General features: G+C 27.6%; 9 protein-coding genes and 1 non-coding gene across 10 annotated transcripts in view; 7 read left to right on the plus strand and 3 right to left on the minus strand.

The window, feature by feature from the left end:
- Positions 1 to 9,859: 9,859 nt before the first annotated feature.
- Bm8873 (Uncharacterized protein) lies at positions 9,860 to 18,219 on the plus strand (the record flags this gene model as incomplete). The annotated part of the gene is made up of 18 exons (XM_043079693.1): positions 9,860 to 9,869; positions 10,170 to 10,364; positions 10,889 to 10,971; positions 11,451 to 11,624; positions 12,009 to 12,201; positions 12,905 to 13,048; positions 13,379 to 13,460; positions 13,604 to 13,856; positions 14,099 to 14,449; positions 14,562 to 14,796; positions 14,896 to 14,972; positions 15,286 to 15,429; positions 15,557 to 15,634; positions 15,892 to 16,143; positions 16,512 to 16,735; positions 17,132 to 17,217; positions 17,441 to 17,505; positions 18,103 to 18,219. The coding sequence occupies 18 exons, from the start codon at positions 9,860 to 9,862 to the stop codon at positions 18,217 to 18,219; spliced, it is 2,763 nt and encodes a 920-aa protein (XP_042935627.1).
- Positions 18,220 to 20,055: 1,836 nt separating this feature from the next.
- On the minus strand, positions 20,056 to 24,803 carry Bma-nas-36 (zinc metalloproteinase toh-2 precursor, putative; the record flags this gene model as incomplete). The annotated part of the gene is made up of 15 exons (XM_001892902.1): positions 20,056 to 20,164; positions 20,445 to 20,558; positions 20,633 to 20,759; positions 21,055 to 21,105; positions 21,185 to 21,300; positions 21,991 to 22,102; positions 22,224 to 22,346; positions 22,573 to 22,695; positions 22,878 to 22,963; positions 23,037 to 23,281; positions 23,594 to 23,660; positions 23,832 to 23,952; positions 24,049 to 24,261; positions 24,436 to 24,520; positions 24,750 to 24,803. 15 exons carry the CDS (start codon positions 24,801 to 24,803, stop codon positions 20,056 to 20,058), a joined length of 1,746 nt encoding a protein of 581 aa, XP_001892937.1.
- A 1,976-nt stretch (positions 24,804 to 26,779) lies between these two features.
- Bm3619 (Fasciclin domain containing protein) lies at positions 26,780 to 31,972 on the minus strand (the record flags this gene model as incomplete). The annotated part of the gene is made up of 13 exons (XM_043079694.1): positions 26,780 to 26,982; positions 27,376 to 27,547; positions 27,739 to 27,856; positions 27,914 to 28,061; positions 28,401 to 28,533; positions 28,695 to 28,883; positions 29,713 to 29,864; positions 30,092 to 30,299; positions 30,509 to 30,623; positions 30,771 to 30,964; positions 31,175 to 31,296; positions 31,522 to 31,672; positions 31,865 to 31,972. The coding sequence occupies 13 exons, from the start codon at positions 31,970 to 31,972 to the stop codon at positions 26,780 to 26,782; spliced, it is 2,013 nt and encodes a 670-aa protein (XP_042935628.1).
- Positions 31,973 to 33,619: 1,647 nt separating this feature from the next.
- Bm8872 (Uncharacterized protein) lies at positions 33,620 to 35,107 on the plus strand (the record flags this gene model as incomplete). Its single annotated transcript, XM_043079695.1, has 3 exons — positions 33,620 to 33,763; positions 33,977 to 34,086; positions 35,098 to 35,107. The coding sequence occupies 3 exons, from the start codon at positions 33,620 to 33,622 to the stop codon at positions 35,105 to 35,107; spliced, it is 264 nt and encodes an 87-aa protein (XP_042935629.1).
- A 4,750-nt stretch (positions 35,108 to 39,857) lies between these two features.
- Positions 39,858 to 46,290, plus strand: Bma-rig-5 (Uncharacterized protein; the record flags this gene model as incomplete). The annotated part of the gene is made up of 11 exons (XM_043079696.1): positions 39,858 to 39,956; positions 40,421 to 40,474; positions 40,654 to 40,734; positions 40,854 to 40,932; positions 42,518 to 42,679; positions 42,831 to 42,959; positions 43,296 to 43,447; positions 43,639 to 43,774; positions 44,071 to 44,115; positions 44,911 to 45,168; positions 46,253 to 46,290. The coding sequence occupies 11 exons, from the start codon at positions 39,858 to 39,860 to the stop codon at positions 46,288 to 46,290; spliced, it is 1,233 nt and encodes a 410-aa protein (XP_042935630.1).
- A 2,277-nt stretch (positions 46,291 to 48,567) lies between these two features.
- Positions 48,568 to 53,735, plus strand: Bm4388 (aconitate hydratase, mitochondrial, putative; the record flags this gene model as incomplete). Its single annotated transcript, XM_001892919.2, has 15 exons — positions 48,568 to 48,737; positions 48,822 to 48,960; positions 49,116 to 49,250; positions 49,383 to 49,530; positions 49,808 to 49,896; positions 50,007 to 50,127; positions 50,290 to 50,492; positions 50,836 to 51,033; positions 51,324 to 51,494; positions 51,689 to 51,857; positions 52,190 to 52,386; positions 52,477 to 52,608; positions 52,745 to 52,937; positions 53,281 to 53,402; positions 53,598 to 53,735. The coding sequence occupies 15 exons, from the start codon at positions 48,568 to 48,570 to the stop codon at positions 53,733 to 53,735; spliced, it is 2,325 nt and encodes a 774-aa protein (XP_001892954.2).
- A 4,415-nt stretch (positions 53,736 to 58,150) lies between these two features.
- On the plus strand, positions 58,151 to 58,269 carry Bm15555. The gene has a single exon (XR_006227943.1). It is a non-coding gene; the product is annotated as a 5S ribosomal RNA (ribosomal RNA).
- A 914-nt stretch (positions 58,270 to 59,183) lies between these two features.
- Bm8871 (Uncharacterized protein) lies at positions 59,184 to 60,457 on the plus strand (the record flags this gene model as incomplete). Its single annotated transcript, XM_001892918.2, has 3 exons — positions 59,184 to 59,239; positions 59,561 to 59,633; positions 59,882 to 60,457. 3 exons carry the CDS (start codon positions 59,184 to 59,186, stop codon positions 60,455 to 60,457), a joined length of 705 nt encoding a protein of 234 aa, XP_001892953.2.
- Positions 60,458 to 66,164: 5,707 nt separating this feature from the next.
- On the plus strand, positions 66,165 to 66,745 carry Bm17599 (Uncharacterized protein; the record flags this gene model as incomplete). The annotated part of the gene is made up of 2 exons (XM_001892917.2): positions 66,165 to 66,182; positions 66,563 to 66,745. 2 exons carry the CDS (start codon positions 66,165 to 66,167, stop codon positions 66,743 to 66,745), a joined length of 201 nt encoding a protein of 66 aa, XP_001892952.2.
- Positions 66,746 to 67,789: 1,044 nt separating this feature from the next.
- Bm2495 (WD40-like Beta Propeller Repeat family protein) overlaps positions 67,790 to 72,089 on the minus strand; it is a gene marked incomplete at both ends in the record, with an annotated part of 5,698 nt that continues 1,398 nt past the window's right edge. The window contains 13 exons of the mRNA XM_001892916.2: positions 67,790 to 68,000; positions 68,135 to 68,259; positions 68,585 to 68,700; positions 68,893 to 68,988; positions 69,197 to 69,346; positions 69,467 to 69,521; positions 69,602 to 69,668; positions 69,951 to 70,060; positions 70,138 to 70,302; positions 70,549 to 70,768; positions 71,093 to 71,214; positions 71,434 to 71,595; positions 71,758 to 71,807. Coding sequence (XP_001892951.2) covers positions 67,790 to 68,000; positions 68,135 to 68,259; positions 68,585 to 68,700; positions 68,893 to 68,988; positions 69,197 to 69,346; positions 69,467 to 69,521; positions 69,602 to 69,668; positions 69,951 to 70,060; positions 70,138 to 70,302; positions 70,549 to 70,768; positions 71,093 to 71,214; positions 71,434 to 71,595; positions 71,758 to 71,807 — 1,649 coding nt within the window. The remainder of the gene's footprint in view (positions 68,001 to 68,134; positions 68,260 to 68,584; positions 68,701 to 68,892; positions 68,989 to 69,196; positions 69,347 to 69,466; positions 69,522 to 69,601; positions 69,669 to 69,950; positions 70,061 to 70,137; positions 70,303 to 70,548; positions 70,769 to 71,092; positions 71,215 to 71,433; positions 71,596 to 71,757; positions 71,808 to 72,089) is intronic.

Genomic DNA, 72,089 nt, shown 5'->3' on the forward strand with positions numbered 1-72,089 from the left:
ACCGCCCCATCTTCTCTCTTCCATTCTTCTTTCATCAATAGTTTTAGCCTTTCGATCATAATAGACCCTTCTTCTTCTTCCTCTTCTCTATTTTTAGTAGTTTTAATACAATCTACGCTTGCATCAAATTTTCGAACCGCAAATCTTTTTTATTAAGCTGATTGATTAAAGCTAATGATTGCTTATACTTAAATTTATAATCGATAAAATGAAACAATCATTCTTTGAAAAGTTTTCTTTTCTTTTTTTTTTTTTTTTTTTTTAAATTTCCCTAGTGTTGTTTTATATAAATTATTCAAATTTTGAATATATGATCAACATGAGGTGAATTATTTAAACATTGTTAGCATCATAAATGATAAAATATTGAAATTTTTTAAAATAATTTCTTATAGAATTAGCATTTAAGTGTGTTTGTGTAAATTAGATTTTAAAACTTATCAAGAAAATTAGATGTAATATGAGAAATGACAAAAATTTAGTTTAAATATATTATCATCTCTCATTAATTATTCGCTATCATTCAATTTCATCCGATGATTTAAAAAAAAAAAAAAATTCTTTTTTTTTTTTTTTTCATTAATTTATGCAATCTTTTTTATTTTTTCTTTTTTCATTGTATGATATCTTTACTGATAAATCAGACTTTTTTCCTTTTTTTTTTTTTTTTTTTGCTTTTTCGATGCTATTTATGGAACAAATTAAAAATAATATTTTCAAGCATTCATTTTTTTTTTTTTTTTTTTTTTTTTATCCAATTTATAAATATCAGAAAAATTAAATATCAGAAAAATTTATAAATGTAATGTGATCAAAGTAGAAAGCAAAAACGATTGATACTAATATTAATGATAGTGAATAGTGAATACTTATTTAATAAGTTCAATTTAAGTTTTCTAGGAAAAAGCGGAATGTAAGAAAAGTGATTAAAGATAAAATTTTTGCTAGCAAATGAATTAATCTAAATTTTAATAATTTATCTATCATTCGGATTAAGCTTAAGTCCAACATTTTAAATGCAATTTAATATGTGAGGTAAGTTTGACTTTTTCAGAATTAATTTAACTGAAAATTTATTTCTTCTCTGTTCAATCCAGTTTTTGAATCAAAAAAAAAGAAAAAAAAAGAAAAAAAGGATGAAATTTACAAACATGTTATTTTAGTTGGAAAAAATAAATTTTCAAATTTGATCATTTCTTCATTTGTTTTAATAAAATTTAACCGAAGTTTGAAAAGAAAAAATTTGGAATGTATAAGGATTAAAATATTGAAGTTTGCGCTGGAAAATTAATTAATTTAAACCATCTGTAATTATGACGTATAAATTTTATTTCCTTCATTGATTATATTTTCAGTAATGAGTCATGCAATTTATTTTATTCTTTCGCATCAAATTTAATTAAATTCTAGTTTCAGTCATTGAGGTTAAGTCGACTCTTTTTAATGTTTAATATTATTTATAATTAAGACTTAATGAAATAGTATCTTTTGTCTTAAATGGGACAAATGCGCAAATTAAGATTATAAATCAACAAATGGTTCAAATAATAATATTAACATCATACTGCAATAAATAAATAAATAAATGAATAAATAAATAAACATATTGATAATATAATTATAATTAGGATTACTGATAATGATGGCAGTACCATTTACTTTAGTTATCAGTACATACTTTAGTTATCAATACATTAGTTATCAGTTAGCTATCATTAACGTTTCTGAAAAACCTCCTCGAAACGTTTAATGTTTGCTGCTAATGATGCTGAAATTGAATAATTTAATAAAATTAATTACCACAAAAATAAATGGTTGTTTACTATTCGTTAATAATAATATTAATAACAACTAAAATAGTAATAAATAGCTAGAAATGAAAATTATATATTGCTATATAAACTATTTTTAATTTTTTATTTCATTTTTAAAATTCTCTCTCCAAAAATTTGGGTGGAAAAATTTTTGAACTTCTTCGAGAATTTTATGAATCAGTTTATCTATTTGACTAAATGATTCATTCATTTTGCTACCACAAAGTATTGTTACACAATAAACAATATGTGACATTCGAATTTTTTTTTTTTTATTTCAATTTTTTTTCCCCTCGTTGTTTTTTTTGTTTTTTGTTTATTAAAAATTTTTTTGAATGTAATATAATAAGTATTGGGTTAGAAAATAAAATTAAAACCAGTTTTCATCATGATTTTTCTATTTTATATTTAGAGAAATTCTATTCCAATCAATTTTTCTGTTCATAATTGTTACATTCCATTTTTTTATTCCCTAATTTATTTATTTGTTTATACATTCCCTCATTTGTTTGTTTATTTGATGAATCAGATTGTCTCCTTTCTGTTGACCGATATATGTAAATTTTTCACTCATTTTCATTAATACAATCTTTCGACAACTAATAAATTCCTTTTTGATGAGTACTTTTAGTTCGAGAAGTGCTGATCAATGACCATTATTAGTGCAAGAAATAAATTTGATTGTTTATCGAATCTCGTTCTTGCCTCTCTTCTCAATTTAATTAGTTATTAAGCACTCTCTTTGTTGATTTGCAAAATTTTAAGCTATTTGTGTGAATGATGCGACGAAGTAAAGATGACATTTAAATTTACCCAAACTTTTCCAAGAAATGTTAAAATCCATTTGTGACTAATCACATGTGACAATTCCTCACATGTCAAACTTACTTATGATCAATTATCAGAAATCACTTAGAGATTGATTGTTTACATTGGAATAATTAATTCGCCATATTTTAATTACCTATTAAATGACATCAAGAAAAGAACTCTATCAGATATAATCTGAAATAATGAATTAGAAAAATTAGAAAAATGTGATTGAATTTTTTTTTTTTTTTTTTTGTAAAAAATGAGAACATATTTAGCTTCTGCTTTAAACATAGCTTTAAACGCGATTCATTCATTTCATATTGATATTCTTAAAAAAAAATAAATTTCACATCTTAAGTCAAATAATTAATATTTTTTTTTTTTTTTCAACAACTTTGAAACAAAAAAAAAAAAAAGAAAATGTATGCATGTCTGTATTAAATGAAATATACGAATGATTTAGCATCTAATCAACAGTTTACTGCAAAAATATATATATATAATTTGCGTTTTAGACTTTCTGATAATAACTATTCTGTTCAATACAATATATTGAAAAATAATTTTTTTTTTTTTAATGTTGGAATTTACTTCGCCTCTAAAAACAATTGAAGCAGCGATCAATAATAGTAATAATTAATGATAATAATAATAATAATAACAAAATGAGTAAATAAGTAAATAAATAAACAAATAATATTAAAATAAATAAATAATAAAACAAAAATTGTAGCATTTTTCAATTAAATAATAGTAATAAAAATTGTTTAAAGCTTAAGAAAATATATTTTCAATGCTACTATGGACACTTTTTAATGCAATGAGATGATAAATTGAATTTTGATGGAAGGATTTGTTCACATCGAATTAAAACGTTGTGCGTTTTCTTTTTTTTTAATTCTCTTTTTCCCCAATTTTCTTAGCTTTTCCATTTCGGTGTGTTAAGTCTACAAGTAATATCTTAAATTTCGATTTTTTTTTTTTTTTTTTTCTTCTTTTCTTTTCCTTTTCATTGTCATTCATCAGCAGATTCGCTTGTTTCAAAAATAATTTTTCATTTAAATGCCTCTCTCTCTTCTTTTTTTTTTCTATTTTTTATTGTTAAAGGATGTGGAAAAGCAATCCTAGGACATTTTGAATTTCAATTATTAGCGATATTTTTCAGCCAGACTTATTGATCAAACTGTTGTGACACAAATTATGACACATAAAGGATAGGTTTACTATTAGTAGCTTTCTGATCTTGTGGCGCATATAGGCGCGGTGGTATTGAATGAAATAATAATAATAATAAGACATATTAAAATGACCAACTTTTTTTTTTTCTTCTTTTTTTTCTTTTTTCTGGAATAATATAGGAGAAAAAGTATGGTAAAATTTACATAAATTTCAAAATTTTAAAAAAGAAAAGAAGAAAAAGTGCTGAGCTTAAATAGTTCGTTTTAAAGATTAATTTGGATTCATTCATTGAAACGGAAAATGTGTCTTCAAGCATTTTTTCAGGAAAATTTATTTTTCCTATATTATTGTTGAGGGTAAATTCAAGTGCTTTTTATTAGTTCAGAAATGATGGCAAAGCGTATTTGAAAATACCAATTGAAACGATTTTTCATTTTTTGTTTTTTTTTTCTTTTTTGTTTTTCGAGAAGAGAAATTTGTAAGTTTTAACTCTTTATTTATTGCAATTAGTCTTATTTAAAAGTTGTCAGTGAATTGTCCTTCTAAATAATAAAAAAAGTGACTTTTTTTTTTTTTTTTTTGGTTCAAAATTCCTATTGTATCGAAAAAGTAAGTGTATTAGACGAAAACTACTATAAATTGATAACCTATGTTAATGGGAAAATTATATCATATCTCATTCATAATGATAATATTTATCATATCTCATCCATAATGATGATACTTATCATACCTCATCCATAATGATAATAGTTATCATTTATCTCATCCATAATGATGATACTTATCATATCTCATCCATAATGATATTACTTATCATACCTCATCCATAATGATAATAGTTATCATTTATCTCATCCATAATGATGATACTTATCATATCTCATCCATAATGATAATAGTTATCATTTATCTCATCCATAATGATGATACTTATCATATCTCATCCATAATGATAATAGTTATCATTTATCTCATCCATAATGATAATAGTTATCATTTATCTCATCCATAATGATAAGTATCATCATTCATCCATAAATGATAACTATTATCATTTATCTCATCCATAATGATGATACTTATCATATCTCATCCATAATGATATTACTTATCATACCTCATCCATAATGATAATAGTTATCATTTATCTCATCCATAATGATAATAGTTATCATTTATCTCATCCATAATGATGATACTTATCATATCTCATCCATAATGATATTACTTATCATACCTCATCCATAATGATAATAGTTATCATTTATCTCATCCATAATGATAATACTTAGTTCACATCCATCCCACCTTGACATATTTGACTGTTTTATTTTAACAAATGCGCTGATAGTCTTCTGTTTTCGTTTTAAATATAAAAATGAATTGCATTTATTTTTTTTTTTTTTAAAATGTGTAATTTATTATTTGCATTATATAATATAATTTTTTGTTACTTATGCTTGAAAATATTTACTTTTGAAAATGTTTTAAGGCAATAATATTTCTGAATTGAAAATTTAAACCTTAGATTTAATCTTAGAATTATGGAAAAAAAGATTATGTAATCAACAAATGGGTATAAAAATTATTTTTGCTAATATTAAAAAAGTCGGATAAGTCTTCTAACAAATTTATAAAGAATTTGTAAATCAATTTTTTACATTTCTCTGAAATTCTACATTTTCAGGTAATCAATTTAAGAAATTATTTAATAATGAAATCACAAATCAAAGTTGGTAAATAGTAAACACTTTAACATAGATTTTTTTTATCAGTGCTACGTGTTACTTTAAAGTTAATATTGTTTTTTTTTTTTTTTTCATTAACAAATTTCTTCAAATGTTAGAAATTACTCAGAAAAAAAAAAGACGAACACCTGCACAGGCATATAAACCAATCAAGTTAACTTCCTGTGAAGAAAAACAGAGATCGGAAATCGAGAATTCAGTATGACTAATTAATCAATGAAATATCATCAGTCATCCTGTTCTACTCCACAGATTATATATTTGATGATAAATCGTCAGTCGACTGATAAGCTGACAGATAAGGTCAAATAGACTTACTGATAAATAGATAGGCGTAGTATGAAATGCTTAGATCTTAGATTATCAGTTAGCTTAAGTGAAAAAAGAAAAAATTCCCAAACTACTCTACCACAAAACAATTTTTTTTAAAAAAAAAAAAAAGAAAAAAAAAGTAGTATTATTGCTAATAGGAGAAAATAGTGATAAGCACAAATTTGATAACAATTGATTAGATATGTTTTTATCATATCATTGAGAAATGAGAAGGAAAAATATTCAACAATTTATTATTCCTATCAAATTTCATTCTTCTTTTTTTTTTTTTGTTTTCAACTTTCAATGAATGTTTATCGATCGATATTATTGCATGATTAAAATTTCAGTTTTTAAAATTTTAACTTAAACTAGCAATAAAGTTAGTTAGCTATGTTACATAATAAGCAGTTTTTGTTTACTATAGTAAATAAGCTAAGCGATAGTGTCTGTCACATTATTATTATTATTATTATTATTATTATTATTATTATTATTATTATTATTATTATTATTGTCCAGTTAATGAGAATATCTATTATCATTATTTTTTAATTTTAAAATTTCTTTTTTTTTCAATTAGCAATATTATCTAATGGCAACGGATTTAAAAGAAAAGATTAAAAATTGAATGATTGTGATTAAAATAATGTATTATCAATTTATAAAATTAATTGAAAAGAATGTGCTAGAAATGTTGAATATAACATTTCATCTATAAGTTATCACTATCACTGTAATATAGTGATAATTTTGATTCATACAATACAGTTGTTATCATTAATCATTTTTTAATGCATGAAAAGGAAAGGAAAACTTTTCATAACAATTTAAAAGAAATAGGAAAATTCACCTAAATTGAAATTCACATAAACATCGAGACTGGAACCAAAAAAAAAAATATGGGATGCAGTTATCATTTTATTTTTTACCTATCTGATAAATTTTCTCTTTATCAATAAATGAAAAAAAAAGTATTAAATATCAATGGAAATTAGTATTATGCTTAAAAACTTGTCTCATTTGTTTTTTGTTTTAAATTCAAACTTTTAAATACTTAGGATAAATAATTGTTTATGCTTTAGTAAAAAAAAAAAAAGAAAAAAAAACATTGATGAAATTTTTTCTTGTTTATTAAATATTTAACAGATTATTTTAAAATTATATTAGTATCAATTTTACTTGGGTAAAATGTTAAAGTAAACTATTTTCATACATTTTTATTCGTTGCTAAAATGAAAAATATTTTTTTTTGCTATTTCCATTCAATAACAAATATTATTTTTCCTATCAGAGAGTTAAAATTTTTTGAATGGAAAAGTTGAAACACTATGAATTATTTTTATTTTCCAATTAAACACCATTTTTTTTTTTATTCAAAAAAAATTCTCGTTACTTTAACAAATTATTTTTTTTTTCTTCAAGTTAAATTTTAATACTTTAAAGTAAATCATATGCTTTTGAAATATATTAATTATTTGCTCTCACAAAGTTTGATATGAATATTTAGTTCAATTTAAACTTCGAATAATTAATAGAATAATTTCTTATTTTATTTCTTTATTTATTTTTTCTTTTGAATATAATATTGACAAATTCGCATAACTGATTCAGAGATTTATTAGATGAGACATTTTAAATCTGAGTTTCTTGTAAAGAATTTAAGATGAGATTAGCTTAGCTCAAAATATAACAAGAAAATCAATAAAGTTTTCGAAATGGCTTAGCTAAAAGAAAAAAAAAAAAGTGTAATAACAAATGCAATAGAAATTTGAAGCTAAACATTTTGGCTCTAAAATAATTGATAAAATTATAAATGAAATTTTATTTGGAAAATTTTTAATTAAAAAATTTGTGAAATACACTTAAGCCTAGTAATAATACTATTCCTAAAGCATACATTATGCATTAATTTCAGATTTTTGTTACACTCATTTTCCTACTCAGTAAATTTTGCTTATTTTTATTTCTTTAAAAAAAAAAAAAATTATTTATATTTGATTTAAAGTGATGATATTCTATTGAATGGAACTATCGTTCAGATGCAATGTAAATTCTTTTGGCAATCATCGAAATCACCATCTGTTAACAATAATTTGCTGATAATTTTGATAAAATAATGAGTGAAAGATATAGTAATGCTATTTAAATTCTTTAAATTTATTAAAATCTCAAATTGCATCACTTTCAAGAAATATTTTCCAAATGATTTCCAACTTTTAAAATGGTAGCTATTGAGAATTACGAACATTTTGTCATCAAAAAATTATAAACATTCTATTGGTTGACAAATTTTTTTCATCGCATTAGTCACTTATAGATCATTGTTGACATTTGCGCATTGTTGTGTTGACAGAGCTAGTTGTAAGTATTTTAAGCTAACAATTTGATAGTTCGCTTCAATATTCCCCATTTCGATCACTGCAAATAGCAAATATGAAATCTGTAAATGTAAATTAGATTAGTAAAATTTCAAAAAAATTCCATTTTGCAATTAAAAGTTTCTAACTTAAATATAAGTTAGAAAGTGTAAATTTTTAAAAATAAAATTTTTAAATTATAAAAAATTTTTAATCTAACAAATTTGGGCTGCAAAAAAAAAAAAAAAAAAGTGACAAACACATTCATTTCATACTTTTCATTTTTCTTTTCTCTTTTTGGAGAATAGAATACACTCTGTTAATTTTTTTTTTTCCAGTTCAGCTAAAAATTGTTATGAATAGCTGAGTAAATATACAATTAAATGGTTATTTGAAATAAAATGATACAGAGAAGTCATTGAAACAATAACTTTTACCGTAACCGGAAATAGGCAATTATTCGTCGTTCTCGTCGTTGACAGTAAACAAAGCCGCCAGATGCGCTAAGGTAATAAAAAAAAAATGAAAAATAAAAAAAAAAAACAAATAAATAACCGACACATTTTATTCAACGATCGTATTTTAGCGATTTTTTGGATTTTTAATTTAAAAAAGAAAAGTTTTCTTCGTCGTAACATTTATTTTTATATGTAAGACAATTGAATTCTTACATTGGAAGTGAACTTTAACCCTTTTAGGATGATGCAAGGGTCATTTGTAGTGAAATGAACTTTACCCCTTTTAAGATAACGCAAGGGTCGCAAGGGTCAAACTTCTTTCTCCCATGAATTTTTCATAAAGAAATTGCCGTGCCAATTGTAAAATTTATTACTTTAGTTGGTGACATGCTTTATTAGAATTAATTCTTTGTTAATTAAAAAAAAAAAAAGCTAACATTGGCAGAAAAGATTCAGCCTGAAATAATAATTCGGAATTAAATGCTATAAAATAGATCAAATATCACAAGAATACCTGAGCAATTGTTTTAATAATTAGTATTGATTAATTAATTAGTCAATTAATTAATCATACTTGTTTTTACCATTTTCAATTCTAACTTATTTCAATTGGAAAGAAGGAAATTTCCTGTTTTTATTTCCCGAATAACTGCTAACCTTTTTTTGATAATTAAATTTTTTGAAATTAATTTTACCGGTAGAAATTTATTAATTTTAATCGAATCTATTTAATAGAATGATATTTTCATTTCTCTGTTTTGATGTTAAATGATCCAAAAGTTGTGGGATGGGACTTTTTCACAAGTTGGGCTACGGTAACTCCCAGTTGCTCGGGCTGATTAGCTCTAAGACTTAAGAAGTAACGGATGGCTTTAAGCCAGAGGAAACGAACTGACATTTGTGCAAGTGGCGGAAAATTTTTATGAGAATTTCAATGAAATTCACTCTCTTCCTTTTAGTCTTTTTAGTGCTTAGCAAATTTTTCACATCAATTTTGCTTCATTTTCACATATATCCAATGTCGCTTTAAATTTTTACTTCTTCCTTTTCATTTTTATTATTATCTTTTATTTCAGCCTATTACAGAGGGGATCTATCCGACGACGGGAGGATAACAGCAACAGTAACAACAGTAGCATAAGATCAATCAATAATATTAACAAGAAAGTCAAATGATTCAAGGTAGACAAATAATTCACTTATACATTCCCATTTGCAGTTGCATCGTCAAGATTTAGAAACTGTGTATTTCAGTAGTTGAAATTTGCTGTTATTGTAATTGATAATTAAGGTATGAAATAAGATTATCTTAATGTTTTAATCAACATTGTCATTAAATTAAAAAATATATATATATATATAAATATATTTTTTTGTTAGAACTGAGTTAATTTTGAATGGTATGTTAACATCCTTTTCTTGTAGAATATATATATATATATATATTTCCTATATTTATAACCTTAGTGGAGGATATTTCAGATGCAGATTTGGTGCAGTTATTGCCGGCAGGCCATTCTGTTGGAAGTATCCGTACCCGTCGTCCACTGATGTATATATTTTCCGGTGGGAATGAGGATGCCGCGTTTTTCTCAGTGAATGGTTTCTCTATACTTCTTGATGGAGGTGATCAACAAGTTGTCCCATATTGGAACCTGATTCGTAATTACGACAAAAGTAAGTGGTTCTGTGTCATTGAATTCATCTATGTGTGATTATTGATTTTAGAGTATATTATATAAATGAAATAGAATACGCTGCATCCTGAGGCATATGTAATTATTTTATCTCTTTTTGGTATTGTTGGTAGTGCTGTTTTGTTTTTAGCTGATAAAGATTTTTGGAATGTTAATTAAGGATATATAATAAATATTTAAAGCTAAATATTTTTATTATGCTTAGTAACATAGCATTTGTAGGTTAATTACTTGTTCGCTTATTTGTCCTATTCTATCTTCTTTTCTTCTTATTCGTTTATTTGTCCTATTCTATCTTTTTTTCTTCTTATTCGTTTATTTTTTCATTTACACTTGGGTCTTATTTGTACCATAAATTTTTTTTGCACAAAAAATTTTCTATATCGCGTTCTAATTTCGTTTGCTGATATTAGTTAGACTTTACTTGATTACAGAAAAGGAGTGTGAAATGAGATTTACATTTTGGTATCAATTTAATTGTTTTTTTTTTTTTTTTTCTTGCAGTATCAGCAGCAGTGGTTACTCGCGTAAGTCCAAAATGTTTGCAAGGAATCTCAGCGATTTTAATGCGAAAATGTTTGCAAGAAGTATGCTGTTGATCAGATTTTTGAACTAGTTTGTAGATAGGTGTAAAATACCGCTTTAATATCTTTTTTTTTTTTCTTTTTTTTTTGTTTCTATTGACAGACTTGAAATGCAATTGCTGGAATTTACAGATCACTGTATTTAGGTGAGTTGAATGACAAAGACGATTTTTATACAATAAAAGGCAGGAGGAAAGAGAAATGCGAATAGTTTTTAAAAAATTTTGAATTAAAAATCATGTTTTTATTGAACATAATGTCAGTCAGGTTATATAAACCTTGGACATATAGTTGGGAAAATTAAGAATAAATCTGCAAGACTTTAAAAGATGAGGTTGGCTCGTTTTGTGAAAGTTCACTTGTTCCCATATAGAAAACAAATACATAAGGAAATGAAACACAGCAAATTTATTTACTGTTACTGAACAAAAGAAACAGAGCTTTATACAAGGAATAAAAAGAATAACGTTTTTTAATTCCAGTGCCATCCAAATTTTGGTTCTCTAATTTGCAACTTACCACCTTCAAGCATAGCAAATGGAGACGGTGAAGCTTCAAAAGTTTTGCGTGCGATGCATGAAGGTCTGCGTGCGGAAGGTCTGAAACCGATTGAAGCTTTTGTTAATACAAAGCTAGAAGCAGTAACTTTATATGAGGCTAGTTTCTTTAATCAAATCGGTTTTCTATGCTTACACTGCTTTTTGGTTTTGTCTTTTCCGTGCTTACTCTTCTCATAATTATAATTCTAGTCATTTTCATTTTCGGATGTTAGAATTTTTATCGGATTATATATTTTTTATCGAATTTACTATGAAATTAAATGATAAAGCTGGAGAGTTAGTAATCAGGGAATTATTTTTTATGAATTATGATAGAAGTATGGATATTTTCTTAATATTCTCTTGTACTTAGTTTTTAACAAAACTAAAATTTTATAAAAGTGGTTCTTAGTTACTTCTTTTCTATATATTACTCGTTTAGGTACAAATAATTTGACTTCTATCCTTATGGCCTCACATTTGAAATTACTCATTTTTTAGGTGATAGGAGAGGGTGCATTGCGCATGATTGTACTAAATCCAGAACGTAGTTCGAAAGATCTTGCTTCACTTGTACATGCTTTAAAAACCGATGAAAATATAGAAAAATTTGCCGCTTTAACATCACTGGCACTTCTTTTGGTTTGGCATCCATCGGATCATACATTGCCAGTGTCACGTATTCTTATTACTGGTAAGTGCGTGCTTTGAAATGTTTTGACGTCTTTGTTTTGTTATTTCTAAGTTTGAGAGATCCATTGTTTCCTTCATAAATCTCATTTTTCATTAAGTTCTGAAATAGCTTTTCAAATTGGAAACAGAATAGAAGTATAGTTGTTTCTCAGATAACGTTGTCGATAACGGTCCAAATTTTATAAAGCCATACTTTACTTCCTACAAAGAAATCGTCTATCACTAGAAAATTTTCAGAAAAAAAAAGGCATAAGCTTGATCTGTATATCTCGTGCTAAATAATGCTTCTTTTTTTGTGTTTTTAATTGTTGACTCAATAAAAACGATATACAATAGTAAAATTACATTAGCACCAAACACAGTAACATAGGTTTGCGTTCAATCATAAATTGACCATTTTTTACACACCAACAGAATCAACACTGCTTCTTAAAACTACTAGAAAAAAGTGATAAGTTGGATGTTGGAGAAGATATGAGCAAGTTTTCACGTTTTTCGAATATGCAAAGAGAAAAACTGTTATTTTTATTATCCAATAATATCAAAATAAAGCTTGGAAGGATAACAAAAATACAAAAATACATATTTCTTGGTAAAGAATTATACTGTGATTTGGCGGTAAGCTTGTTGTCTGAGTAAATTTTATAATATTGCAATTCTTTTTTCAAATGGAATTTGTTGTTTCCATGTTATTCTTATTTGAGGCTCTTGTTCACTGGAGAAGCTTTATGCATCACTGGAAAAATTAAAGAACGAGGAATACTTGCGTTACCCACAATTTACGCAAGCTACAAAAGAGAAACCATCATCGGCTCGTCTAGGAAAAATAATACGAAAACCTACACCTAGTATATATTTGTCATAATTTTAAAAATATATCGTAAGATGATTCAAGCTATCAATGATGTGATGAAAAACGATGTAATGCCAATTTTTTTTGTAGTTATATATGTTACAATGTATTGGAAGCGATACAGGATGAAATGGAAGGGTGGAAAGAGAGAAGCAAGAAATGATCAATATATTTTAAAGAGAAAATACTTCAGAATCTTCGAAACATGATTCGGGAGGGCTAATAGAATCTTTCCTTTTTATTTACGGGATGACTCATAAAAATAGAGCTTTAATAACGGTTTTTTTTTTTTTTACTTTTACATTTATCCTTTTAAATGTTACAGCAAAAAATCTCGCGAGTTTGTCACTGTCACGTCCTGCATCACTGCAAACGGCACCTAATGAACCTCTAAAAAAAGTGGCCAGGTCAGTTTTTTCTATTTCTTTGATCATAAGTTCGAATTAAATTTTCTCAGCTTGCAATTCGTAATCTTATTCTGAACTGTATTTTGCATAACTGATTCAAGTTTCGAAACTGTTTAAATAATTTTCAGCAAGATTTATTTCAGACAGTCATTAGCAGCAGCTCCACTATCACGGCTTGTTGCTGGTGCAAAGAGACCAGTCATGGAATCAGCAAAGACATCTGCTGTAGGCAATAATAAGTCTCATACACCAGAAACTAAAGTAGCGGCTAAGCCAGGGAAATCTAGACTAAATGATGCAAAGAAGAATGCCACTCCGGAAGTCAAATCAAAGGAAAAGGAGATAGGAAAAAGAAAATCAACCGATAAAGTTGTAATAAAAACTTCACTAACAAAAGTAAGTCCACTTTTTTTGCTACTTGTGCTTTTTTAAAATTGTAATAGGGTGTATAGTTTTGTTTGATTTACATAAGTGCATGAAATAATTTTATAATTATGCAACATTTTTTTTGAGCAAATTTTGCATGCTTTTCTTAATATTTTTGGTTTTTAATTGGTCATTGATGCACCTGTATCAGCATGTTTACGCAAAATTATCAGTTTCTTTTTCTTTTTGTATAATAAAAATCACTTTTTTAGGTGAAGACTGAAAACTCAGATCCAGTTTCGACAAATATACAACCTGCTGAGGTACTGCAAAATCCAGTAGCATCGATTAATCTGCCGTCCTTAAGTAATCCGCAAAATGCAGTAAGTCCACAGCTTGAACAACAACATTTTGAAGTGAAGAATTCTCCTGACATCGAAAATAAAACTCCCATTACTCCCGAAAGTCCACAAATACCTGAAACCCCGACTGATCCACAAGTTCCGGATAATAATGGTTTGCTAGATGGAATTGAAGAACCTATGCAAGTGCGTAGAATCAGTATGGATTTTTCCGGTGAAGACAAGAATTTTACTGGAGATTTCATGCAAGAGGCGATGGTGGTAAGTTTACGAAGTTTATTGGTCTAAACAAACATTATTTTTCAGTAAAGCTTGAATTTGACGTGTTTTTTAAAATATGATTTCGAGTTGCTGACATAAGCTTTGGATTCAGGAGACACCTGAAAAAGGATTTGATTTGATAAACTCTGCATTACCATCACAAGACACACCACTACTTGATTCGACACCGATGACACCATCAGCACCATCCTTCGCAGCAGTTGATCTGGTCGGTAATTCTTCAGATCTTTCCGCTTCAAAAGAGAAAATTGCACATTATGACGATGAAAATGTTAGCAAGGCTGCAACCCATAATGGAGAATTTACGCGCAAGGAAAATTTGCAAGGTTTAATTTAATAAATTTTTTGTTTTATATTATGTATTTAGATTGGACACTATGCATTCCTTATCTTTCTTAGTCTGTGCTCAATTCTTTATCTTTTAGATTTGTTTGGTGATATCACTCCATTTATGGCTGGCTTAGTAACCGGCATTGTTGATGATTCTTCATCGTTGGAGAAAGTAATTTTTTCTGGACAGTTATTTATTTTAATTTTAAAAAGAGTTTAATAAATAGCTAAATGAATCTTTTTGAATTTAGCGAATGTCAAAACTATCTCTTTGATCTCTTTGATATTTCTTGTTTCCAGTCAAGTATCTTAACTTTAACTGCTGACAGGAGAAAGAAATCGATCTTTTCAAAGTATTAAGCGTATTGGAGTATAAAGTGATGTGTTAGTCTAATGAAGAACTTAACGCTAGAAGTGCAAAAATAATTAGAGATGTAAGTATTAAGCTATAAACAATGAAAAAAAAAAAAAAAAAATTGTTTTAGTTGTCACCATCGAATGATGATGAATTTGAAATGTCGAAATCTTCCACAACTCCCCTGTCGTCAAATGAACTCAATAATGGAACATTAGATTATGTGCAGAGTGATAAACATGAAGAGAAGATTTTACATGAGGAAACTGAAAAGGTAAAGATTTCAAAGATTAATTTCTATTAATTTCATTGCAGCATCTGCTTAACGAGATGTCCACCTATTACATGAATTTTGTAAGCTCGCTTACGTAGCCATTTCTAATAATCTAAACAACTTTTAGGCACAAATGTCATCCAGTATCAAGCGTGAAACATTTCCGGCTCGAAGCAGTGGTTCAGGTGATTCCGTTCTTGCTCAGGTGTGTTTGGAGATTCTCTTTCTACTTCAGAAAAGTAATGAGATTAGTGCATAGCGTTATTACATTTTGTCTATGTTTGTTGTGATTTATTGATATAATCAATACAGGATAAGAACTAAACATTTTGCTTAAGGTGTTTTTTCGATGTGGTGCAATCAAGATGACATAATCATTATATTTTGTAGTAATCGAAATTCGTTTAATGTAAAGTGTGTGAATTCTGAGGAAGTTGTACTATGTAATTGATCAATTTTTAGCCAGATCCAGCTCTAGATGAAGTAATTGATTCGCTAGCTGAAGCATCAGAAATGGTTGATAATGCAAGAAAACCGATATCTGAACTAGAACGTCATGTTCAAGGTCTAACGACACAAGTAATCAATAATGCGCAATCAGCAACCGAAACGAATCTACCAAATTGCATGGGACAATTGAATATTGGGGATGTACTTGATGGACAATTCACCAATATAACTCATGATATCAATGATAATGCTAATGCACTTGCGGTATATTTTATTTTATAGTCGTTTTTAGTTAGGTCATTTAGATTCCACATTCTCTCATGTGTCAATATTATACGAAATATTAGCCAGTATTCTGATTCATGTGGAATCTATCTACTAGTTAGACTATTGTGTTAGAAGCTTAGCTTTTATTGACTACATAGTTTGCTTGAATATTCTAAGAAAGAAGTCTTTTTATTTATACTTTGAAAGTAATTTTGAGAAATAAGGAGCTATCGATTGCAATTATTCTTTCATCAAGTTGCTAATGAAGTAAAAAGTATGTCATAAATTTCAAGGTCAAATTTGATAAATTGAAATCATATTCTTTTACTTCTACTTCTATCTTTTGTCAACATTTTACATTCTAGGATCAAAATATGTATGAAGAAAAGCGTGCAGAAGAAATGTATCTTCCACCTATGACAAGTGCTGCTCGAACACGTGCGAAACCAATCGTTAATGGTGTAAAAACTAAACCGAAGCTATCTCAACCACTCTATTTCGATATTGTTTTCGTTCCTCATCATGGTGCTCATCCTATATTGAAAGACGAAGAAGCAGCAAAAGCATTTGTAACTAGCATTCGATCAAGGTTTGCATCATTGATTTCCTTTTTTTTTTTTCAAGTTTATCAAAAAATCTGTTAGTTACTACAGATTCATCTTTACAAAATTTTCCTTTTTTTCTTAACAAATCATATGTGATTTTATTAAAGCTGCATACTGTGTTCCTTTTGGTAAAGAAATATATCACTTGCTAATTAACAATGTACATTTTGAATGTAGGCTATAAAAAAAAATGAATATTTTTATGTATTATTGCTACCAAAGATGGCTTTGCTATAGATTGCTAGATTGCTTTGATACGAAGAGAGAGAAGATTTGTGAATTTGAAAATATCGTACACTGATTAATGTATGAGAATGCTTCTACTATTGTTTGTTTCGTTTTTTTTTTTCCTTTTGTTACTAATGCATATCTTTTTTTAGGCGTTATGTGTTGAGTGGGAAAGATTCAATACGAACACATTTTATAGACGGTCTTATTGCTGGTAAAGCAGCATGGAATAAACCAGGTTAACTTTAGTTAAATACAAAGTAAAGCATATCGATGTGTTCAGTCGTAAATAATATTTGTTAAAAAAAAAAAAAAAAGTAAATCAGAAAATAAGAAGAAATTACTGAATGATTTATGGTTTGCTTTTTTGGAACTAAAAAAGAAATCAAAAAGGCTGCATAGAAGTAGTGCTTCATTGTTCTTTTTTATACTAATATTTTGTATGGTTTTGGATTTTTTAGAGCTTGAAGTAGATGTACTTCCAACACATGATAGCGATGAACTGACATTGTATAGCCATGAAAAAGTAAGTTTTTACTTTTCTTTTCATAATAAATATCTACAACTGGAAGAGACTTCCTTCTTGCTTTATCTAAAATCCAAATACTACGAATACTGTGAGGATAGCGATGTTAGCAAGAAAGTAGCATCAGAGGAACCCAACATAAAAAGCAAAATATGTTGATAGTTAAAATGAAGTAGTGAGGTAAAACTGTCGAGTCAGCTAACTAGAAAGGAATTACACTAAACGATTTTTGCGGTAAGCATTGTAAGTTTTATTTACAAAATATGCTTAAGAATACAACGTAGTATGCTTACTTAATTGTTCACTGCAATTAGGGAAGCCAAGCGTTCTATTCACGCTTTTAGAAAAAAAAAATTTTTTTTTTTGAATAAATTATACTTTTTTGATGATGATATCAATGATTTTTTGTGTTTTGTGTTTTTTTTTTTTTTTTTTTTTTCAAGTTTCGATCTCCTACTCTATTCTTCATTAACATTTTTTTGATTTTTTTTTTTTGTCACCCTTACTTTTATTTAGATTGGCTTTTATTTCCTAGTGAATCAATGCAGTTTCGCATTTATTCATTTTATAATATTTTGCTTTTTTTTTTTTTTTCAGGCCAATGAAATAGCTGAAGCGGGTATCAGTTTACGTTGCTCGGTTGAGCGTTGTACACTAAGGCTATCTAGTGGTGGTACTGATGATATTTGTGCCGCATTCAAATTTGAAATATGAACTATTATAGCCCAAGCAAAGCAAAGAATCTCTTCTGAAATAGTACAGTTCTTTTTCACTTCATCAATCAGAATCTCGTATGTCATTTGTCGACACACACTCACACACACACACACACATACACACATACACGCGCATACACACACATACAGATAATCTTCATTATTTTATTATTTGGTTGCGCTACTTTGCATAAGTAGACTTAAAATTATCGTGAAAGTTATCGTGATTTTGTATATGTGACTTTTTTTAAGGACTGTTTAAAAAAATTTCAAATTTTCTTGAATTCATTTCCAAGTCTGTGCTTTCTTTGTTTGATGATATCTTTCGAATGGCTTTAAAAATCCAAATTTTTATATGAAAAAAGCATTCAATATTAAGGAATTTTGCTAATAATACTTTGAAAGAATTTTATTTTGGTGCTTAAAATTTTTAATTCATCAAGTTCCAAATGCAGTTTAATTAATATGAATTTTTAAAATCAAGACTCCAAGTAATCAAAAATATGACCACTTTTCTTGAAAAAAAAAAAAAATGTGAATAATGTACTTTTTACTTGTCATAGTTTTAGCTTATGACTTTCAAAAAAAAAAAAAGCAAACGATAATTTATGTTGTTTTTTTTTTATTGCTTCGAAAGAATATACTTTTTTTAAGGATATAATGTTGTTTTGGTTTTGCTGCCAGTGAAGAATAGTAAAGCTTCCTATATTTTTAGACTATTGATGAGTAATGAAAGAATCTAGTTAACTATTTAGTCCATATTAAGTAGGGTTTGAATTAAAATTGAAGTGACTCATTCACCCCTTAAAAATATTTATAATATATTTTGGTTGTACTCGTCGGCTTTGACCAGTATCATCATTTCCTAATTTTTTTTTAATGTTAAAGATTTATGCCCTTTTTTTATCACTGTTATGTTTTGCTTTGTAGTGCATGAAATTTATGAATTATTATATCTTCCCGTTTCTTTCTCATCTTCCTTGTACTGCTTATATCATTTAATTTATCAGCATTTTGTGTTCGATAAAATTTTGTTTATTCAAATTCCTCTGTCTTTGAAATAGAGAAAGATTTTATTTTTAAAAATTTTATTTTTACATCTCTATCAGTGATATTCAGTGTGTTTTTAAGATTTGAAGCTGCCATATCCAAAGTATCGGAACGAATTTTTTCACAACTTCTCAGCGCAATCATTTGTGAGGAATCGGTTTGTCATTTCAGAAATAATTGTTTAGCTAAATATCTAAATTCCTGTTGTGATTGATGGTCAGAATATTGAGAAGTGGGAAGTTTTCTTTTTTTGCTTCCAAAAATGATAGGTTAGATATTTCTTTATTGGTAACGTTACCATTAAAAAATCAACTTAATTATAAATGTTGTGGTATTACTTTTTAGTGCGAATTATATTACAATAATTTATGGTTCCTTTACTTTTACTCAAACATCATTCAATTAAACTGATATGGCGATTGTTATAAATGAGAATGGAATCAACGATATGTATTCAAGAGGAGTGTAGTGCAGAGTTTCAAAATTAAGTTTTTTTTTCTTTTTATGAATTATTTTGGAAGATGAAGAATAAGCGAGGGAAAACCATAGCAAATTTTATAAATATGTAGCAAATTTTATCCTAAAAAAAGTGGTATTTCTCGTAAAACTTTTATTAAAACGACTAAAAATAATTCTTTTTCTTTGTTTCGAATAGAAATCTTCATAAAAAAGTGGAGGAGATTAGTTTTTTAAAAATTTTCGAACAATAATTTTAAAAACTTTAAGTCGGATCAGTTTAAAATAGCAAAAGAATTGACATTTACAAGTAGATAGACTAGAGGATTTATTCGAGTGGAATCAATAGAGGTTGATCAGTTTGACATTTACCATCAACATTCTCGAATGGTGGACAGCAACTTGGTCGACTGCAACTTGATAACAGTTCTCCAGGTCTAGAAGTTAAATCTCGGGCAAATTTCGTGTGAAATAAAAATTATTAGAAATAACTATAAATGAATGAATTTATAAGAATGTGAAATAAACTATTTTAAATATTAATTTACTAAGGCTAACAAAATCTAATGATAACAAATACAATGAAACTAACAATTGATAAGTAAGGATTGATAAATTACTTGTTATCACTGTCAGCTATAATTTTATCTTCTAATCATTGATGCTTCTATTTTGTTCTTATCATATTATTACTATCATTAATGAATAAAAATATACTTGCCACAGGTGTTACCATCAGCACATAATCGATTCTTGAATTTAACTTTGGTACATCTGATATCCACTGGACATGCTTGTAAGTTACATGTTAAGAACTGTTGAACTTTACCACTAAAATTTTAGTTGTTTAATTGAAATGTAATTTGAGTGTATGCTAATAATAATAATAATAATAATAAATAAACCTGCACTGAGCAGTTTTACATATTCGAAGCCTAGACTTTATACCGCATGCACCACAGGAACGAGAACATTGTGACCATTCACCCCATTCGGACCAGATATCATTTCCAACTATTGTTGTATGAGGAGCTAAAATTTCATTTTTAAGTTTTTACAAAAAAAAACATTTCATTGTCTTTTAATTTGTAATAAATTTTCTAAAAGAATCAGCAGATTTTCTTATCTTTAAACTATTCCATAATAAATTTATGATTTAAAGGAAAGTGAAATTCTTTTTTTTTTAAAAAAAAACTAAACAATTATAATGTCAAATGATATGTGATCATTTAATGATAAACATTTGTAATAATATGATATTTTCTAAGAAAACGATGATTTAACTTAAATTCAAATTAAATTTTGCATATATGTTAGTCTCTTGTACCTGTTGTTGTCGTCTTGGGTAATGAAGGAGTTGTTTGAGCTGGTTTCATAGCTAAAAAAATTGAAATTATAATAATAGAATTTCACATATCTCTATGAAATTTACTTTCAAAAATGTATGCATTACGTACTTTTTCGAAATTTAAGCTTGAAACCAGTATCTTCGCCTGTTGTCGCACGAAATATGATGACAGCCTGATATTTTGCCGAGACTAATGAATCATTTGGCTTATCGTAGCAGCATATCCTGAGATTTCGTCTCCTCTTTTTATTTACTTTCTTACCTATTTAACATTTATTCATACGTATTATTATTTCTCTGCTATGTTTTGTTTATCAATCGAACAAAGATTTTTCTTTCATGAAATTCTAATGAAAAATTATAGTGAAATATCAAAATATTTGTATCTCAAATAAAATTAACTATAAAGCTAAATATTAAACTCTGTCAAATGTAAATATTAAATTTAAAATATTAAACTATAGTAAACAATAATATTTATATTTTGAAGCTAACAGTTCTATGATTGCAGCACTTTTATATTCATCGTTTACAATTGTATTATTTAAAATTCTTATCAATATAGTTAATATCAAATTTTTTTTGAAAGGATAAGAAATTATTGAATATCTAGAGAAGAAGTAAAAGTAACTAACATTCAATGTGAAAAGCTTATAAGAAGTAAAATTAAGCATATAACATATTTTGTTAGGTTTAATATATGCATATATTAAATGCTTAGTTAATTTTATATCAAAAAAATACGAAATTATGAATTATCATATCTAAACTTTAAAATTATATATACACATAAACTTAATTAAAGATTTATGTAAAAATTTAATAATATATTTGATGCAAAGTAACATATTGATAATTTTGAATGTCTAATTGGAAAATTTTTATAACAATAGAATAAGATGAATTCAAAAATACCTGTAACCAGTATTAGCCAAATCATTGCCAATTTTCAATTCGATATAATCAACACAAGTACTGGAACAAAATATGCCGAAATTATCTTCGAAACTGATTTCAATTCTTTCCTCTAAAGGTATTTAATACAATAAAGAAAATGTCAGAGATTACTAGAGATTAAAAAAAGTGTAAATATAAATTTGAAATTTATATTTTAAATTGAGAAAGAAAAAAAGAAAAAATTCATCAACCTTTATCAGTTTCAATAAGCCAATTACATATGACATTTGTTGGATATCCATCGGGATATCCTGGTGATTCAATATATTGCCAATCAATTATAGCTTTCAACGTTCCACCACATTTGCTATTCGCTGAAGCATTCTGCTAAAGCATTTTGATAACGTAAGCAAAGACAAAATTATAAAACTAATTTTATTAATATCTTTCAATTAAAAATTTTGTCCAAAATTTCGAAAATTTAAATTTAAAAAAAGGGATAAAAATGATAAATATAATTTTTGAAATTAATTTGAATTAATTGATAATATTTTACTTCGAAAAAAAAAAAAAAAAGTGTAAACAAACAAATAAATTTACATTCGCTTGAAGCATGCATTTCACATTTTGAACCACCAAAACCACTTGGACAAAGGCAACTTTGACAATTACTGGGATTCAGGTAACCACCATTTTTACATTCATTTTTTTCTTTACAATCACCTGCATTAATAAAAATAGTTTTTTTTTTTTTTATTTTATTTTTAAAAATTATTGAAATGTAATTTGCATTTAGTTTAAATTTTGATTTAAATTTCAAACTAAAGCATAGATTTGAAGCTACCTTTGCAATAGGCTTCAGTAATTAATTTAAATTTCAAACTAAAGCATAGATTTGAAGTTACCTTTGCAATAGGCTTCATTAATTAATTTGATATTATAAAAAGATAATGAGTCACGTTGACCAATTGTCATCTGATAGAATGGATCCCTGCAATAAGTTTTATTTTAAATAATTCTCTAAAAAGCTAACTATAGTTATTGCTAATTAATTAATTAATTACTTTGTTAGAAGTGTTTTGCTTCTCTGATCTATACTGAATGCTGTCGAACCATAATGCATGACAGAGCCAAGATCGTACGGTACGTTAAAAGTTGTAATTTCATGTTCGCTTCGTGTCAAAAATTCGCTAATATAGGATGGTATTATATATTCCTTTACTACCGTAATATATTCTTCAGCATCAGGCCTGGATTGCTCGTGCCATAAGCCTAATGTATGGCCAACCTCATGTATTATAGTACCTGTCTAAAAAAAAAAATGTAATGAATTTTTAAAAAAATATTTAAAATTAACACAGATATCTTCATTGCTATTAATTAATGAAAAAAAAAAAAGAGAGAAAGAAAGAAATACTTCTAAATAATCTCCAAGAATTTTTTGATTAAAAAAAGTAAAAAATATATATATCAAAAAAATTTATTCCTAAGAATCACCTAGAAAATGCATTACTGTTTAAAGTAATTTAGAATCCTTTAAAGAATGTATTATTGTTTAAAGTAATTTAAATTAAATATATAAATGATTTAAGATGATATAAATGAGGTATTTATTACTTACCCTTTCACATCCTTTTCCAATTGATATTCCTTGTCTACCACCAAAACGACCGACCATCGAATAGCACCTATAATAATTATTGCAAAAATGATGCTAAAATTTTGCTTATATTCACGATTCAATTAATTAATTAATTATTTTTTTTTTTTTTTTTTTTTTGTAAATAGTTTATAAATGCTGTTTTATTTCAAAATATAAAACAGACTTACCCATTATTTTAAGCGTAAAGTAGACTTACCCATCACCTTCAAAAAATTCGATATAATCACCGCTTGCTTCTTGATCATTTTCAAATTTAATACATGTATTACTTTGCCATATTTCCAGAGCTTTTAAAATTTGACTGATATGTAGAATATCTCAAATGATAAAACTATTAGGAAGAAAAAAATAAAATTTTATTTCAAAAAAAAATTTTTTTTTTTTTTTGATATAAAATAAAATTATTAACTGACCAAGTGATTCATCAAATCGATATTTTATTGGAAATTGAAACCACTTAGCATCATATTCAGCAGCAAAACGTTTTCCTTTTTCGTTAGCTCCTCTAAATAAATATAACGGTGCATCATGTGCCATACGTTGTTGGCCTTTTTTATTTGTTTTATTTTTGCTAGCCAATGAGTCCAATATATTCATTGCTTGTTTTGTTGAAAGAAATATATCACCTATAAAATATATTTCAAAAAAAGATTTTTTTATTAAATATATTCCATTTAAATATTTTACAAACATATTGTAAGATTTATTTTTTTTAACTAAATTTTACCAACAAAAAAAAAATTCTTTAAAAAAAAAAAAAATTAACTAACAAAAAAAGGAAAAAAGAAAAAAAAAATAACCTTCAAATAAGTAAGGTGTTAATTTACTAATTGTTTTTGGTTGTTCTGCACTAATTGAAACATCTTTTTTGCTATCAACAGCACTCTGAAATTTAATTAATAATGAAAATTTTAAATTTAAATAATTAAGTAATGAAAATTTAATTAATTCAAGTTAGTATGAAACTTATTATTCTCAATAAAATACTAAAAATAATTTTGATTATAGTTTATATAAAATAAATTCATATTTTTAAACTTGTAATCATAATGATATAACATTTAACATTTATGATTAAATGAATGACAAAAAATTTTGATATATTTAAACGTACGTCACGACTGAATACGCGATTTCCGTAAGCTTGACTGTGTGCAATTTCTTTCATTTGTAACAATAATGAGCTTACAACATTAATATGCTTATCATCATATGCAAAATGTTTTCGTAATTCCTAAAATATTTCTTACGCTTTCTTTTTATTTCTAATGAAAAGAAAAAAAAAAAAAAAAAAAAAAAAAAACAAAAAACACACAAACAAACAAACAAAAAACAAAAGCATTGTTTATTGTTTATTTGTTCATTGTGATCATTGTTTATTTGTTTTCAGTTATAGCATTTTTTTTTTTTGAAATTTCAAACATTTTATAAGTGTGTTTTAACTTATGTAGGTAAAAATTTAAATATCTAGGTAAAATTTATGATATAAAAATGTATATAATATAAAAAAGAATTAAAGTTTAAACTAACATCGTATAATATTTTCATCGTTTATTTTGTGATTATTGTCAATAAAATTCTTCAGTAATTGCAAAATAAAGTTTTTATAATTTTTTTTTTTTAAAAATGTTTTACTAATATATTCAAATTTCAATTTCAACTCTTATAGTAACAATGATGGACTTTTTTTGTTTTTTACGATTATACAAACAACTGCTTATTTTCAATTATTTTTATCATCAGAGAAATAAAAAATAAAATTTGTAAAAAAAAAAAATATTTTATAGTAAGAAGATTCGATTAAATGAAATGAATGAAATTATTGGGTTTATTATTAATAAATCATTTGTAAATATATCATCTCAAAAAGATATAATTTAGTGCTACAGAAAATGGAACAATGAATTGAAGTGGAAAAATTGGAGAAATTTTTTTTGAAATGCTTAACAGATTGATAATTATCATTTAAAATTACATCTAACGAATTGTGAAAAAATATTTTGCATACATATAACACAATTAAAATATAAATAAGTCGAAAAAAAGAAACTATTGATTAAATATTCAGAATAGAAATAAATTCTAACTTACTGTTCAAATTTTCTAATCTGTTCCTGATCCGGAAGAGAAATAAAATAGCATAGCATACATTCATCTAATAATAAAAAAGCAAAAAAAAAATCTTTCCAAACAATATCTCCGTGATGAATTTATCCATTCGCTTTTTTAAAAAGTGAACTTTTAAGCTCCCTGTGATAATAGAATGATAAGAAGATCAAAAATTTACCTGTTTAACACCTTCAGCTTTGACTATATCATAATTTGTTATAACAATTACTATAATTTGTAATATAAAGTGAAAATTTCCGATAAAAATTTCAACAACAGCCATTTTGATTGTGATATGAAGTGATGTCGATTCATGCAAAAATTAAACCAAAAACTTGTCCATTGATAAAAAAAAAAAAAAAAAAAATGGAATGGAAAGAATGATGATATACGGATATGGGAAGAAGAAATGATAAAATTTCTATTTCCTTTCTTTTCGTTTTTGTCTCACCATTATACGGATCAAATCAAATCGACAATGAAGTTTACTTCTGTGATAAACGAAAATCAATGAAACGTTTGATAGATGGGGGAGAAGAAAAAAAAAAAAAAAAAAGAATCCCTGCAGTAATATTTTTCTGATTAAAAATGTTAATTTTAAGAACGAGTTCCAAACTATGAAAATCAGTAAAAAAGAAATGTCTTAGAATCTGAGCAATGTGATATGCAAATATTTTTGAATTAATTTTTTCATACATTTTAAAATACACTGATCAGTTTATCATTTGTAATTGAAATAGATTGATAAAATGTTATCCTTGTCGCAATTGTGAGTAGGGCAGAAATGTAAAGAATAGTAACAATGAAGTCAAAATGATTACAACAAATTGTTTTATAGAATTAAAAAATTCAATTTGACAATTCATGATGACAATGGCAAAAATGACAATATCAGAATAATTCGAGAACAACAAATATGTCTATTTGACATTATCATAATATTGATAACTTATAAAGTGATTATTTTTGCTTATGCAATGAAAAAGTTGAATAACTCTAGCACATTGCTTCATCATTTTAAGTGACAATTAATTGTTAATAATATAATATGATGTATATGAAAAATGATGTTAGCAAAAAATGCGCTAAATTTAGCGTTGAGCAAGCCAAAGCTTCTAGATCACGCTCATAGATCAGTACGTTATCAATCATATGCATAAAACCATTGATACCAGCTTTTTCACCGCCCGGGATTATATGTGCAACACGATTACCACGAGGCCAATAAAGCTCGAAAACTAGAAAAAATAATTTTTTCAACTCAATGATATAACTCTTTTAAAGGATTGATAGTTTTTTTTTTTTTTTTTTCATCTATTTTTCGTAGACCAATTTAAAATAATAATAATAATAATAATAATAATAATAATAATAATAATAATAATAATAATACAATAATAATAATAATAATAATAATAATAATAATAATAATAATAATAATAATAATAATAATAATAATAATAATAATAATAATAATAATAATACACTAATAAGAACAATTCATTATATCAAACATAAAATTTTTTATCAAAATATCTTTTTTTTTTCTTTTTTTTCTCTCATAGTATAAGATATTATCATAGCCTTTAGAGTATTCAAGTTGTTTTTTTTTTGAAAAAATTTAAACGAACAACGTCCTCTTCGACGTATCACCACTTTTTCATCGTTCATCATTACATAAGTTCGCTCTCGTAGATCGGTATACATAAGTGCAAGACCTTGAATAATGTGTCGTTTAAAGACATACTGAAGTGCTAACCAATGTTTGCCATCAGTCATTTTGTACTTTTGCGAAGCTGATATCTGCAGGAATTAAATTTACTTTATAAGAGATAAAAAAAAAAGTGGTAAGAAAATAAATAAATGAAAAAAAAAAAATACAGGTACAACAATAAAATGCAAAAAAAAAAAAAAAAAAAAAATAAAAATTAATGAAAAAAAAAAAAAAAAAAAAAAAAAAAAAGAAAAAAGGAAACATAGCATGATAAATATACCTTATCCCAAGCCTCATTAGTTGGTACAAAAAATGTGAAATTTTGTTGTGGTGTTAGAACTTGCCATGGATCTAAGGAATATCGTAGTTGCAGATTTTCAAGCATTGAATAAGATATCCTGAAGAAATAAGCGTTTTCTTTTTTATAGCTACGATAAATAATGATTGATACTTACTGAAGTTTGGAGTCATTTTGCATAATTTCATACAACGTCTGATACGGTACTCCAAGTACACGGTCGATATAATGTACAATACCATTCACAGCTGCGACATTATCCATCATAATTGCTGCTCGTACACCACCACCAATAACATAATAAGCTGAAAGAATAATTAGGTAAGTAACCAACAATTGAGTAAGTGAAATAATTAAGTAAGTAAGTAACAATTGAGTAAGTGAAATAATTAAGTAAGTAAGTAACAATTGAGTAAGTGAAATAATTAAGTAAGTAAGTAACAATTGAGTAAGTGAAATAATTAAGTAAGTAAGTAACAATTGAGTAAGTGAAATAATTAAGTAAGTAAGTAACAATTGAGTAAGTGAAATAATTAAGTAAGTAAGTAACAATTGAGTAAGTGAAATAATTAAGTAAAAATGTAGAGAAATCATTAGTGAGAGTTATTTAACACACAGATTGAGCATCAAAAAAAAAAATTTACTGATATTATTCCTGGGCCATTCGCCTCGAATGAAATATAATTGATGAATGTTGTCCACTGTATTTACAACCGTCTCATTAGTGATTTCATTACTGGTCAGCTCTTTATTAGGTACAATATGAAGTTTAAGAACCTATAATTACAAATTTTTGTTGGAATACCGATTGATTGTTTTTTTTTTTATAAAATATAAAGAATAAAAACAAAACATTCCAGAATTCAGAAATCATCGATCTTTTTTTTTTTTTTTTTGATATAACTTATGATCAGGGAATGGAAAATATGTAAAGATACTTTTTCAAGCCAAATTCGATCTCTCAAAAGTCTTCTTTCGATATATTCGGGAATTCGTTCGAATGCTTCATTATACGGCGCAAAAAATGTCACCATACCACCAGTTGCTGAGAAATAATTTCGGACTATTTGTCCAATCATACTTATATAACGGATTAAAGTTGTACAATGATTATTATCCATAATAAGCTGAAAAAGAAATTATTCTCAATACCGAAAAATATAAAAATGGGCTTTTTGGCGTAATTAAACTATTTTGAAGCAAAATAATTCCCTTCCGTCTTCACTAAATGAATATTTGGTTTTTATTATTTAACTTTTTTCTTTTTTTTTTGATACATAGAATAAATCGATAGCTTGAATATCAGAAAAGAAATATGGACAGCACTTCGACATGAATAGTTTAAAATAAGTCGAGAAAACTTGCAAAAGTATTCTTAACTGTTCAACAGGAAGAAGAAAAAATCGAAGCATAGTTCATTTTGGTGAAATATTAATGCTTCCGTATACTTTAAACATATTTCAAAATATATTTGCAATTAAGACTATAGTTCGGTTCAGTATTTCAAAAATGAAAACTCTATTTTCAATTTTGTGATTCTTTTTTGCAATTAAAATTTTTGAAATATATTTTTTAATCTTTGGAATAAAAATGAATGAAAGTAACATTCATAATTTTATAAATTCAAACAGCTTTTGTTTTCAAATATTTAAGCTCTAATTTCCAATTTTCTACACGAAGAATTTATACTTTCTATTAATCCAGTTATGATTTGAATTTTGCTTATTTTCATTTATCAATATAATGAGTGCTTACAATAAATTACTGTTTCTTCAAAAAGATAACATATTGTAAAAAAAATTAAACGCCAAATAAAATTAGTATTCCATAAACCTTCATCTCTCCACTTGATGTTACTTTAAAAAAAATTAAATTTAACTTTAAAACTTAAATTATTAGATTACAGAGCAGTTCAATTGACATTTGAAATAAAACATAATAAATAAAAAGCTAGACCTGATCAATGGTATTGGTAACAATGCCAAGAACATTATCAATAATATGAACTACACCATTTTGAACCGGAATATTTGGCACAACAATTTTGGCCCAAACTGCACCACGACGAAATTGTCCGTAACGTTCATGCACTTCGGAAACCGCATAAACTACCAGTAATAAAGTATAAGTTAAATTGAGTGATAAGGATTTATTAGACAGAGATTACTCAGTGATTCTGTTAGGAAAATAATGTTTTGTGATATTAACAACAGATAACTGTTAGAAAATGTCATAAATCTGAAAAATATGGATGCATGATAATCTTCAAATAAGATTAATTCTGCTAAAGTTTCTTAATTAATTATAAAACTAAAAAATATTTTATGATTCTTACGGTCCCATCGTCCAGTTCGATGATCGGTGATGTTTCGCATGCATAATCTTAGATCATAATTATCCTCAATAACATTACCAGAGAAACGGATCGACGGATAATAGTGTATACCTTGATCATAAAGCCATGGATAAGTGAAAAGTACCCTGTTTATACCCGTTATATGAGCCAATAATACTTCACGATCTATGCGATTGCGATCTATTACCTAAAAAGTTTTGAACTTTCTGAAATAATAATAGAATCTAAAAATGACAATATTGGTTAGTTTTAAGAAATTAAAAACTAAATAGATATATAATGACAAAAGTCGATGTCAACTAATAAATTGTGACATATTATTATAGATGCTTTTACAAATAGCACAGATCAACCCAAAAATAGATGAGTAGCTTTTTTATAAAAGCTAATATATACTTTTAAAAATGCTTCATTTGTAGGTAAAAAGAAAGTATGGAAGCCATTCCATGCTGAACTGCCAAAGATTGCTAATGCAACATCTGGTACACGATCGAGCACATCCCTCAATTCACTAAAACAAATCTACAAATAATTTCATTTTTAAAAGACAGAAAATGAAAGATGAAATAAATACATGAAGAAAGCATAGGATTCTCAACAATTGCATGTCTTAGCAAACTTTTCCTATGGTCAATTAATTTTCATTTAAATGTATTACGTGAGGTCACGGTTATTATAAGGTCGATCAAAGAAAGACATTTTGTCTGCATCTCTTGTAAACGAAAGTGTGGTTCCCGGATATGGTCGATGTCCAATTGGTGTACAAATTTTGAACAGATATTGTTGACCATTAATAATAGCCCATTCATTGGTAGCATGATTGCAAAGCATTCCATTATTTGCAAAGTAAGACTAAAATGAAAATGAGAAATTGAATAAAGTAAATAAGTATTAATGTAATTGAGCAAATGTGAATAAATAATTAAACAGAAAGTAATTAATTGTTATTATTGATTTGTCAATTAATAGGCAAGTAAATGATTAATTGATCATCCAAATAAAAATTAATAAAGTTTAGAATTAAAAAATAATAACTATATCTAAACAAAATGTAAGACATACATAATTTCCAGGATTATTTACAAACTGTGTTATGTACATATATCCGCTACTGACTGTACTTCGAATAAGTGTTTGTTTATCCCATTTTTGATTTTCACCAAGCTCATAAATTTGTGTATCAACTGGAAAAGAAAATTTGTTTGAAAAAAAATCAAGAATTAGTGCAAAATGTTTTCATGATTTAAACAAGAATATATCATAAATGAATGAAAAATGCTTTCAATCTCTTTGAAGCTACATCGTAATTTAAAATAGTTTTAAGTTTGGTTAAAATTAAATCAAAAGAATGAAATTTTTAAACATTTAAACATAATTTAAACAAATTTCATTCTTACTGTCAAACTAACCAATATGACTCAAAACTTCCTTTTGACTTAAAGCACGGATATCTGGATTATAATTAAACACATCATTAACTGGTGCAAAAACTGTAATGCGTGCATTTGAATCTTTCATGTAAGCTAGCGCAACTGTATATCGAGCACATAAAGTGCGCCACTGTAAAATGAAAAATATTTTTTTTTTTCTTTTTTAATGATTAAATATAAATTTTTAAAAGTTTTCCACTTTAAAAAAAAAAAAAAAAAAAAAATGAAAATGCACTTAGTTCTTCACTAATCTTTTGAATTGAGAATAATCAATACTAAAAGATAAATATGACAATTTAAAAATTTTTAAAAACTCTAAAACCTGTTGTAAGTCACTCATTCGCTCTGTTTCAGTCCATAAGTCTGCTTTCATTAGAGCATTGATCATGCAAATGAGAAAGAATTTTCTGATAGACTGATTCACATGCATTCAAAATTTCTTTTTACATATGAACGAACTATCTTGAAAATTTGAATGCCACACAAAATTGAAATTTTTTTATAATCTGAAATGAGTTTACATTGCAGTTTGAGTTTTCTAAAAAATTTCATACAAAAAAAAAAAAAAAAAAAAACAAAAAATATCTTCTTTATACACCAGAATAACATACATATAATATCAGATAAATACCATTCTAGCAATGTCAGCAAATAGTATCATAGTTAAAATGCACAAAAATATGAACCTCTAAAAATAAATCAGTTTAAAAATATGAAAGAGAAAGAATTTGCTCTAAAAGGGAGCACGAATGATCCATGATGATTTCACATACCTTGAATATATCAACATTGCATAATTTATAAAGCATACACCTGTATATGGAATGATAGAATACACATCACATACCTGTATATGACAGCTTCGAGTTGCTTCATAATACTGAATGTAAACAATGACCACCTTGCTAAGCAGCAACGGCAACGGCAGCAGACATCATTGAAAGATGTTTAAAGCAAAGTTCTGTCTGTCGCTTTCCGCTCGTAAGCTACCGGAGAGACTGTTTGCTTTCCGCTCGTAAGCTACCGGAGAGACTGTTTGCTTTCCGTCTTACACAACTGGAAGCAATTGATGTGAGCAATAATAGGATGCACTGGTCATGTATGATTAGTCATCATTTGATCGTAAACAAGATTGAATATTATTTCAGAAAAGAAAAAGAAAAAAAGGACCAATATGTGATTCGGTCAAAAGAATTAGATAACTTATAAGTGCAATAATCATTTGATGTTGTGATAGTATAATTCATATAAAAATACCTGATTGATTTCTTTTTTTTTTTTGTTTTACATCAAATGTATAAATCAAAGAAGTATGTGTAACAATTTGATTTTACAGAATTTTGGAAGAAAGTTTAGCTTATTGATTAATTTCAATGATTAGTTTAGTTCGATCAAAGGAATTTACATGCTATGATTGATTTCATATTTTAACAAGTATGATGATAGTAAAAGTATATTAGGACAATAGGAGATATTGTGTAAGAATTTAGCTCTATAGCTATTCCACTAATTGTTATTATTTCAAAGATAAGTTAATAAATAAATTAGCGCTGTGATAATTAATTGATATGTTTGCGTATATTTATCATTAAGCATTTTTCCTAGCATGAGATCCATGCGTTGCATTCTGTCCTGTTTTCGTTTCATCAGTGGTTTGAGATTACTGATGAGTACATGTAGACAAGGTTGTTGTCAGGCGACAGGGTTACTAGTTAGTTGGGGACAAAGGTCATAGTTCTTTGGCTGAGAAATTTATTTGGCTCAAAATTTATGTCTGAAAGTAATATTCACCGCGGTAATATTTCCTAGGAATGTAATGCTGTGTTTTTGGGATGATTAAACTTTTGCAGTGTAGTTTGTTTGCTTTTTCGCTGATTAACAACTGGCATTGTCTTTCTAGGTTATAATTTATTATCACTGCTTTATTATGTCTCACTCCTGTTAAGCTGATGCTAATCTTTTATTGGAAAACAGCTAGCTAAGAATACTATTACGCATATCATTTCACCGTTTTATTTAATTGAAATTCTGATTATTAATTATGTGTTCTTTGCAGGCAGTTATTGTTAGTGACAGTATGAACAGATACTTACTAGATTTGGCTCGTGTATCTGCACGTCATTATAGCTTAAAGCCACCAGGCCGCAAGAATTGGCCACGTCCAATGATGTTAGGGCCACAAACATCTAAACATCCCAAGTTCCCGGGATGGTCACTTTACGTAAGTCCAATTTTACACATATGCCTGCGATTTCTAATACACCTCGTCTTTACTAATCCGTTATTTGCATTGAAGAATAAGCGGTTATATGTGAACTTGTAGATCAGTTCTGCAGCTTATCTATCTTCTTTATTGGTATTATGAAAATAGAGATAACTCCAAATATGCTTATATCAGTTTAATGGTGATAACTTTTTTATTTTTGCTTTTCAGTATCTACCGGTGACCGATAACAAGTACCTGTGGTTTATAATTATGTCACTTTTTCACTTCACTGGATTTACGATACCTATACTTGGCGTCTGCAAGATGCTCAAAACGATGTATGGCAATGGTTTTATTTTTATAGCTTGATTATACGCTATCTTTAGTTTCGTAAATCTTCAGCAATGTTTTAAGCTTTCAAACTTTTCTTAGACTAAATCCTTTTTATATTAACTTGTTAAAGTCTATTATTGCTATCTACGTTCAGACTCTTTTAATGGTCTTCGATTAGATTTCAAAATGAGCATTTCAAAGTTTGAACTACTCCCTAATCTGGATTTCTCGTCTTTATTCTTATTTCCAACCTTCTTTTTGGGAAAAAATTTAAAAAGGTGAAGGTTAAATAGTCATTCATTAATAAATAGTACAAAAAACTCTTTCTACTTATACCTTGAATTTTATTCCCACTTCACTACTCATATCATTACTTGAGCAATTTTGTTGAGCAATTTTGTTGAGCAATTTTGTTTTCAGTGCGGTGTGTTGTCCGCATCTCTTTAATCATGCCAACTTAACACTCCCACTTTATTGTCCTTCACTAATATGAAGTTTTCCTTCTGAAAGTCCTTTGAACGGAAAGTATTTAGTTTCTGCTCTGATATGAATTTGCATATTTTTCACATCTTAATGTTCCCCATAATTCGTATTATATGAATAAGATCCGGTTAACTGATTAGATAACGAAAAAGCAGTTTATGATCGACAATATCAATTATTGTCGAAATTTTCCTTTGATTTATTCTGTTGCTAATGAAAGTTTTTTTTTTAAAAAAACGCTTTTTACGCAAGTAAGTAGTAGACATTACCATACAAGAAGACAGTATTTCTCCCTTTTTATGTTACGAAAATTAGACAAATTAATTACACATTCAACAATGTCTGTTAGAGTATGATATGTGTTTTTATTGTATATTTTTACTTATAAATAATCTATTAGTCTGTTTGCATTACCTTTTTTTTTTTGACTTTATTGGTACTGTTGAGCCTTCTTTCATGCTTTTTAGTTTTGAATGTCTTATTTATCATCTTTTTATTTGAAAATGAGAAACATTTTAATTTTTTCATTCCAGGAATCAGTAGAAATGCGACGAATATTTCGAATTCTGGATTACCCAAGTCTGTGGTTCAGAAAATTATTCGCCAGATAATCATTTTTAGATTTTTCTAGTTATTTCCTTTGTAAATTGATTTGTTGGAGAATATTTGATAGGCATTGGAGTAAAATTTGTAACGAATTTTGTGTTCTAAAAATCAGTTTTGTGAGTTTGCTCGTTTGGATACTGATACTTTTTAGAGAATTACTCTAAAGCATCCTTATTTTAAAGTACTCCTTTTCCACAAATGGAAATAAAATAGCGTTTAAGCAGTTAATTTAAAGTGTACCGGTAGCTGTAATAATTTGTTTTGATAAAAAGCAATTTCGTGTAACTACTACAATTGAACTAATTTTTGCAAAACGGTGATAATTTTTACTCCATTCATATCCTACAAATTGTATACAACGAGATTAACGTAAAAGGAGAATAAATATTTATGAGTTTTATTGCGTTTTCTAAAGTTCAACGAAAACGCTGGAAACTATAGCAGAAGATGAGTTCTTTAAGCAATAACGGAACAATTTGTTAAAATGTAACAATTACAAATCCCAACGGAAATGCTTGATCTCTTTGAATGCAACACTTTTTTCTTTTTTTCTGTCCTTGTATTAATTTGATCGTCTGTGGATTCGTAGGCAATAAGCAAATGCGCATATATATATATACATATATTCCGTTCCGTCCGCCCATTCTTTGAAAGCGCAGTTCCGCCTGCTTGAAATCGTTTACGCGATGCTTTTCCATTAGAATTAAGCATATGTTCTACTTTGTTTTGTCCTTAACAATACTTACTGAAGGCTTTACCATATTTTATCTCAAAAAATGTTTTCTGCTAATCGAGAAGAGCACCATGAAAACTGTTAAACTGCAATGGTTATAAGTTATTCCTTGTTATTTTTATTGACCTATGCTCTCTAAACTGCGCCCTTTGAACTATTGCTAAAGAAGGATCATTGATAAACTACTGAAAGTGCTGATTGACCCTTTGAGTCTTTAATAATTATCTCAATTTGAATTATTGCTTGATAGAAGCTTTCGAAAAACTCTGTTTTATTTCAATAATCTTTTATCATGCTACTATTAAAGCTATTCTTGATAGTGCAAATAACGCATTTTGGTAAGTTTGCAAAATCTTCAAATGAACTGATTAATTGCCCAGATATTTCTGCATTCATGAAATTTAAGCAATGTGGTTAGAATATTTTACCTGTTTCGGGTAGTCCTGTATCTTCATATAAATCTTTAAAAATCAGAAAACTTTTCAAAGTTTTCTGAGTTGTAATGCTTTTTTTTTTTTTGTATTTTCTGTTCACCTTTAACTTGTAGAAATGAAAGTTATTCTCGAAATTATTATAAGTAATCAATTTTATATACTTTATATACTTTTCATTTAATCATACAATAAGATTCAAATGACAAAATTTGCGATTAAAATATTTGTTTTTTTTTTCCAAAAAAATCAGTTATTTCATTTTAATCTAAAGATTTTAAATTCTTTTTCTCATTTTTACACTCTAGCAAAATTGCAGTTACACCTAATTTATTACTCAAAAGATATGATCAATAGAATTTGAAATTGCATATTCGTACTTATTTATATCAAATAAAATTTATTTACCAATCGGAAATATGCAACTGCAGATGAAATTTGAATGATTAAAGTGGACATCACAATACTTAAAAGCTACCCTAAATGCATTTATGAAATTTTCTTAAAAGATTGATTACTATCAAAAGAGAGAAAAGTATGAAAAGCAATATTTCAATACAATAATTTAATTATATATCCCAATCATTTACTAGTACAATCATTGCTATACTCATCGAGTAAATAAATAAGTCTTCTTCATTTTTTTTTTTTTTTTTTTTTTTTGTTCTTACCCAATTTAAACTAGCTAAATTTAAATTATCTAAAACAAAAATGAAGGCATTTTACAAGTTTTGAATTAAAATTGTACTTCAAAAAGTTACGTAAATAACTTTTTTTTTTTTTTGAAATATAAAATAACTTTGTTAATTATTATCAGTGATATCATTCACTTCATTATCACTATAAATGATTGATAATTTTAATGGAATGAAGAATTTTAAATAATTTTTTAAAATTTTGTAAATATAAGCATGTGCATCCTTTTTTATGCCAGAAATTTCTAAAATGTTAACAAATATCAATCATTAGTGATCTAATGTTGACATTTTCGCCATTTCTTATTATAAGCCATATACATACTCAATAGAAGCTTAATTTCACATTTTTTTTTTTTTTTCTGAAAATTTAAAATTTGACAAATCATTGATATATAATTGAGAAGTTGAATTCATTATAATCATTACATTCGTCTAACTAACACTTATCCAAAAGAATTTTATTTTTTTTTAAAGTTATGTCTGCCAGTTCTATTTTATTACTACCACCCATCTTTTGTTATATTTTTAAAGGTAATACTTTTGTCTACTTTTTTTTTTTTTTTTTTATTTAAATTTACTAAGTGAAAAATTTTAATTCAAAATATCACTACTGATAATTGCTACTTATATTACTTAATAATATCATTAAGCTTTTTTATTATAATAAGAATGCGTTAATTGTTGATTGTTGAAATTTACAAATTGCTCCAACAAATTAAGATAACACAAATTAAACAATTTTTTTTTTTTTTTGTAAATTTTAAATATTTTTTAAATATTACTATAAAAAAAAAGGAATGAATTACTTTATGTTACTTTTCTAAGCTAATACTTTTTGAAAGACTCAAATGTTTTTAACTTAAAGGCTAAATACTAAAAATATAAAGTCTTACAGTGATATGCTGATAAGTTACTGATATAAGTTTTGCTAACTAAAAATAGCTAATAAGACAGATAAGTAGAATCAAATTTTTGACAAAAAATTCTAGTATTTCACATCGAGAATAAAGATGCAGTAAAGTGAATTTTTTAATTTTAAATTTGATATTAAACAATTATTTTTCTTTTCAATGATTGTTGTAGTAATTATCATTGTGTAATATCAATGCAAAAGCAATTTTTATTGAAATGAAATATAATTTATAATAACGTTTATCCACGAACATCAAATTTTGCGATATGAATAATCAATTGAATTGTCAAACTTAAATTTTGTCTTTCGTAAAAAAAAAAAAAAAAAGGAAAAAAAAAAGAAAATCAAATTTTCACAAAAGTATTACTTCGGCAGTTAGTTTCAATAATTTTTTATATAAATAGTTTTTTTTTTTTTTTTTTTCTTGAACTAAAAAGAAAAATAATAATATTTCAAAAAATTCAACATGCAATATTTAGGATAATAAAATTTGATAAGTAACTTCACTAACATGAATATCTATTTTTATATTTCTATTAAATCGAATTTCTTGAAAAATTCCTGTTAAAAATATGTATTTTTTTTAAAAGAACTAGTTTATAAACGTTTAAAACTTCAAATATTTCTTCAAGTTTTTTTTTTTTTCTCTCTCTTTAATTTTGTGAGGAAAGAGAAGATAAAAGTGATAGATGAGCTGCATAAATAGATTGGTACTTAAAGAGAATAAATGAAACAAAGTTAAAGATAATTCAAAATAAATAAAAAAATAAATAAATAAATAAATCTGCACTTCTGAAAAGGTTTAAATTGAAAAAATTTCAATAGCTCTAAAACAAGATATAGAAGAATGATTTTTAATCAATTGTAAAATAATCTATCATCTGAAATTAATGTGGAAAAAAGTGTTATATTCTTTGATTGTTAATTTAATTATTAAAATTAAATGTTATTTCAGTTATTGCTAGTTGTTAAAATTAAATCCTATTTTATTAATTATTAAAGTTAAAAATTAAACCTCCCTTTTTTTTAAATTTGTTCTAAATCACCGCTTATTATCACTATCATATCAGTAGAATATCATAGTATGTTATTAAATTTGTTCTAAATCACCGCTTATTATCACTATCATATCAGTAGAATATCATAGTATGTTATTAAATTTGTTCTAAATCATCGCTTATTATCACTATCATATCATATGCAAAATGCTTTACAATAAAAAATTTTTCATAATAAATTATTTAAAATTTTTTTTTTTCACTATTTTCAACTAAATGAATTGAAATAATTGCTGTAAAAATAAAATTGTATATCAGTAACTGATAACAAACTGTACTATCAGTTTTAGGTAATCTTATCAAAGGTTTGCTTTTAAAAGTATAAAAAGAAAGAAATGGATGTATTTAAAATTCAGATATCTTTTTCCCTTTTCTTTTTTCCTTTTTTTTTTTTTTTTTTTTTAAATCGATTCTTAATAGTGATTCAATTTCATTCAGTTTAATTTATTTCTATTTCTTTTCATCTTATTTTTTAGGAAAAAGAGAGAGAGAGAGAGAGAAAGAGAAAATGGTAAAAATTGTTTAAGCAAATTTAATGACATATTTAAAAGCATTTTTACAATTTTTTTTTTTTTGGATTGGAAAGCATTCACAAAAAAAAAAAAAAAAAAAAAAAAAGGACAATCAACCTTAGAGAGTAATTTATAATTATCAAATTTGGATGAATCGCTGATAAAAGGGAAAATATAGACTATGCGCTTTTATGATTTCAATCATTTTTTTTCTTTTTAAAAGCCTGAGAAGATTGAAAAATAAATTAAAAATAGAATGAAATTTTTAATTGAAAAAGAATTTATTTAAAAATTTTTTAAAATGTTCGAGAAATTTTTGCTGCAGCATGCAGTAAACAATCGATGCCAACATTTGTTGAACCTGTAATGGCGAATGTCACCGCAATTAAAGGTCAAGATGTGGAATTCAGGTGTCAAGTATCCAAACTTGGCAAACATATGGTACCATTTCAAATTGCTTAATTTCAATCAATCAATCAAATATTTTGTGAAGAAAATGAAAAGAAAAAAAAAATGATCTAAAATTAAAATGTGTTTTGATAGATTTTCAAAATTTCCGAGGAATTTATAAGAACTTTAGCTAAATTTTTTAAAAGTTTTGAGAATTGATACTATGCTGTAAGATTTCTGAATTTTTTTTTAAAAAATGTTTTTATCGTATTTCTGAATTTCTGAATAAAATAATGTTTAATAGTTCATGAATTAACTAATTTTATCAGATAACATATGGTGTTAAAACGGAATCATATCCGGAAAGAATTACCTGAAAATGATGTAATAATACTGAACTGATTGTGTTATTACTTGAGTAATCCTGATGTCTGTAAATGGTAAACAAAATTAAACTTATAAATTCCATTTTAGTTATGTAATGAAAACTTTTTCATATCTTAGCTTTTTTCCAGGTAGCATTTGCTCGAGCAGATACGCCACCAAGGTTAATTGCTTTTGGTGAAAAGGTTTAGCTTTAATTTCCACTTTTTTTTTCAATTCATTTTTTAATTGCTAGCTACATTCTATTGAAATTTTGTATCTTGTTGTAAAAATTTTGTATTTTTTTTTTTCAATTTACTATCCAATTTGAATTAGAAATAAAACAATTCCAATTTAAATTTAAATCATTCAAGTTAAATTTAAGGTATTCCGGCAACGATACAAATATGAAATTAGACGAACAATGAATGATAATGAATGGATTTTAGTCGTTAAAAATATCCAAGTAAGAGTGAAGTTTAAAAAAAAAAATAAGATTAAAATTTGAAATTTAACTCTGTTTTTTTTTAATTGTAAAATTTTAACTCTATTTTTAATTTAATTATTCAAGAGTGTCTATTTTAGGAAAATGATATAGGTGGTTACTCGTGTCAACTAAACACCGATCCAATACTTTCAAAAATTGGTTACCTTCATGTTAAAGGTAAATCTTTTTAATAAAATGGTAAATTAATATTATACAATGATAACATGAAACTTTTCTGATAATATATACTGACGACATATTACTGAATGTGTAATGAGCCATGAAAAGCAAAGGATTAACTTTGAGTGAAAGGGTTGACAAAATTATCAATCGTCTTCATGATCTCTTTGATTTCTAATTTAATGGAGAAATCTCGAGATAATGATATTTAGTCTTTTCTAGATCCTTTTCTCAATCCCTCACTTAACAACTTAACAGTCCATTAACCAACAAATCATTTAATGCATATTAATTCATCTTTCTGATATTTATTGTTCTTGATTTGTTGATTAGTATCCAAATGAAAATCTTCACTTTATCTTTTGCTAACTATGTGAGAATTATTTCAAATTGGATTAAATCCATCTTCGTTCTTTTCTTTTTTTTTTTTTCTTCCTTTCTTCATTCATTCATCCATTCACTCATTTACAAAAAGTCAAATTTATTCAATTCAATAATAAAAAAATTTTGTAAACAATGTAAACAAAATTTATGTACAGAAAGGCTCAATCCTTATACTTTAGAACAATAAAATTCTAAAAAAAAAAAAAAAAAAAAAAATTGTATGCAACCTTTGAATAAATAAAAAATTGGATTTAAATTTTAGTAAAGATCAAGAATCACACAATATAAGTATGATAGTAAAGAATTTTGCTAATATCATTAATTATTTGCTACTGTTTTTGTTCGTTTACACAACTTTATTGGCTGGTTAAAAATTAATTAGAAATTAAATAGAAAGAAGAGGTAATGAATTGAACGTTGTTTTTGAAATTTTAAAATTTTCCTAAAAAATATAAAATGGAAAGGAAAAATTAAGTGAAAAGTATTATTTAGTAGGTTTGGTTTCTTTTTTGAAAATGTTAATAGATGTCAAATCATTTATTCATTTGTCCTTTCTTGTCTCTTCTATAAATCAATGTACTATTATTATATTTCTGTTGGGATATTGAATTGAAGAAGGAGAAAGAGAACAAATGAACTATTAAAGAGGTGATAAATGCCACCTGCTGCTAGGAGGAAGTTAATATTGAATTAATTAAGCAACGAAAAGGTAGTAAAACGCTTAATAATTGATTAACTGAAATAGACTTTTTGGAAAATGCCAAATAGAACACTAAATTATTCATCAATCCTTATCAATATTTGAAAATTTAAGTGCATTAAAAGTTAATTTAAATTTGATTAGCTTGAATATATACAAATGAAGGAGATTTTGCCAGAGATTTGCATTGATTTTAGGCGGAAATGTCTGAATTGCGCGCATTCTTTGAGCAAATAATCAAAGAAGCACAAATTTTGTAATTAAAAATTTTAAAAATAAATGACAAATCATACTTTAATTTGGATATTGTAAATAATTAATTATACTACTAATTATTCATCACAACTCTCTCAACTCTTTAGTTTTGGCCAACATTTTACTGTTTGTTTGATTAATTATCAGCCAATATTGGTGTAATTGAAATTCCTAAGAAAATTTTAAAATTAAATGATAAATATTTAGCAATTGTAAAAAAAAAAAAAAAAGGAAAATGTTTAGTTCCACCGTACGTGGCTCGAACAACAGCAGCAGTTGTAGAGGTACGTGAAGGACAAAATGTTACTTTGTCATGTCGAGCATTTGGTGATCCACCACCGACTGTCGTATGGAGGAGACAAGATCGACAGATTATCCGATTTAATGGTGTTACTGGCTATGGAGGTTAATAAAATTTATGATTTGTAAGCTTATGAAAGTAAACTCATTTGGAATTTAATTTTTAGAAAGGTTAGCAAAAATAAATGGAACTTAATGCAAATTAATAATTACAGTTATTATAATGTTAAAAAATTTAAACATTGTTCATTTTTAGCAACTGTATTTAATGGTTCTGATATGACAATTATTAAAGTAAGCCGTAAACATATGAGTGAATATATTTGTGTCGCAAGTAATGGTGTACCACCAGATGAGTCCTGGACTGTGAAACTTCATGTTACATGTAAGTTATCATATCAGTAACAATAAAAATTATTCAAATTACTAGTTGTAGTATGATTTTAAAATTTTCACTCATAATATATGTGATTTTAAAATTTTATGAAAAATAAATTTCTTGTTGTACGTTTATGTATTGATAAAAACTATTGTAAATAGCTTTTTCAATGTTAAAGAATAATATATTGAGATGAAAGAATAATATATTGAAAAATTTTATTTCAAATTTAAAGAATAATATATTGAGAAGAATAATGGTGAAATTACTTCTTAGCTTAACTTTGGCAAAGTTTTCTCGAGAAATATTTCAAATGATCATATTACTTTTGAAATGTTGCAGTTGAGCCAACGGTTGTACCGCAAGCTGAAATTGTTCAGGTAGCACTTGGTAATCAGATTAGCTTAGTTTGTAATGTGGAAGCTTGGCCAAAGCCATTAGTGAAATGGGGAAAAAATGGACAAGAAATATTCAACTCATCAACATTTTCATTTGTATGTTAAAAAGTTAAACCATCACTTTCATTTTGATTTATTTATTAAAAATTTTTTCATTTATTTCAAAATTTGATGATAAAATTTGTAAAAATTTTCATTCCATCTGAGTGAATAATACGAGTAAAAAAATCAAAAAGTTAAAAAAATGATTGAAATAATTTGAAAATATTCAAATTTTAAATTTTCAGTCAAATGAAGTATCAGGCAGATATTGTAGCATACACATATTAACTATCAAAAATATTAGCAAAAATGAATTTGGTACATATCGATGTATTGCGATAAATGATAACGGTGAACATTTTGCTGATATTATTGTGAAAGGTAAAAGTTTGTGAATTTAAAGAAAAAAAAAATTTCGTTTCTTCAATTTGAATTTGACACAATCTTTTGAAGTGAACTTAAAAAGTTTGGTATAATATGGATAATATCAAAAAAAAAAAAGAAAGATATTAATTAAAATGTATGAATAATCAATTATGCTTTATTTGCTTATTTCTCTTTAACATTACCATTTGAAAAATAAATTAAATAGAATTCAAGTTTTAGATTTTCAGTCACACTGACGAATTTTTAAACAATTCATTACAAATTTTTTATTTTTTATTTTTTTTTTTTAGAAGGAAGCTCAGCATACAATAAATTTGCAGCAATGTTTATTGAGGGTTTGTTTATTTTATGATGTTGAAAATTTCAAAAGTATTTTGAATTAACTCTTACGAGAATTATACAAAATTTATATATCATTCATTGTATTGAATTATTATTTATTGACAAATAGTAGGGAAAATCGTGATAATCTTTGGAAATTTTATTATTTTAGATTTTATTGAGAAAATTTTTTCATTTCTAGCAGAAAGAATAAGTAAGATTTGATGAAAAAAAAAAAAAAAATCTGAAAAGTATAAAGTATAGTAAAATAGAATGTTGTAGCATTGATCTGATCAATTGATTCAATCAGATCAACTTCGAATCATTCAAATATTTTATCATTTTGAACAAATTTACAAACTGTTTTCAATGTGTTCACTTAATATTTTAATTTTGCAAATATTTTGCATGAAACTATCAATTATTATTGTTCAAATAACATTAAGCCAAAGCCAAGAAAGGAACTTATCAAATGAAAATGCAAAAAAAATTCCTACAAACTTACTTTTGACTAACTTTTATTAATCAGATGGTTTAAAGCTTTAAAGCTGAGTTTAGTATTATGTTATAGCATTTATGATCAAATTTTTATAATATAGAAGATGATGAAGCGATCAATTTTAGTATTTCTATTAAAAAAAAAAAGAAAATGATTCATCTGATTGATAAAATATGAATGATTAATCATTGCAAATTTTAAAATTAAATTTTCACCTGCACTGCACTATATTATAATATTTTAGAATAATATATCCCCTTAAAAACTCTAACTGATGCCGTTGCGACATCAGCATCCTTGTTATTTCTAGGTTCCGGATATCCGGATCATGATAGTGATGACGATGATGATGATGATGATGATGATGATGATGATGACGATGACAGTGATAATGATAATAACAACGGCAACACTATTAATAACAATGATTACAGCGATAATCATTCTATCATATCACCATACAAATTAGAAAATTCTTCTAATTCTATGAGGAAATCGGCTGAAACATTTCAAATTGAACCGTATTCAGGAAGATTCCTCTCAACACATTCTTCTCAATATCGAAAGGGTGTGCATGTTGATAATGATAATGATTATACTGATTGTAATAGTGATAATAATCATGGTATTTTGTTTATGTTTCTCATAGCATGCTGCATGCTATTAGTGATTGGATTAATGTATGTGTTACTGAATGCTAGGAGATAAGGTGTCACATATGAATTCATAAAACTTTTGTTTATTTTTTGATAACATCATTTAAAATTTTTCTTTCAAAAATTTGATTTTCCATTCAATATGGAATGTATTTTGTTAATAACCGGATCCGGAAATAACACTTACTTAATGAACTATTAGCGTATGTCTGATTTAATTCTGAAAATTTAACTTTCACTGAATTACTTGTCCTCTCTCGCACGTTGACACTATATAACTCTATTCTTGTTTAAAATAAAATCAACCAAAATTCTTCATATTCTGATGATGCGAGCAAAAATAACTTTTAATAAATATTTGAAAATTTTTTAAATTTCAGATTACATTGATCCTCTGATTTAAAAGTTTACTGTTACAATAAAATTATCATAAAAGTTAATTTTGTCTTAATCAAAATCATTCTGATAATTAAATTTTATCCATTTTTATTCATTTAAAAGCGCAAAATTTTCTACTCTTTCCCCATTTTTTCATCTTAATTTTTATTATCAGAAAAGCAATAAACAAATCAAAAATTCTTTTTCAAATAAGTGAAAGAGAATAAAAAAGGGTTATATTTGCAAAAAAATTTTTTATAGACACTGCAAATAATCAGTCCTGATAACAACTGATAGCGTTTCATATCATTTTACACGAAATAAACAACAAAAATTTTAGTTTTAGAAATGAATGCAAAAATTAAAAATTAAAAATTTCAAAAAGCGATTTAGCTAAATGAAACGCTAGACGTTAAGACTTGTTCAAGTGATTTACACTTTGAGAATTTTAAATTTATCTTTTTTCTTTTCTCAAATGTATTTTTTTTTTTTTCTAAAAGCCCAGTTTTTTGAAAAATTAAGGTATAAGTTTGAATTTGATGATCAAATATGATTAATTTTACATAGAATTGATAAATATTATGATATCGAATTTCTAACAGCTATTATTAATTTCAGATCACATACAAGCACAAACTTCAACAGCTGGTAAGTAACTTGCATTTTTCTTTATACTTACTTTTCTCTGTTATTCAAGGAAACTTCACCATCAGTACTACCTTTTCTTTTATCTCAGATCTTAGATAGTTCATAAATTATTACAACAAAATCTATGTGAATTTTAAAAGAAATTTCCATTCAAATAAACTAACATTTCTTATTAGTATCACAAAAAAAAAAAAAAAAAAAAAAAAAAAAGCTAATTCCACATTTCCCACACAAATTTACAAATTCCAATAAAAATTTTAATGAAGTTCAATCAATTTTAAGGAGAAAGAGGAAAGCGAAGTTCGCTATGGAAATCATATTGTATTGCTCAAATTGTTTACTATTTCATTAGTTTACATTTGTTGCATCCATTGAAAATTGCAAAACGATAATTTTTCTTTTGAAAAATTTTTGTTTATGCAATCAATAATTGATATATATGTTAGAGAGTTTTGCGAGAGATTATCAAAAATCTTGAGAATGGTTAAATTTATGTTTTATCTGTTACAACATTCTCGAATTTATAATATGAATTATAATTCCATCTTGTTAACTTATTTTAAATGCTACTGAAACAATAAAAATTATCCAAACCAATTTAAATTTTAACCAAATAACTTGCAGATATTTAAGAAAAATATTCAACTTTTTCGCACAAATTTCCTTTCCATTAATATATTAAGCAAAAGATTATGAAATTTTAGCATATTTTAATTTAATTAGTTCATTCAGAGATTAGATTTCATCAAATTTGAAAAAATTATGTTGACTGAATTTATTTCTAGCATTAATTTTATTTGCTTAATAAACATTGATCCACTGATACAGTTTAACTTTAAAAAAAGAAAAAATTTTTTATTTATGAACTTTCAAGTTTCAAGCTTAAAAGTCCATGAATCTTCTACTCCTGGAAAATTTAAAAAAAAAGAAAAATTTCTAAAATCACTAAAAAAAAATCTCTAAATATCTCTAAAGGATTTTCCGGAGCAATATTTTCAGGAAATAATATTCTTACCTTTGACCTGATAAATCGATATTAAAAAAACATTTTCCGAATTTTTGTAAAGAATAATTATTCTTCCCTATTTTTATTATAATAAATTGTATTATCATTTGTTGCATTCACTTAAAGTTCTATATTTAGCTGAAATTCTTTACCTACAAACTTTCAAATTTTTTTTTGCAAATAATTAACTACGAAATGAGGTTACATATTATGGCCTAGCAAACTTTTTTTGGCCAAGATTTATAATTCTCATTCTATTCAATTACTATTCAAGTAAAATGTACAATAATAAATGACAGTAAGAATAGTTGATGGGGACATTTTCTGTAAAATTTCACTGGTTTATTGTTTGATGTTAAAACGGAATCGGTTCTTCCGGAAGAAAATCACTGATTACTCATAATAATGTGACGATGCTATGAAAACATAAGTATGAAACTTCCGAGTCAAAGAAACAAATTCAGTCAGCTAATAGAAGATTATGAGAGGAAGGTGAACTGGACGTGAACCAGATATGAACCGGATATGAACCACTTAATCAGGTAAAACTCACCTATACACTTTCATTTCCTCCAATAATATCAATACTGGAAAACATCCAGAATTTCGACTAAGCAATTGAAAGAGTGCGATATTAGTTAGAAAGTGATGAAGGAGTGTTAGACATAGATTAATTAGATTGTGTAGTGTTACTAATGATTGAAAGAAGAGAGAGAAAAAGGAAAAGAGAGAAGGAGGGAAAGAGAGAGAGATGGGACAAAGGAAGAAAGAGCAAAAAAGAAAAGAAAAGAATAATGGTGTTGATTATTTTTAATTCCGAGGAATCACTGAAGGATTTAGCGGGGACGTTACCAGTTTTTTTTTTTGACAGCTGTTGCCTGATTACGAGAGAAAGATGAAATATTGATTGCACATTCTCGGGCAGAAAGTGAGGTGAGTGGCACTTTTGTCTTGCTGCTTTATGCGCCTCAACGCATGAATTTAGTTGAAGAGCTATTGTTGTTATTGTTGTTGTTGTTGTTTTTGTTGTTGTTGAAAGTGATGGAAATAAGTTTTATGGCTTTAAGAGTAGATAATTTACAAATTTATGCATAATTTATTATAAACTAGGTATCACAATACTCTAGTTTCTTTATTTTTTTTTGAATTTTATATCTGTAATCTTGTTCTATTACACAGAATTTTTTTTTCTTTTTTTTTTTTGTTTTTCGTTTACTCCTTTCTAATTTTAATTTGGAAGTTATTAAAATTGAATTTAGTACGTTATATTTGTTGGAAAATGTTATTGCGTGGTGTTGAATGCCCTATCTTAAATGCGCATCATAATGGACGACGTTTGCTACATTTATGCTCAAAACTTGGTGCAAGAGTACGGATGAATAATATCGAAGAAGAATCTGTATTACCATATGAAAAATTGGAAAGAAATGTAAATATTATACGACAGAGGTCAGTGATTTGAATAATTATGTAGAAAATGGAAAAGAATGGGAAATAATTTCGCAGTGTTTTTGATCATTCTTTAAATTTCAGATTAAAAAGGCCACTTACATTATCTGAAAAGATATTGTATGGACATTTAGATGAACCAGATAAGCAGGATATTGAACGAGGTTCTTCATATTTGCGACTAAGGCCAGATCGAGTAGCAATGCAAGATGCCACTGCACAGGTCCTGTTTTTTTTTTTATCTCAAATATCTTGGAAATTTGTCTTGCTATAAAAATACATTATTCAATGTTCATAAATGATCCAACAAAAACGATGCGATATTATTCTTTGGTGCAGAGAAGTTAACGATTATCACTGCACTTGCTTTAATTTCAGATGGCTATGCTACAGTTCATCTCTTCAGGACTTCCACAAGTTGCAGTACCATCAACTATTCATTGTGACCATTTGATTCAGGCACAGCTAGGAGGAGACCCTGATTTAAAACGAGCTAATGAACTCAATAAGGAGGTTCTTTTCTTCAAAATATTTTTCCTTAAATTATTGTTTTTTTATGTAAAATAATCAAGATGGACATTATTTTTAGTATTATATGCTAAAATTGACGTTCCTTTTTAGGTAATATAGTATATTTTATTTTAGGTTTATGACTTTTTATCCTCAGCAAGCAATAAGTATGGTGTTGGTTTCTGGAAGCCAGGAAGCGGTATTATTCATCAAATTATCCTGGAGAACTATGCTTTTCCTGGACTGTTACTAATTGGTACAGATAGTCATACTCCAATGGGAGGTATGCTTATGTTTGTTTTATTTTTTTCATTCATCACGAACTTCGATTTTTGTTTTCTTTTTTTTTTTTCTTTTTTGATTCTTGCCTTCTTCTTTAGGAGGAAAAAAGAAATTACATACATGAATGTTTTTTGCAACAACCATAAAAGTGTCATGAAAGTACTAATTAAAATAAGTTTTTAGTGAATTTTGCTTGTGTCGGACCCATTTGTTTACATTGTCTACGAGTTTTAACTTCGTTATTTAGTTTTAAAATAGATATGGAAACACATTTTCAGGTGGTTTGGGGGGTTTATGTATAGGTGTTGGAGGTGCTGATGCTGTTGATGTTATGGCAGATATTCCATGGGAGTTGAAATGTCCGCAAGTAACTTTGTTAAATATTTTGAAGTTTGAGAAACTTTGTCCTTCATATTTGTTAATATTTGTTCGCTAGTATTCTGATGCTGCAGCAGTTTAGCGAAGTCAAGGTTTTAGGTGATTGGTGTCAAACTGACAGGTGAACTCTCAGGCTGGACGTCTAGTAAGGATATTATCTTGAAGGTAGCAGATATACTTACTGTAAAAGGTGGTACAGGCTCTATTGTGGAGTATTTCGGTATGATTGATTTTTGCCACTATTCAGATAAGCAAATAAGTTTTTATATTCCAAAGACTTAATAAATCGCTGCAGTTCTTGCTAAGCTTTATTCAGCTGAAAAAAACTCTGCTTTACTACTTTAATAGTAAAAGTGAAATGAATTCAAAAGAATGGCTTCAGGTCCTGGTGTTGATTCATTATCAGCAACCGGTATGAGTACGATTTGTAATATGGGTGCAGAAATTGGTGCGACAACATCAATATTCCCCTTCAATGACAATATGGTGCAATATTTAAAAGCCACAAAACGAGAAGACATTGCAAAAGAAGCAATGCGGTATAAGGAAATATTGACACCAGACGAAGGTTCCGAGTATAATAAGGTTAGTTATGAGTCAGTGAGTATATATTTGCCTTCTGTAACTCTTAAAGGAAGTCTTTTTTTATTGTACATTTAAAATTTTTTTCGAAAGTTGAGAATAAATATCATGTTGTCTATGTTTTAGGGTCCTTTTAAATGTGATTTGGAAATCTAACTGCAAAAGAAATTGAATAATCATACCACGTTTTGAATTATACTTTTTGGTTTATGAATTTTGCAGACGTGAAAATGAAAAAAAAATTTTTTTTTTTTTTTGAGCTCTATCTTCAATTAAATAAAAAGTGTACATCTGGAGGACTAAGTTTGAGTCTTTTCAGATTTCTTAATTCAAATATAAATTTCAGCTGATTGAAATAAATCTAAGCACACTGGCACCACATGTTAATGGCCCGTTTACTCCGGATTTGGCGCATCCAGTTGATGCGCTTGGAAAAAATGCGCAAGCAAATGGTTGGCCATTGGAAATTAAAGTCGGTCTCATTGGTTCTTGCACAAATAGTTCATATGAAGATATGACACGGGCTGCAAGTGTTGCGAAACAGGTAATCGTTTAGCCGAATAGTTAAGGTCGGATTTTGCTATAACTTTCCAATTAGTTACTTGTTTATGGGTTTATCTATCTTTTACCAAAGTATCGTGCAGTATTCTTTTAAAGATCTGCATTTATGGTTAGAGTAAAAGTTCTTTTCCATCTTTGTCTTTCATTCATATCATGTTTGTGGGTCTCAGATATGAGAGTAAAAAGATTGATTGTTTCCAATCGATATGTTTTTTATCAGTGCTAATTGGTAATCTCTTCAATGAAATGAAAACTGCAGAATTTTTTTTCTAGGCTCTTGACAAAGGACTGAAGGCAAAAGCGAAATTTACAATAACACCGGGAAGCGAACAGATTCGAGCAACTATGGAAAGAGATGGCTTGACGGAGATTTTTAAAAGTTTTGGTGGTGTAGTACTTGCAAATGCATGCGGTCCTTGTATTGGTCAGTGGGATAGGAAAGATGTTAAAAAGTTAAATCTTACTAATTATTTTTTTCAATATTTTCCCTTGCACGTCTTGTGCAGATTTCTTTCATTTAGATGAGAAACAAAATTATGACACAAAAGATATTATGGAAGTTATTAATCAACCTGTTTTTTTAAGCAATCCAGTGAGTGCTTAATATAAGACTTGTTTCATTTTTTCTTTGATTTTAGGGTGAAAAAAATACAATTGTAACTTCATATAATCGTAATTTTACTGGTCGTAATGATGCAAATCCAGCAACTCATGCGTTTGTTACTTCACCTGAATTGGTTACAGCCCTGACTCTAGCAGGACGTCTTGATTTCGATCCTCGAACCGATGAGCTTGAAACTCCAAGCGGTAATTTTGTTATATCACATTATTCGTGTAATATTTTTGAGGTATGTGTTCTATATGTTTTTTAGAGATTTTTATGTCAGTACTATATTCCCTCAAAAATTTTTACATTAACTTATCATTTTTGTTCAGCTAAACATGTCAAAGAAAATATTTTCTGAGTTAATATCTTCAAAGAATGATTGCTGATTTAAAAGATATTTCGAAAGATGAAAGTGTCTAGTTTCGGTACACTGAAGAAGCTACGGTTTTTTGGTAGTTTTGATATGATGAGTACTTATGAAAATTTTGGCTTAAATGTTTTTATTTCGCAGTTGAAGGAAATGTTATTTCAGGTAGCAAATTCAAGTTGCAACCACCAAGCGGTCATAGCTTGCCACCAAAAGGTTATGACTCAGGTGTGAACTATTATCAGGCTCCATCAGGACACGGCAACGTTGTAGTCAATGAAAATAGTGAACGTTTACAACTTCTGAAACCATTCAATCCTTGGGATGGGAAGGATCTTGAAAATATGTTAATATTAATTAAAGTAAGTTGCACAGAAGATTAATCCAGTTTTCATTTTAGAATTTCATTATCTTCATGATTTAATTTTCGCTCTTGGTATTTTAAAATTCAGGTAAAAGGAAAGTGTACAACAGACCATATCAGTGCTGCTGGACCCTGGTTGAAATTCCGTGGACATTTGGATAATATTTCAAATAATCTATTCTTAACTGCTGTCAATGCGGAAAATGATGAAATGAACAAGGTAATTATAGTTGTTGAGTACTGCTTCGAAAAGATTTTATAATTAAATTTTTCTTCAAAGATTTTTGTAAACCGACAACACTCGATTTCAGGACTTTATTTATTAGATTATGGGAAAGAATTTCTAATTATTATAGGTTCGCAATCATTTGACGGGCAAGTATGATACGGTATCTCAAACGGCACGTCACTATAAGTCGGAAGGAGTAGCTTGGGTAGCAGTGGGTGACGAAAACTATGGTGAAGGCTCATCTCGTGAACATGCAGCTTTAGAACCTAGACATCTCGGTGGACGTGCGATTATTGTAAAAAGCTTTGCTCGGATTCACGGTAAGTATTTTACATTTTAGTTCGCTGTAAATTTAATCTGGAAAGAAAACATTTAACTTATTTGGCTTTCGCATTGTCAAGAACCTTTTGCTTCACCACAAATAATAAGATTTTTGAAACGACCGCTTTTAATATAGTCACATAATACTTCAAAATGTATAATGATTGTTTCAAACTCCATTCAAATTTTGTTGTCTTTTTACTTTAAATTAGCTGAAGTATTTTGATTTAGTGGATCTTACATAGGAGGCAATAAATTCCTTATAAATTGAGGTTGAATATATCAGGTGTTTTCAGTTTCTGAAAGCTTTTTTTGTGTCATCGAGATTTTTTTTTTTTTCAGAAACGAATTTGAAAAAGCAAGGCATGCTTCCACTGACGTTTGCTGATCCAAATGATTACAATAAAGTTAAGCCAGACGACAAGATATCAATTGTTGGTTTGAATGATTTTGCACCTGGCAAGGTTAGAACAACCTTTTCTTGTAAATTCTTTATTCAACACTATTACTTTTGTGTTGTTTTATTTTAAGATATTAATTCCTTATCAGGATGTGAAATTATACCTACATAACGTATGTGATTACGCATTAAAAAATTAGTTGACACTGTTGATGGTTCCATAAAAATTTCGAATCTTGAAGATTTGGTTTTTTTTTAGCCATTAAAATGCATCTTGAAACACGCTGATGGTAAAAAGGAGGAGATCTGGCTGTCTCACAGTTTTAATGCAGCTCAAATCGAATGGTTTAAGGCTGGCTCAGCACTGAATCATATGAAAGCAATGAAGAAAAAGTGATTCATTTCATGTTTCTATGACAGAAAATAGAAATAAGATGAAGAGATTGGTGATTGCTCTGAATTTTAGCGAATGATTAAGTTATAACATTTGTCCGCATATTTAGTTCACTTTTGTACTAATTTCACTCCCAAAATTTTCTATCTCATCTTCATATTTTAGTATTTCCAAAACAAATAATGACTGTCCAAAGTGATCTTAATGCGAATGTTTATATCAGCTAGTTTCCGATGATATTTCCTTATGTATTGCATTTATTGGAAGAAATTAATTTTGGAAATCGACTTGATAAATTAGAGGGAGAAGACTTAATCAATATTACTTCTGAATTTTTCAGGATTGAGTGATTGGTCTGTGTGTAAACATGAGATGTATCCCTTATTATATATTGTATAAGTGATCCTCTGATTTTGTTCGATTTCTAATTCTTGTGATAAAATGTTCAAGTTAGTATTTAGTAGGATTCTTTTGTGCATGTTGATTGCAGTCATTTTGGATAGTTGGGCGGTTCTTGATACTTCCCGTTTTTGTTTGTAATGATTGTACTGCTCATAATGCCTCATGTACTTTAATAATAATCTCATTGATTTCAAGTTTCTTCTGATGTTTTTGCATTTTGACATTTCAGGAGCATCAAAGAGAATTTTTCGTAAGAGAATTTTCGGAAATACAAATTCTTGTGGGTAGTTAATAGGTTTGGAATTAATAGTTCTCTATACAAAGGGCTGTTAGAGGAAAGGAATATTGAATCAAACTGAGTACAATTATCGTTTCTCATCCTAAATAATAACATACATATTAATTTATGATGCATTTAAATGCGTGTTCGAAGTTATACTGAGGAGTTTTATTTATTATACAGTGATGTAAAAACAGAAAGCGAATCACAACAAATGTATATTGCTCGATAGGTGGATAGCATCTAATATTTAACTTTGTATGAGAGTTAATGGATAGGTATGTTCAGGGATGGATTTTAAATTCATTTATAGATTTTGATTTAAGAACAATCAAAGTATGAGTATAGCTGACTATAATATTTCCTTATTGTAGTCTAGGGCAGCTTTTCAAAATTTTCAGCAATATGAGTATTAATTATATGTCATTCGAAATTTTTCAAAGATTAAATTTAAGATCTTTATTAACAGTAGAATGGATGTAAATAAAATAAAAAGATAAATTTTAGTGTTATCAAATTTTGTTTTAATTAAATACTAAATGTATTTAAACTTAATTGATTATATTATTTGCATTGCACATGATCTGCTCACATTCGATCGTGGTCATTTGACAACTTAAAACTTTTAGAACTTCCTCTTCTAATTTCATGTTTGCTATTACTTAAACAGTAATCAAGCAGAAAAGTACTGTAATTTAAATTCATTGCTTTTTTTTTGTACTCATGTAAAATTCTTAGCAGGGCATAGTGATGCTCATTCAAGTAGCGTTGAAAAAGAAAATCGAAGTGTAGTGCCGTACTAATGATTCTGATCGATTCGAAATGATGCGTTATTTTCTTTTTCCAGAATCTAAAATTTTCTACCATTGATTGGAGCGCTTTTTTTTTTAAGTTTGAAATTTCAATCAAATTACAGTCAAAAATATGAATTTAAAAATTGTGATGGATTATAGTTAATACTAATAATTACGTTAAAATCGATACAAAAGAAAATTAATTGTTTTGCGAGTTTTTTTTTTTCGCAATTTCACCATCATTTCAAATACTACGAAAAATAATCATGACATGATAAGAAATTGATAAAAAAATATGACATGACAAAACTGTCAACGACAAATGAGTATTTTATTTTTGAACTTTATAATTTAAATTTCCTACATTAAGCAACATGTCAGAATGGTAAAAATAGGAAAAAATCACTTCTGACTGAACTTTTTTGAAACTGTTCACGAAGAAATCATAAATTAATAAAATCCGATCAAATCATTTAAAAAAATTTTGTTAGAAATTTGAAAAAAAGAATGAAAGAATGAACGGAACAAATGAATAAATGAAGTTGATAACAAATGAATAAATGAGTGATAATTGATAACAAATGAACAAACCAATTGATGCATAGTCGATATCCTCAATGGCACTCTCTTAAGGGTCGTAAGATTGAAAACTGAGAATGTATTAGATAAAGGTGAGAAATTAATGCAAAGTGCCTACGTTAGAAATTCGGAAAAACTAACAACAAACATCAAAAAATCTTTGAAAGAATTCAGGAAATTTTATATTAGTGATAGATTTATATTAAATGAATGAAAACGCAACTAATTTCAAATTGAAACTTATATTCTATATGCTTCATATACACATACTATTAGTTTAAATAAAAAGCAAAAGTTGAAGGGACGTTTCTGACAACTGATATTAAAAGCTTTAAAAAATGTCACAATTACTCACAATGACAAAATAGCAAATATCAAATATCAAGACTTCCAGCTTGACTTATAAAAAAAAGTTACCTATTAAACACAACGTATTACCTAAAAAATTTCAAAACATCATTGTTTATCCTCTCTACATACTAACAAACGAATATCATTAATTCCAAACTGAAAACAATCCCGAAAATCCCAACAGTAATACCACCCCGCCGATAAGCAAGCAATTAATTATAACTAAGGAAGTCTGGGAAAAGAAAATAGGGTGAAGATAAATAGGGACTTATTGGGCAGAACTGCCCGAACGAAGACAATAGGGACTTACTGGGCAGAACTGCCCGAACGAAGACAATAGGGACTTACTGGGCAGAACTGCCCGAACGAAGACAACTACAATGGTCGCCCTCCTCCTTCTTACACTGCTCTCCCTGTCAATGCACACAAAGATGCCAAGCAGTCTTCTTCCGTTTTCTGATCGCATACAGTAATACTTTTCGTTTTGCACGCAAGCAGGTCGATTCATGGATGAATTTGTCTTCTTCCGAAGCACACTAACTATACTACTAGTGTATTGCATCAGACTAAGCAATGAGTAATTTGTCACGTCATGCTGGAGTGGCTTTTGTATCAGTCAGACAAGACCGCCCCAAGAGAGAGAGGGAATAGAATATATGTTGACTTCTTCGGGATTTCTGTACGTATTGATGGGTGAATTCTACCATTCCAGCAAAATTTGCATATATGATTTCAGGGGAGCGATGTTGTCAGCAGACTAACAAAGATGAGAACTTCAGCGCAGTCACCGATCTGTCGACCTGAAAAGGAATAAAGTGCTCCTGTAGTATAACCAAAAAAAGAAAAAGACTCCGCTGCAATCAGTAAATAAAGTTAAGCACTCAAAAACTCTGTTAGGTGAAATATGTGATAATACAATATGTACTGGTTATTATTTTACTCTAAATGAAATCATGAAATCGGAAAAACTGAATTGTCCTTAAAATACAAATTGCAGCATTTTGTCAATAATCAAAATTTAAATTTGAAATAAAAATTAATTTTAATATTAAGAATGATCTAAAACCATGATTACCTTAAAATTTAGTTGATTTCGCGAAACAAATAGTGCTGGAAACTTAATTATTAGAGTTTAATTTACTATTTAAGTTGAAAAATGACCACACCGAATGTGAACAGTGCCCATACAGAGCATGGAAAATAATCAATTAAGTTCAAATTATGTCTTTTTTCTAATTAAATTATATTTTTTAGTAGTTTAAACACCTAATTAAATTGAGATTTGCTAATACCACAACTTATTTTCCAGTTCTATATACAAAAACTGGTGCAAATTGCAGCATTTTCTTAATATTAAAAATTTAAATTTGAATTAAAATTCAATTTTAATTGCGAGAATGATTTGAAACTATCGCTGTTTAAAAATTTAATTAATTTTGATGCTGAAATAATGTTTAAAACTCAATTATTAAAATTATTTAAGTTGAAAAATGACCACACCGAATGTGACCAGTGCCCATACAGAGCATAGAAAATAATCAATTAAGTTCAAATTATGCCTTTTTTCTAATTAAATATATTTTTTAGTAGTTCAAAATCATAATTAAATTGAAATTTGCTAATAATAGAACTTATTTTTAGTTTTATATAAAAGAAGTAATACAAATTGCAGCATTTTCTTAATAATAAAAATTTAAATTTGAATTAAAATTTAATTTTATTTCTTAAATTGAATTAAAACAATTATTAATTGAAAATTTTATTAATTTTGCTGATGAATTTTTGCGCAAAAATTAAATGCAAAAGTGTATTTTCATATTTAAACTATAAAATGACCACACCATACATGACCCGCCCCGGTGCAATGCATATTCAGTGGTAATGTAAATTTAGCAATTGAAATATTGTTGAATAATAAATTTGGGCGCAAATGTTGCTTGAAGTGAAGTAAAAATCATCGCTACAATTAAATGTGTGCTATTATCGATTGGATGTGATTTATGCTTCAACATATTTGTGACAATGCCACGTTGAAAGCACGACATCTCGTCCGATCTGTCAAGTTAAGCAACGTTGGGCCTGGTTAGTACTTGGATCGGAGACGGCCTGGGAATCCCAGGTGTTGTAGATATTTCTTCTTTTTTCTGGTAAATTAATAACTTATTAAATTTATGCAAGAAATTTTGATTAAATTTAACCTTTTATCAACATGAAACAATTTTGGAATATTTTGTCTTAAATTTATTCAGTTTGATTTTCGACTTTACTTCAGTTTCAATAAAATTTATTCATGGACATTTCAGGTTCAGTCTACTCTATTGTGTTTTCCTAGCTCTTCGGTTGATAATAATATCAATTCCAATTTAATAGTTGATTATACTGTTAGAAATATAGTTATCTCATTTTCAATTGTGTCCTTTTCAGAAGAAATTTTAATATATCTTGTTTCATTTGTCGCTTACCGGTTTTTACCTATTTTTCACTTAGTCCGTGCCCAAATATTGTTATCACATGTTGTTTATCAAATTTCAAAGAGATTTCCAGAAAAATACGCCAAATTTCTAAAAATTAACAAATAAACCAACAGTTCCCTAATGACGCATGTAAAAAAGGTGAGTAGGAGACTAATAAATTAAGTACAAAAAAAAAAAGAAAAAAAATCTTTGTCGGAAAGTATATTTCATCATTCAAACCAAATGATGATGTTCATTAAAAGGACGTCCAAAATGTTGATAATGTTGAAAATTTCTAGTTTTCTTTTTTTTTTTTAGAGAAACGATTCTTCATTTACTTCATCAAATCTTTTCGACCAATTCTTCACATTTGGGAAAATTTTCTTGCCTTTAAACGCTATTGTTTGGCATCGTAATTCTTTTTGGACTTTTGAATTTCATTCTGCTTTACATTTTGCTATTTTTTTCCAAAAATTTTGATTATGCATATGAAAAAAACAAAAAAAAGGCTAGCTAAAATAACACCAATGACATTATGAAGATTTGTTGCAGCAATCTTATTGTTTCAATTATCATTTCTCTGATTTTTACAATGACCAGTAAAGAAAGAAATGCAAAATTAATGACGAACACTTTTATTTTAACTATGTAAGTTATTTTCGCAGTAATTTTTAAGTTATTTTTACTAGATATTTAAAAATTTTTTAGCAAAAGGAAAATTAGTAGTTTCATCAAATTTATATAAATCTCTAATTTACATCATACATATATTTTATAGAACAGCTAGTTCGATGCTTCGACGCATTTGTCGGAAAAAAAACATCTAAATTAAAAATAAACATTAAAGTTTCCTGAAGTCCGCTGTACTTTTATCACTTTTCATCCATGAAAAAAGAATTGAATTAGTATAAGACAAATTATTATCTTTTATCATATTTCTAGAAAAAAAGAAACTTGTCATATTTTCAGTTCGCTGTCTTTGATAACATCTGCTAATGCGGTAGCAATCAATTCATTTAATGGCAATATAGTGGGAGATAATGTTAGCATTATCATTTCGTCTAATTTTGTTACCCTATGTAATGTAAAAATAAAATTTGATGATATTATATTTCTAAGTTTGCTGTATTATTGAAATTCGTTGTTATCAGCTCAAAAATATTATCAATTCTTAATTAAATTAAATTGCATAAGTGACAAGTCAAAAAAATCTCGGCAAATTTTTTAAACATGGAATTTATTTGTGTTTTTTTTTTTTTCCAAAAATTCGATATATATATTTTGTTTCAGTCACTGAACAATAATGCTAATCAGCATCACGATCGTAGTCCGACACGTAGCAGCGCAAAACCATCAACCACTACCGAACGCGCAAGATATTTACCATATTTTATTGTTCCTCCTTATGGTCTACCATTACATAACATAGGTGGTATACAATATCCATTACCATATGCCAGTCGTACTACTACTACTACTACTACTACTACTACTACTACTACTACTACCAGATCACCATATATTACTGAAAGAGGATACTTATCATATATTCGGACGTATGGTGATAATGCTAGTAGATATTTACCGTTTATTGATGAAAGAGGATATTTGTCTTTTATCAATGATAACTTTGCTGGTAGACGTGGAAGTGATAGACGAAATAGCGGTCGTAGACAAAATGGTGGTCGTAGACGAAATGGTAGTCGCAGACGAAATAATAATCGTAGACAGTATGAGAGTGGTGGAAGTGATATGGATGATGAAAGTGATGAAGGATATTTATCCTTGCTTAGAGGAAGATATGGTACTCGACCTAATTCAAATCCATTATATCTTTATAACTGGGGTTTTTATACTACTATCTAATGGCGCTGTACTTCGTTTTTTTTTTTTTTTTTTTTTTTATACTTTTCTCATTTTCCAATAAAAATTTTTGTTAATTTTATTGGTTAGAATTACTTGGATGATATTTATACTAAAGCCGCTGATAATTACATATAACAAATATATATCGTTTTAGTAATAGAAGTTTAACTGAAAAATTGCTGAAGAATTTTTAAATTTTTTAACAAAAACTTTAAAATATTTTACTATGTCTGGAATATATTTGATATTATTTTAACAAGCTGTCACTAATGAGTCATAAAACATTTTCGTGATTTTTTTGTTTCTTCACCATTTCAATTACTTTACTTTCGGTGCTGCGATGAAAAAGTAGACCGCTAAATGTTATTCGTTTTTGAAAGTAATTTTACTCATTCGTCATCGTTTACTCCCAATTTCTTAAAATCATGATCTAAAACTTGTTTATTACTCACCTTTTTGGAAGATTCAATTATCTTTTTAAATTTCAGAAATGTTGATGCAAATTACTTGAATTCATCAAAAAACATAAAATATTGACGAAATGCACTTTATTTATTTAATAGGTGGAAGTTTGAAGTGATAAAATAAACTAATTGAATTATTTTACAAGTATTATAATTCCTTCATCTCTTTCATTTACTACTTACTGCATCAAAAAGTAAAAAATCAAAAAAACTGTTAAAAAGTTCTTGAAAAATTTTTAAAAAATTGCAAGAATTTAGTCAAAAGTAGCTGTTTTCCTTTTGATATAGCGACTGTCAAAATTTGCTATCAAAAACGAACTGACGAATTGAGGAAGAAAAATACTGGTTGCTTCTATTTTCCAGGTAAAAAGGGTTTAAACACAATCCATTATTTTCGTCCTATAAAAAGATACGAAGTAATTCATTTAGAAAAAAATTAAAATTGATCAGTGTTATCACATGCAGTAACATTTGTTTAAAAAAAACTTTTTACATTTTTTTTCTCAACTCAAATTACATGAGATAGTAGGTATTGATGAAATAATAACTTAAATTAAATTTACATTTGCATCAATAAAAAATATTTGCGCAAGGTGTAGCACCTGCAAGGATTGAGTTTTCCAGAATTTCGGAGAAAATTACTGAAATCCTAACAATGTAAAAAATTTTAGAGCCATTTAAAATAAAAACCTAAATTAGATAATATACTATCATTAAATTTTCTTAATAAGTGCGCTTATTTTTTGTCATTCATAAAATTTGAATTTAAAACTTTTCTCAAATTGAACATTAATTTTCAACATAAACTTCTTTTTGCAAAAAGCTTTATAAATTTTCTTATTATATTTAATTTTTATTGGTTTCTATTTTTTTCATCAATTAAATTTTAGTATAAAACAATAAAACAAAACAATAAATAAAACAATAAATAAAACGATTCAAAAAAGAAAACAAAGCAGACATCTTTCAAATTAAAAATGAAATCAATATTGTAATCTTTTGTACAATACAAGGAAATAAAAATAACCTCTGAACATTTTACACATCAAAAATCATTTATGTCATTTTTTCCAATATGAATTTTATCTAGGGCTGTAGATACAACGTTGATAGAAGCTTTCGAGGGGTCATAATCTTGAGGTGACTCATGATTCAGACCTATTTTTATTGCTTAATATTTGAGTATATAGGCCTATAGTCATCTTGGCTATTTTCTCCATCGAAGCATCATGCTGAAAAAAATTGTTATTGGAATTGAAGCGAAAACGCAATCGCATTTTGCACCATTGATTAGTGAGAAGCACCCAGGAATGTTTGATTATTTCATCGTGTTGATCCTTATATGATCATTTCGAAAAATTTATGGGCATCTTGATCACCTCAAGATTTGTCATAGACCTCTTCCATTAAATGTTTTGCTGAGGTGAACAAATGTCACGTCGAGTCTTTTGTTCTCTTTCTTACACTTTTGTTACAATTGTCTGGGAACGAATATCTCTGATAATGACACACTCTCATTAGCTTTGAAATTACACTGTATTTCAGATAGTTTTTCTGCGATAGAGAATACCGCTGTTCAAAATTATTCTTTCCATGATTTTTCCATCAATGGGGAAAAGAGTTATGCCTCTGACCTTTCCCTTTTTCATAATTCCTACACATCAAAGCTTTTTATTGTGCCTAACATTAATGCAACCAGTGGTAGTAAAAATACAACAATTATAAAGTATAAACTTCTTTATCGAACGTATAAGCTCCATTATCAGAAACAACCGATAATAGAGCTTATACTTTCGTTTTCAGCAAACCTGTTTTGTTCTATCAAGAGAATCTTAGGAATTCTTCAGAGGATTTCAGAGCGCCAAAGCGTTTCAGGAAAGGGATCTAGGGATGATTTACAAATCTAGTGAGTATTCAAAAAAGATTATCTGGAGTCCATTAGATACATTGCACTAGGCATTATTCAAGTGTGACAGACATGTAATACTTCTCTGATATTTTAAGTGATGGTCAATGAGGTGACAGTCTTGGATCGAGATGCATTCACGGTTCTCTGATAATTTTTGTAATGGTGTGCTGCTGCTCTGCACAAAACTCTTGCAGAAGGTGATCATTGTCATCTCAGTATCCAATTCCATTGTTTTCTAGTAGTCCTTGCAATCATCAGAGTTGTACTCTGGGGTTGAAATCACCAAGAAAGTTAACAACTACAGCATATTTGTGAGTGTGATGGCGAAGGTCCCTGTAGAATTTGTTTTTTTTTTTTTTTTTTTTTTTCTGAAGGTTCAGCTTAAAGAGTTGGAACGCATGAACTGAAAAGAATAGCATGTTATTTTGCAGTAACAGATATAGAGAGATCAGGATGACCCGTTCGGAAATTAACAAGTTTGTAGATGATTGAATTCTTATTCATGATAGCCAACTTCTGAAAAATGTTTCTGGGTGAAAAATCAGTAGTATAGCTTGCACTTTGTTCCTTAAAGTTGCCTTTTTCATGAAAACAAGTTCACGGACAGCATAACAGCAGCATCGATGTTAAGTTGTGATTAATGAACACTGACAGTGATGTGAATTTTCACAAAGTCTTTTGTACTTTTCTTCCGACCAATGCTGTTTGTCGCAATGAACTGTAATTGTTGTTGTTGAACAATGCTGAGGACGCGCACAGTGTACAGTACCAAGCAAGGTTGTAATGTTTTAACATGCAAATGTTAGTCTGAACACACCTACTGCCTCTTCATTTTTGTTCAACTATGTCATCCGTTAACTATAAGCATAGAATGGAGACGAGCTTTGATTAGATTACTTTCCCGACGCCTCTCCATTTGGAGCAAGTGGTGCTGTCGTAGAAAAAAGCTCATCTTCATTGTTTCCGAACATGATTTTTTCAGGGAAATCCTTCTAATTTTATTTCGTACTGCTGTAACTCTACTGACAGTAGTCTTTATTGGTTCTCGACAGTAGCCTTCATTAGTTCTCGACAGTAGCCTTTATTAGTTCTCGACAGTAGCCTTTATTAGTTCTCGACAGTAGCCTTTATTAGTTCTCGACAGTAGCCTTTATTAGTTCTCGACAGTAGCCTTTATTAGTTCTCGACAGTAGCCTTTATTGGTTCTCGACAGTAGCCTTTATTAGTTCTTATACCAGATTGTACAATATTGCTCCTATACAATAAATAATACGAATAAAGGAAACAACGCAGAGCAAACGCTAAAGAATCTAACAGTCCGGTCTGTTGTTGAACTTGTAAAACTGTACAGCACTTTAATTTGAATGTGTCGAGTGTGTCTTCACTCTGTCACTCTCTCCAAATCCTTCAATGATTTCCAACATATCTTCCTTGTTTACATATAGATCGAAACCATATACTGTAAATGTTAACCTTTTCGGCTTGTTGATCCTTTAAAAAACTATGTTCTTACTATTTGACATTCCTGTATTTAGGCTTCGCCAATAAAACTATCATAGTGAGATAGCAGTCTCCTCCGTGGCCTACATGAAGACTTCCAATGTACTTTTTCACTTTCGTTCCTCGCTCCTTGGCACAAATGTGAATAAATCATTCAAGTCGTAATGACATTTATAATTGTCCTCAAGTCTTACGTGTATAATTGTCCTCAAGTCTTACGTGCAATAAGAATATCATTTATAATTGTCCTCAAGTCTTACGTGTATAATTGTCCTCAAGTCTTACGTGCAATAAGAACGAGTTCCATTTTCTTGAATTTTGAGTTAGGGTTGTCCTTCTAACATGATTGGTTAGGTTAGCAAGCCCATCCTTTCCATGTGCATATTTGTCTACTTGATCTATCTGGTATGCGAAATCACCACTACTAATCGTGACCTTACAAAGATACGTAAGATTCTCATCCAAAATAAGATGGTGTCCACAAGAAAGTTATGCAGATAGGTAGGATACACGAAATTGAAATCAAAAAATTAAGTATCCAAATTAAGTCAAAGTAAAAAATCAAATATAAATTGTGAAATTTCAAGAATCACAGAAAAGATGTTTATAAAATTTTATGACGGCAAATGATTCCATGCAATTTTTTGGGAAAAAATGAATCAAATATCAATATGTATATGAATATTTAATACGGATTTGTTTTGACTCGTTGCTTTTGCAGATTTCTGTCAAACAATTTTTACTATTAATTTCAATACTGATTCAATATTATTGTGATGAAATCGAAATTGTATAACTTCTGTCTGAGATTAAAATCTTTATGCTTAAATCATACAACGATTCTTTGGAAAGAAACAGAAAGAAGAGGCTCCCAAAATGAAGTTTTTCGATTGAAATTCTCGAGTGAACTAGGAAATGAAATAAATTTCTCGAGGAAAATAAAACACCAATATATGAAGGAAATGACCAATCCAACACTCAAAAAAAATGAAATAAAAGGAAAAAAAAAAATTCCGTGAAGTGCATAGATGTACTGAAAATGCTACTTGAACGAACATTAAGATTGTATGTAATACAAAATATAAAAGATATGCGATATAAAAAAACTATATCAGTGATTACATGTATAATAAATGACTGTGAACACTGTCACAAGCCAGATGTTTGAAAATTAGTCAAACAAAATTTATTTTGAAATTACTTTTGGATCCAATTACATAAGTGAGAAGAGTGCATGAAGCAAGTTCAGAAAGTTTAATTTTAAATTTAATATTAGTATTTTAGAGAAATGAATCTTTTTTCTTTGGAAAATTATAAAATTAAGGTAAGCAAAATGTCCACTTAAATTGTCGATGCCTCGAATGCTTGTTTTACTTGAATATTTAAATAAATGTTTAATTCTGCTACACATATTTCCATTCAACTTTAAAAAGGAAGATTTTTAATTAATTTTTGAACAGCCTACGATTTAAAACAAAAAATTTTTTTAAAAAAAAAAAAGGACGAACGCTTTATCACAGTACTGACAATGTTATGAAGTGATAAACATTAGACTGACAAACGAAAATTTCCCGTTTGAAATAACTAGTATTTGAGGAGCAAATTGTTAAATTAAACAGATCAGAGCTATAGTTATGAATGAGAAGTTGCACAATGTTATCACGCAACAAGGAACAATAGATTTTTTTTTTTTTCTTAGATGGCGTAGTTTTGTTTCATTGTTTTTGAGGCTTTTATAAAGTACTTAAACCCCTTTTGAAAATGTATTCCATCCTTTTAAACTTCCCAAAAGTGATACAGGCAATCCTCATTTGCGTATTTCTGTTGAATCGAAATGCTAATTAAAATCGCGGTATGCTCTTTATTTCCAACCTTCTGAAATTATTTAATTAATATAGGCTTTAGTGATGTTTTTTTAAATATTTAAATACTGTTCTGCTCTTACATGTATTCTGCTTTTGTTGTAATAAGTTCAAAATATAAAAGATAGTCATTATATATTTTTTTAAAATGTACAATAGCTTAGTTCCTATTTCAATTTCTCTTTTTTTTTTTTTTTTTTTTTTGTAAGGATAATCTTAAAGATCATCCAATAGATTTAGTTTTTAATGAAAAATTTCTGTTAGTACTGGATGATCGGATTATAGTAACTTTGTTCATTGATAAAAATTTTCGGTAACTTCAAAAATCATTATGTTCTAATGAATTTAGTAAGTTGTATATGCAATTCAGATTTTACTGATGACATTCGAACAAAGCCTACCACAGGTCGCTGGTCAATGTTGCCTAGGACAGAATGTGCAGTCATCATTATCATCGTTCTTCCCATTTTTCTCAGATTACTCATGGTTGTTACCACAACCTTCATTTTCCGGCGTTATTCATCCCGATCAAAAAGAAAGCGAAGGATGTTAGGTTGAAGCGGATGGTATGCTGGGGGTCTAATATTGATACATGTAATCGAAATTTTAAAGTTCTTACGAATGATAACTCATGAGTAATGTGTGTTTGACATGATTAAACTATTGTTTCATTTTAATTTAAAACAGTAATAAACTACTCTTGCTTTTGTTAAGATAAAAACTTTCGAAACCATTCGACGGTAATATTTCCCGACCATTATTCAATTATTCAAAATTCGACAAGATTATTAGTTAAGGGGCGAAATATAAGTTTCCCGGCGATTGTTATTCAATAAGATAAAAATAACGGCTAAAATGATCAGCTCGTTATTTATCGATTATAGTTAAATTCTTTTTCGTTTTCGTTAATCCGATTCGCTTGAATGCCATCAATATGAAAGTAATACCTAACAAATGCACTAATCAACACTATTCCTGAAGAGCATTTTTTGTGATATTTCCCAGTTGGAAGTTTTCATTCCACAGTACCTTTTACTTATTACTTTACTGAAATGATCTCTACCTTTATTAATCTATAATGAACATATATCGTCGTCGCATTACCATTATTGTATTAAGGAAACGAAACTATTATGTCGAGAAAAGGGAGCAGGATTTATGAACAGTTTAGAAAATCTATCTGCAATTTCATAAAGTTTTAAAAATCAATTCACTACAAATCAATCAAGTGGATATAAGCAAGAGGATTCATTAAACAACTAACAATTTCTTTAAAAAACTGATAAAATATTTGAATTTGTAGACTTCAAAATTTGCCGACTAGTGCCAGGTACAAATTCAACTGTTGGATGTTAGTGGTATTTCGGCTCCACAACAATTTCAAACCATTATGAGAAACTGCAGGATAAAAATTCTCATAATCACGGTCTGTGGTAATCTAGAATAACAACAATGAGAATATCAGAGGACCAAACTGAATAATTGATTAAAATATAACCAATAAAAGTTGATTTCCAGATTTCTCGAAATTTAAATATGCCAGGAAAATTTATGTTTAATTTTAATATTTAACTCCCATAAAAATTTTTACTGCAAGTCATGCCTGCTCCAATTCGCTTCCATCGATGTTAACAGCAAAAATGTTAAATGCGTCATTCTCTAAAATGCCACTCGAGGCAAACAAAATACGTTTATTGTTTAGAAATGTGGGCCACAAATTTGTTCCATTTTTCGTCAGCTGCCTCAAGCCACTTCCATCACTATGCATGAGAAATATTTGAGTATCAGCCAGTTCAACAGCATTATATCTGTAAAGCTATACAAAATGAAATTTTTAAGCAAAAAAGGAGACTAGTTTAATAATAATAAAAATAATAATAATAAAAACATGTTTTACGCTGTCAATTTTTAGAGAACATAAGAGAATGAGAATGAAACTAACCGCCGCAATAGCCAACCATACTTGAATAGTTGACTAGGTGATGTTGGACGTGAAGCATGAAAAACAATGAATCGTCCATCAGAACTTAATTTCGCACCACCTTCGTAACCAATAGTCTTTGTTATCTACAAAAAGGAACAAGAAACACCGTAGCGATAATGCTGTTATTGAGTATACTTTTTTCTCTTTCATTTATCATTCGTTCATGACTGTCCTAAGAGCTTCAAATTAGCAATAATAATATTTTCAGATAATATCGTAACGCAGTTTTGATTGAAATGTAAGAAGTGAATCGTATAAAATCAACCCATCATTTGATAAGGAAACCAAAAATTAAGTATCAATAAAAGTGAGTATCAGCAGGCATCCAGATATAATCATTTATAATTACTTGTGTTCCCTATTTTCTAAGTAGGTAGTTATCTAAGTAGTTAAAACTAAAATCAATACTTGCTTAGCATTTTTTCCATCGATATCCATTATCCACAAATTAGGATCACCATTCCTCCTTGAAGTAAAGATGATATGTTTTCCATCTGAGGATATACTTGCTTCCCCATCATAACCTAAAATTATAACTTAAACAATTATTTATATATGATTTATCTATGGAATCCATCCCTGTTACTTATATAACTCAGTAAAGACATTAAAAAATATTAATAACACTTATCAGTAACTATGAAAATACTGAATTTAGGTATTGTGGATGCTGCATGTGAAATAATAACAATGTAATTCAATAAATGCAAGATAACCTGATGTATTTGTTAGACGTCTAATAAAATTACCATACTTGTTTACCTTGATAAGTTCAAAATCCGGATACAATTCCAAAACATGAGATCGCTTACCTGAAAAGATATGGGTAGTATCTATCACATACTTGTTAATAGTAAGGAAAGATAACTAAGCAATGATAGAATATTTCAAACATGTCAGGATGTATAAATTAAAGAAATAAAATATGAATGGGACAATTAAAGAATAAATAATGCAGTACAGCAGATAGCAAGCAAAGCAATTTTAGTGTTGAGAAATATAAGAATTTAGAAAATTTACAGATCTCTTTTATCCATGATTTTCTTGCAGTGGCACATACTCGTCGTGGACAACTGTTTAAGATGGAGCGATTAGCCGTAAGAATATTACTAGCATATATTATGATATTATCATCAGATATATATGATGGTGAACGGGTAATACCAATACCTAAACAATTCATTGTTTTTTCCTGTTTTTTTTAATGAGTGCTAAAATCAATAGTAAAGCTACTAGCATCAAAATGAAGCACCAACATTGGTCGAAAACATCCCAAAATTTAATAATTACCTGTGCTTAAACGTCTGATCCTTCGTGATGAACTTGAAAAGTCTAAATCGAATATCTAAATATAATTACTTAATGAATTATGATATACCATTATAATAAATATAAAATATCAAATTAAAATCACATTTAACGAACTTGTTCACATGCTGCATCGTAAAGATGAGTACCATATCCTTCATAAATTACTCTTTTATCATCGAAACTATAAAATAAGAAATGATTTCAGCAGTAATTGAAACGCATATAGCTTCGGCTAAAATTTTCTCATGATCAATATCATTGCCAACAATTATGAACCGCTGTTTGTTACTAATCAGTACCAAAGATACTGATACCTTACCATAAATGTAATTTAAATTATAAGTTGTCATATTATTAAAATATGTGAAACAATAAATAATTTAATTATAGTTAGTTTAACCAGATATTAAATTAAAACTAGAATGCTCGACACTGATTGATTTATATGTGAATAAAAATTTACCTGAAAGAACCTGCCATGTTAATGTCATCATTAGTGAGCTGTTCAATCTTCTTCGGATAATTTTTTTTCATCATAATACTTAGCAAATTAGAACTAGTCAAATTTTCTTCCTAAAAAAAAGATATTAACAGAAAACATATTAAAACATTTACTCCATCAATATATATACATAGATTTAAAATTACACCTTCATTTCATTTGCAATATTCATTGTGCCATTATCAAGCCAGTCAGCGATGAAAAGATTTAGTTCACTTCGACTACGTCCATTTCGACTACTGCTCCAAACCAAGCGTCGACCAGTTCGATCAAACATCGGAAAAGCATCAAATCCACCTTCATTGAAAGTTATCTGTCATAAAGTCGTCTTTTTTTTTAAAAAATCAACACTTTTCATTGAAATATATACCAAAAATACTAAGCATAATTTGTTAATTCTTTTAAAAGGCAAAATTTTTAAAGACAGGTTTTCATGAATGATAAAATAATTGATGTAATCAGATAATAATATCAGCAAATGTTTTGTCATGAATTCTCGGATATATCTTTTCTTTTTCTTAGTAATACAACAAACTATTAATAGTGCAAAAATTTTTACCCGTTCAACATCACCACCTGCTTCATCAATCATGTACAAATTAAATGCCCCAAAATGGCCACCAGTTTCATTAAAATTTGAACTGAAGATAATGTGACGATTATCCGGCATATAAAATGGAGCCCAATTAGAACCACCGAGAGATGTAACCTTTTTTAAACCACTACCATCAACATTAATTGTATAAAGTTCCATTTCAAGTGGTGACACTAAATTATAGCTGAAAAAGTTGTAGAATTAGTTTGAAAATAAATAAATATAATGAAATCATATGGTAATAAATATAACACAATTATATGCAATGAAATGAAATAAACAATTAAAAAATTTGAACAAAACATAATAAATTCTCAAAAAGAAATTTAATGCTTAATCTTGTCTGGCATTTAATTACAATGCCATTCACTAAAACATGAAATATACTGCAGAATATTAGAATATATTTATTATTCTAATTTAATGATAGCGGGAAGTACAATATACGAGAGCAAATCTTTGTATGCTAAGATAGATATTAAGATAGATAGCAAGAAGTTCAACATACGAGAGTAAATCTTTGTATGTTTGAATTCCTTCAGTAGTATTCGGTCTTGATGCACGAAAAACAATTTTAGATCCATCCGGACTGAAAAATGGACCGCCATCATAACCAAGTTCATCTGTTAACTGAAACAAATACATGTTACAATTTATAGCATACTATTGTGAATATTATAATAATTCAGAAGAAGTTGAATGAAATTTACTTTCTCAGCAAACAATAAATACATATAGAATGGGGAAAAAAAAATATCCATAATTAATCTATCAATTTATCTGTTCAACAAAGTGAAGCTGTATTTTATTGTCATAAAGCCATAACAAAATAACAAAAGAATATTAAACCTGTTCTGGTTCCGTTCCATCCGAATTCATGATCCAGATTTCTGGGTCACCACTTCGTAATGATGTAAATACAATTTTTCGACCATCCGGAGAGACAGCTCCTTCAGCATCATATCCTGCCGTATTAGTCAAACGAGTTATGACTGTACCAAACTCATTCACCTATAATTTGCTAACAGTTCGGATTTCAAAAGAAAGAAAACTTAATAACTGATAAAAATTTTGCTTATCTTCATAATATAAATTTTTATAAAAATAGTAATAGGGAATATGAAATGAAAAATGAAAATTTTTTTTACTTATATTGAAAATTTCAGAAAGAACCTTAAAAATATCATATTCTGGAAATAGATCCCATGTGTAACTCGTATTACCTATAAGAAGAAGTCTTATGTTTTATTATCTTAGCAAATTTCAATTAAGCATGCCATGCTAAAAGCAAAGCATTTATTACTTCTGTATTAATTTTTTAAAAAAAAAGAACGAGAAAAGAATCTATTTGGACAAAACAGTAAATTTGAGAGTTTCTAACTTAAATGATTAATTTTGTCTTTTTCTTATTTTTTTTTTTTTAAATTCTTCAGTTTCATATTTTAACTCCGTCATGCGAATTTATTGCTCAGACTAATAAAATTAATGTTACGAAGTGTATAAAC

The sequence above is a fragment of the Brugia malayi genome (assembly GCF_000002995.4).
Source record: "Brugia malayi strain FR3 genome assembly, contig: Bm_v4_Chr3_scaffold_001, whole genome shotgun sequence".
NCBI lineage: Eukaryota > Metazoa > Nematoda > Chromadorea > Rhabditida > Onchocercidae > Brugia > Brugia malayi.